Source organism: Mugil cephalus, chromosome 18 (genome assembly GCF_022458985.1).
Source record: "Mugil cephalus isolate CIBA_MC_2020 chromosome 18, CIBA_Mcephalus_1.1, whole genome shotgun sequence".
Taxonomy (NCBI): domain Eukaryota; kingdom Metazoa; phylum Chordata; class Actinopteri; order Mugiliformes; family Mugilidae; genus Mugil; species Mugil cephalus.
In genome coordinates, this window is record NC_061787.1 from 14,131,875 (window position 1) to 14,182,506 (window position 50,632).

The 50,632-nt window shown below is 42.4% G+C and overlaps 1 protein-coding gene across 2 annotated transcripts; it reads right to left on the reverse strand.

The window, feature by feature from the left end:
• Positions 1-8,227: 8,227 nt before the first annotated feature.
• On the reverse strand, positions 8,228-50,239 carry rnf152 (ring finger protein 152). Of its 2 annotated transcripts, XM_047568563.1 has the most exons (3): positions 50,034-50,239; positions 23,644-23,718; positions 8,228-12,858 (listed from the first exon to the last, which is right to left on the reverse strand). In XM_047568563.1, the coding sequence occupies exon 3, from the start codon at positions 12,693-12,695 to the stop codon at positions 12,060-12,062; it is 636 nt and encodes a 211-aa protein (XP_047424519.1). In that variant the 5' UTR covers positions 12,696-12,858; positions 23,644-23,718; positions 50,034-50,239; the 3' UTR covers positions 8,228-12,059. The 2 variants fall into 2 exon arrangements, with proteins under 2 accessions (XP_047424519.1, XP_047424520.1); XM_047568564.1 differs by lacking the exon at positions 23,644-23,718.
• Between the last annotated feature and the right edge of the window lie 393 nt (positions 50,240-50,632).

The following is a 50,632-nucleotide window of genomic DNA, read 5'->3' on the forward strand; positions in this document are numbered from 1 at the left end:
GGTCAGAGTGGAAGAGCAGCAATTTGAACCATTAAAGGCGCTGTGGGAAATGAGTTTGCCATTCGAAGTGGACAAAAAGCTGGTCGGGATGCCAGGTGTCAGGGGAGGTTACCTGCTATTTGATGAGATGAGGAGGAGGGAAAACAGACGGGGGGAGAAATAAAGGTGCTCCTGTAGCATCTCCATATATTCAGCCAAAAAACAGCTTGTCAAGAGGTTGAGACGAGAAGAGGTGTTTAAATGAGAATGCTGGAGGTTTTCCATTGTTAATCATAATCATCACATTAATGATTATCCGATCCTTCCGTTTTCTTCCGCTTGGGTGACAGTGGCAGCGGGTTAAGAAAGCGATTGCATATGTCCGTCTCCCAGCAACGCATTCAGGCTCTTCCTGGGCGACCCAGAGATGTTTGGCAGCTCAATGGGATATGAATCCCCTCCAGCGAATTCTGGTTCTACCTCGAGGGGCTGCTTCCAGCTGGCCATGCCTGGTAAACCCTCAGAACGGAGGTGTCCAGGATGCAAAGATCTACTGGAAATCATTTTGGCTTTTTGGCACCTTATTTGATTTGAATTTGTTTACAACAATAAGGTGTGTGTAACAGTGAGCTGTTTAGAGTTCGCTATCGCAGCACTTGCAAAATACATCCACAGCAATATAACTTTAAATGTTTTATGTCACATACTTCCTTGCTCTGTTTGGTTGGAAGACTCAGGTCTATAAGTCTGGGGTTGGGCTCCAGTAGAGGACACAATTTGGCTCTTGGCAATTAATATTACAATCATTAATATCCATAAATAGTTAGTAGAAAAGCTCAGGGCACCCTGTTGCCAGCGGCCAACAGTCAAATTGCCTAATAAAAATACAGTCACAAAAAAAGGTTTGAAGTGTGCATTCGAGCACCGACTGTCATGAGTCCAGCAAATATCACAGTGTATAGTCACAACAAACACCACAATGTCTGATTCAATTTTGAGTTTTTTATTTATTTATTTCTTTTTACAAGCAATAATTATCTTACAATAACATTACCTAATATAAAAACTATTGTAATTAAATTATTAATGCTAAAAATGAGTCACTAGCTACTGACTGAGTCTTTTTTTAGGATTCCCTTGTTTGACTTTCCTGGTGCTTTTTCTGTGGTCAGTCTGTAGTGGAATCATCTCGGTCCCACTCAGGCTTGTAGATCCAAAACTGACAACAACATTATAAATCACACGTAGGTAAGTTCAGTTTAACTCACCTGAGCAAGAAGAAAAAGGGTTAACTGAACTCACAGTGTGCATCCAATCTTTCTGAAATTTCTATAAATGGAACTCGTCTATTTGACACGATAATTAAACATCATCAGCCTTATTTGCAAAGCCATGTCAGAGAAACAGGAGTGCTCCATGGAAATATACATGGAAAACTGCTTCCTGTTTGTTTAATATTCCTTCCGTCATCTGAAGAGGTGCAACGCTCTGACATCTCCTTTTTTTCAGGATGTGATGTGAGGCCAGTAGACAGTTCACCCTCCAAAGCAACGAGGTCAGACTGAAACAAGCCACTCAGCTCTTCTGTGAAGTGCACAGAGAAGTATGAAAGGGAGTTATGGTCCCTCGAAGCTGAATCTTGATAAGTCTAGGGATGCTCCACCATTACTTTTACATTTCCCATTAGCAGATCTTCAGTAGGTCCGATTTTGAAATGCAGTATAGCAGCATCCCCCACTGATCTAAGCTGTTTGGTGGCAGGTAGCAAATGTTGCTAACATTAGCATTTAGCTCAGAAAACTGCTCTGTTAGCCTCACGGTGATGAAGAATGACTCCTCTTGTTATGCCGTTGTCTTACTTCAGCACAAATCAATATCAACTGATCTAAAGAGATAATTCTTAGCTAAATAAAATGTCCGCACTGTGTCGTCTATCAGTTTCCTGTCTTCAAAGATCCGAAAGCACTTTGAAGATTTTTGATACAGAAAATTTGCAAATCCTAACATCAGAAGTTGGAATTGCCAAACATCTTTTCATTCAGTAAGCAGTTCAAAAAGATCCATTCGATTAGCAAAAGTGCTGTTGGAGAATCTTCTGCACAACTTTACTTCTGATCCCTTATGTCTTGTTGGAAAATGAGTTTAGTGAGATACAGAATTTTGTTCCTTCCTCTTTTTTTGTAATACCTTGATTGACAGAACAAAAAGTGTCATTTCTTATACAAGCCACGCTTTCAGCTGTCTAAACTCCTAATTAAGCTTTCTCTTAACGGGCATCCCTGCGATCCTCAACAACCCCTCGTCAATGATAAGAAGACACTGATGTGTGCAGAGAGACAGAGGCAGAGGGAAAATGAAAAACCATGTCTATTAAATCAGTAATTAAGTCAGAGCCTGGGAAGTCATTCGAAGAGGTAAAATCAAGAAGAATCCTGCAGCAAAGAAGAGTGTCAACGAGTGTTATTAAGTCCTTGAAGTGTAATTGCACAAGGGAATCTGGGTATTTTCAGCGTCAGACAGGGATTTCCAGGAGCAGGATGGAGTGCATGGGAAGGGAATGGAGCTCGGGGAGGAAGGAAGCCGGTTTGAGCACCACTTGAAGTGAACAATACAAAGAATAGTACAAGGGCTGAGTGGAGGAGCCGAGTGCTTGGCGCTGATAAAGCGGACCATCTGTTGTTTATAACCCACCATTACCTCGTGGGCATCCTCTGTGAAGAAAGTGAGACAAACACACAGGAGCCGGTATATCCATTCAAATTAAAAGCCCTTTTTTCTTTTCTTTTGCCATCCCCCAGTGAGCTCTTGGTTACCTCTCAAACTTCCCCGCGTAACTTGTGAATTCTGTGGTGAAGTTACAGGAAGCCGCGAACAACATCTCAACTTGTTTTTCACGCCAGATGTGCAGAGATGCTGAGAGGAGGATGACTCTCCCAGAGGGGTGAATTGGAAATGGTTCAGGAACCGTTTGGCCATCCGCCCGTAATTGTGGCAAAGGTCACTGGGAGAGTATGTCTGAGCAAAAGGTCCTTGGTTGACTGCAGTGTCGTGCCACGGTGGAGGAGCCGACAGGGAAAAGTGATCGTTTCGCGTACAGAAAGCTGGATTCAGATGGATAATTACGAAGGGGTTTTGACTATTGTGTACTGTGTAATTAAGTGCAAAGAATTTGGTTTTTGCCTGTCACAAAGCATCCTACTCCATGTGTTTTCTATTTGATCGTTAACATGCATTCAGGGTCAGCAGCCCACAGTACGTCTGTTCACACCTAGCATTAAAAAGCATCTACACACAGGTCTCAAATGACCCTGGATGACTGTTCTGCAAAACACCCATCATCTGGGGCATCATTATATGATTTTAAAGGTGATAAAGGTAAATAAATATCTAGGTCACTATGGAAGAAATAAGGTCATGTAACTCAACGTGGCTACTTTGCAACATGATGTCAGGTTGGGGTAGGATTTACGGTTTAAACTAAGAAAAGGGTGCTCAAAACTCAAAAAAATCACAAGAACACAGAAACATGGTTTGAAGTGAAGGACGCAAAACATGGACGCAACAATATGGAATCATGGCTATATATACACAGATGGGTAGAGGGATGAGGAGACACAGGTGAAACCGATGAGCAATCGAAGGAAAACACGGGGAGTAACACAAAACAGGAAACCAAGGAACCCAATAAAATAAAACAGGAAACTCAAAACATGATCATGAAAAAACAGACAAAATCAGAATCGTGACACATGATGAGCATTTAAAATGAATAACTACACACAACCTACTCAACGTTTTAATTTGTTATAAATTAACAAATTAAAATATTGAATATAAGTAAGTTGTGTGTACTGTCATAATAGAGTTTGTGTTTTTGTCTGCATGAATTCGGTCCACTTACGCAAAGAATACCAGTTGAGTATGTGGTCAGTCAGCGTGGCCAGGACACATTGTGTGTTCTTATGACTGAAGGAATGTGGTCATATGAGGCTCAGACTAAATGGAAATGAGGCGACTGGATCTGAAATGTGTCTTCAATACATGGTGGGTGTGTTTACACCTGTACACAGTGAATGTGTCCAGGACACATCGCTGCTGGAAAAATGTGGCCACATTCAAAATGGCGGCTGGATTTCAAATGAGTCCTTAAAACATATTAAGTGTCTTCACACTTTCATGTAAGTTTGTCCCAACAGAGAGTGGAGGCTGTAAAGGGGCAGATGAATTCCTATTCAACAAAATAAAGTTAAATATTTCTTTGAGCTCATCTCAGCAGAACTCATCGTTCAGTCTCACATGGTTCATGAGAGATAATTAAGTAATTTAAGTAAAATATTTCAAAATATGACGAGCTTCAGCGTGAATTTCATAACTCATAAGATGACTAATTTCTTTGTTGGCATCAGAGTAAAACATTTTGCGTTGGCGTTCAGTCATTTCCCTGAGAGCGGCTGTCGTTTTTAATTCAATTTGGAAGGAAACCTGCACATAATTTCTTCTATAACTAAACGCCGGTATGATGGCGGCGAGAGTTAAAATCAGCAGAATGAAGCGACCTCGGGGGTCTGCCTCTAGAAAAGCTTTCTTTTAAAATAAAACAGATTAAACTCAAAGACATTCAGAGGTAAGTGTTCAGAAATTCAAACTGCTCCATTAAGAGCCCTCAATCAAGCGTTCAACAAGCAAGAAAGATGAATTTCATTAGCAGGCGCTGATTGGTAAGGGTCCCCTGCAATGTGCACGCTGTCAAAATGTAAATGAGGGCCTACTTACGCTGAAAACCCACCAACCATCAGTTATCGGGAGGTCACATGTATGAAAGTAGGGACCGTCCTCATGCATGAAGACTAATTAACCTGTCATTTTACCACACCTGCACTCCACGGCAAAGATGTGACCAGCAACGGAATTGATTTTCTCTCATAGTCTATATTTGCTGGTTAAGTAGGGGTAATTTTTTCTGAGGCTGTAATTTGTCAATTTGCTTGTTGTCCCCAGATCAGACTGAACCTACGGGCACTTCACTTATGAAATGAGGTTTAAAGGGCTTCCATAAAACTAGCTATTAAGAAGAACATGTTGCATTTACTTCGAAAATGTGATTCATAAAAACTGTTTAACAACACGTCATGTTGCCATTAAAGACTAACTTCAGTGACCTGAGCAGGGTTCACACTTCATCCTCTTATAAAATGTGCCCACGTTGTACAAATACAGCACGTCCAGGCGACACAGAACTTTGTCCTCTAATCCTTTCAAATATTTAAGTTTTCACTTGACATACTGCAGGAGCATTCTCTGAAAAATTGATATTGCTTTTATTCCCTCTGTTGCACACTGTCACCCAACGCTGCCTCCTACAAATGGGCACCATAACTTTCTGTTTTTTTTTCCCCCCCGGAACGAGGAAGCATCGTCCGTCGCCAGGCTTAAACAGATGAAGGTTCCCCGAGCTCATGCCAAGAATCCATGATACAGCCTTGAGGGAGCTCACACGATACCGCGAGTGCGAGGAAACGGCGCCCGTGGTGCGGTTGACGCCGTGCGCCGCAGACAGGAAACCGCGATGCAGATTTAGGACTTTCAGCATCACACGGATTTAATTCTTCGACATTTCCAAGGTGATATCGCAACAAGGTCCTCTATTGATGCGTTTGATTTAAGCCCATTTTCATGTGAGCCTTGATTTCATGCTCGATAACGACTCACGTCACAGAAATAGGCTTTTAAAAATGCACTACGAAACACGTTGTGATGTGTTTTTGCATGAAAATAAGGGATTTTCGTGGAATTTCAGCTTTTTCATAAGCTGAAAAGGCTTTTTAAATCCATTTATACATGATTCATGGAAATACTGTGGTTTGAGGATATTTAATGAATCATATTCAACATCTACTTCATTGTCATTTCTCTTTCTTTTATCCTCCTGGCTGCTCTGCTTTGCAGGAAGAAGCTTTTCAGCATCCTGTTACGTGGATCTGGAGCAGATGTTTCTGTGCCTCGTTACCAGTGGAGGGAAGGAGGGAAACAGGTTGTTGAGATGGATGGTGAATGTTCCTCATAACTGCGCCAGCGTTGTTGTCCAGCAGAAAGCAGAGAGGGCCACCGGCGATCGTGTAAGCTGTCTTCACAGCTTCCTGTTCAGCTGATGGATTTCAAAAGGCATACAACCAAGACAGTGGGTCACCAACGGTGGCTCCGTAGAGAGTGGTGAGATGTGGGGAGGAGATGAGGGCGCGGCTGGGCATTCTTGATAATGGCTGCGGTGTTGGTGGTTGCAGTCATGTTGTCGGCTACGTGAACGCCCAGGAAGTTGACATTGCTTCAGTGGTCAAAGTGGTATGCTGGAGCTTGGTTTCCCACCCTAAAACCATTTCCTTTGTCTTGTCCATATTTAGGACAAGGTTGTGTGATCACATTAACTTGTGAATGCTAATGACTCTCTCAGACTTTGAACGAAAAGGAAGCAGAAAATAAAGAAAGGCATGGTTTTTTTTTTCTCAAAGGTCTTTATGCTCTTACGGAAATAAATGTTTAAGATAATATCAGTATATCATATAGTAAGAGAGCTATTCTTAGAAAATGACTGAAGGTGGAGCAACCACAAACAACAGGCAAGAAGAATAAGAATTTTTTTTTCCCACTGTGAATGATGAGATAACAGACACCCAGAATAAAAAATACAGCTAGGAATGTGCAAAATAGGTGCACTTTAATATAAATATACTCAACGGTAGCTTGATATTATGAAAACCAGTTCTGTTGGGCCCAGTCAAATCACTGACTGACAGAAGAGCTCTTCTGAGCATTGTGGACTTTAATGTCTGCTGTCGAGCTCTTTAGAGTCCACTCCAACATCTGGAATAAAAAAAGTGGAATTACTTTAAAGGACGAACACTTAATGGTGATAAAGGCATTTGTCAAGAATGATCTTCAGTAAAAGTAAGTACATAATATAACCTTCAGAAATACTGGAAAATAATAAGAAAATCCCTGGATGCGGCATCTAAGTTAAGGTTTTTCAAAAATTACTGGTGTTCTTGGAGATGAAGCTCTTCAGTGGCCATTAAAGTAAAGAACTGAGCATTAACGGGCTGTGGCTGAGCAGTCCGCAAACGCAGCGGTCATCATTAGCGATGGCTGCCGCTGCCGCTGCCGCTGCCTGTGAGGAGGTGCTTTGCTGTAGCACAGCCGGCTGCAATCGGCCTCTGGAGAGCGTTAATTACCTCCACGACACTATGTCAATAAATATTTGAGGAGGAAAGAGGTTCCTGAGGGTAAACAAAGGGAGTTGGCTTTGTTCACTCGACTGCGAAATATGGGATTTCAATAAACAAAGCCGCAGGGAACGGCCGTCTTCATCTTGCAGTGGGTTTATTTTCTTCTAAATAAAAAGTACAACCACAACATCGTGACCAGCTGTGTAATATTGTGTAGGTCCACTTGACCCTGTCGACGTGTGGACCTCTCTAGACCATAGGTCTGTATACCTATAGTAAGTAGGGGGTCCCGACTCAATCTCTCCATCAGTTCGGGGTCACTGGCCTGAAAAACGTTGAAGTCTCCTGCTCTAGACCTCTGATGGTGTGCTGCATTATCTAACACCAAGATCCTTTAAGTCCTGCAAGATGAGATTCTGGGTCTCCACAGATCGGACTTGCATGTCCAACACATCCCACAGGTGCTGGGATGGATGGGAATCTGGAGTCCAAGTGAACTCCTTGAACTCGATGTCCTGATGTTCAGGAATATTGTCTCCGAAGAAAGGGTGTACACAGTCTGCAACAGTGCTTAGGTAGGTGGAATGTGTCAAGCTAACATCCACATGACTGGCAGGACCCAGGATCTCCACATAGAATGCTTCAATCTTCTTCCTATAATGCATCCTGGTCCCACGTATGTCCAAGGTCAGCAACACGCCATATTACTTGAACATGATCCGTCAGACGTCTCAACTATCCTTCCATAAAAAACTGTTTGACTAACTCTTTGAACCATTTTCCTGACCAGCCCTCTCTCCACATGCATCCATAACCCTGTGCTCTGCCCCAGTCGTCTACCCATCACAGTTTATTCTTTGTCAGACTTAAAATTATTTTTTCCAGCGTCTAACATGAAGTTGACACATTTTCTGAGTATTCTATCCCACCCACTGACAGGAGCCATGACACCAGATGAGCAGAGTTTAACCTGTCAGTGGTCATGATGTTATGGCAGATCGGTGAAATAAAGACCGCTGGAGCCGTTGTTCAGCCTTTTGAGTTTTGCTTTAATAGTTGACTAAAAACAGCTGCTGGTTGCGTCGTCAGACCTGACACCAACAGGAAACTACAACAGGAACTTCACATCATGTTACAAACACACAGGCACAGAAATGACAAGCCTCCCTCTACGCTTCTCTCTTAATGTTAAAAATGAAAGATGAAAAACGTTATAAGGGGCAGTTTCTGATTTCAAATAAAACAATCAATGCAGAAAAGTCAGATAGGATGTTAAGAAACATGATTTTTCTTTTGTGAATATTAGTAAAACAAGGAGGATCACAAGCAAATGTCATGTTCTTCCAAATAACAGCTTTCAAATCAATCTTCTAATATCATTTGTGGTATAAATTACATCAGTGCAAAGACCTTTCTGTATTTTCTGTTGCAGCACAACTTATCAGTGATGGATCAGCTGAAGCAAAGAGCACCTGACAAGTCTAAAATATAAAGTATATCAAATTATTTCAGCTACAAGTGAATTCATTTATCATTTTGTAGTTGTTTTTCAGGTGCTTCTTGTTGCTTCACATCTTAAAGCTTTCACCAACACCAACCATCATGTTCATAATGTGTTTAATAGATTTTATACTACATTAATAATTGTTCCAGTTAATTTATAAGCTATTAAATGCTAACTCCTTGGCTCATTTTGGTAAACTTCAAGGCAGAACTTGGATGTTTCAGCCACATCTCTATAATATTATTATTACATATTAGAATCAACTTCTTTTTTGATCAAACTGTAATTTCTTCTTCTTTCTTTTACCACTATTCCAGCTCCATGATGTGCTACTTGGATACCGTCTGGGAGTCAGTGTTTAAAGAATAAGGACAGGTTGAAACTGATTTAACAAATCGCTTTGGAATTAACCATCAGGATAGTTTTGGTTTTGTCGGTTTCAGTTGTGAGACATTGTCTTCTCTGATATTTATGCACAACAGTTAACTATCTAATCTAAATTTAACTCTGTCCCTCTTTACACTTGTTATTAACCACAGTGAACAGTTTAGGAGGGGACTATTTTTTGGTAGAAAGTAGTGCTAGCTTAATCCGACTCTCATTTAATAACGTAATGAGGATTTGCCTTTTTTGCACAAAGAAACTTTGGACATTATGTAGCAGACGGTGTTAAAGAATCTACTCACCCCTTTCTGTGTTACTGTAGATGCCAATGCAGAGAAACGAGATTGGATTGTGTGTAATAACAAGAGAAAATGGTGAAATGTTACATTATTTAAGCAGATATAAACTGGATTAATGTACAGCTAAATGCGCTCTGCTTCTAGCTGTAATGTGCTATATAGAGCTTATAAGGATTTGTTGCAACAAATCAACATAGTATTTGTGTTAACAAATCATTAATTATTAATATGTTTTATGCATCAGTAACAGCCAATTAATCAAGATTATTTGAACACCGCATCTCTACCTGCCGACCTTAAAGTTGCTCTATTATCCAATTATGAGATATAAAACTGTTATTTTCAATTTATAATAAGAATAGTTTAATCGTACTTGTGAACTGGGATTCCCTTTAAGTCTGATTTATCTCAGGGGGGGAGGAAGTCATGCAAATAAAAAAAATAATTGTAATAATAATAATTCAGCCTCGAGTGCTGCTGAGAAAGTTTCTTTAGAGCCACAAAGAGTCGAGGGCTCGGAGCTAAAAATATTTCAGCAAAGCTACACCGAATTTCAAAGGGGCTTTCAAGTACAGCCTCACAGCAGCCGGTTTAGATGAAGTTAACTCCACGTCTCAATGGATCTGCCGTCGCCCGACTTCCAAAAGATTATTATTTCTTAATCAATTAAATTCTGCAACTCCCTTCAGTTTAAATGGGTCAGAAAACTTTGTTGTCTTGGTAAAACAATAATTTCCTCCTGAAAAATGACAACACAAATGCATTAAATAAGTCTAAATTTATGTTTATATGTATTTATCAATAATGTTTTGGCACACTATATCGTTCTTTATAAGCTAAATGCTCAAAATGACATGTTTCCTCTAATACTGATGAACTAGAACATAACTTTAGTAAAATTAGCAGAAAAATAAAATTACAATCATCCTGTACATGTCGAGGCAGCTTTAAAAAAGAAAAAGAAAAAAATCACCCTGTTTGTGTGTGCTGTACACAACATCTCTTCACAGCAAACAGACGCTACCCTCGACATATAACAAAAACAGAATCCATCTCTGCAGAGGGATATTCAAAAGCAAATAAATCGATACAGGCTTCATTAACAGGAACCCTGCAGCAAACGCCCACTCCTGACCCCTTACCGACCCATTACTCACACACATAAACACACACGGCTGCACAGTGGAGCCCATACATCCACCAGTTTCTGAATTAAGAGATTAAGATGATGAGGGGTTGATAATGTGTGTGTGTGTGTGTGTGTGTGTGGACAAGAACACTCTCCTGGTGAAACCTGATGAATTTTGCATTAGTTTTATTTGAAGGAACATGTTAACTATTTATTTTTTTTGGCTTACTGGCGGAAGGCTATCAGCTTAGCTTAGCTTAGCACAGAGCCTGGAAACGGAGGGAAACAGCTAGCCTGGCAAAAGTAATGAAGAAATCTTTAAACTAGACTTGAACAGTAAAGCATCAAGAACGTCTTTGATAAAAGTCAAACAACTAGTTATAAAATGTTAATAGTTTGGTTTAAAAAGTTCCAGTTTGTGCGTTTTCTTTTGTTTTTAAATGTTTGAAGACAGACCTTTCCCACTGCTTCCAGTTCATGCTAAGCTAGGCTGACCCAGCTAACAGACAGATATGAAGATCTTCTCATATAAGTCAGTGAAACAAGGCAAGTACACTCTACGTTTTAAATGTATTACCAGTTCTAGTATTCATCAGAAAGCCTTTGACATTTTTATTACCAGAAGAAAAACAAGAGAGCAACTGAATGGCTCAAATACAAAGATATTCATGTCACAATGTTATAAAAAAGAAAAACAGGAACCATTAAACATATTTTTTTTCTCGACAAATGACTTAAACAATCAAATAATAACTCTTCAACCAGTCGACCGTACGTTTCGGCACTAAGTCAAACATTTAAAGCCCTAATAAAGCCACTCGGTACTACCTGTGTTCAGCTGTATAATATGCTGGCATGTATGAACATTACAATCCGTTTTTATTTGTTTTTTTTTTTGACAACAACCCCTTTATTAACTACGTGGAACCATCACAGCTACAGTTTGATATGAACAGGTTGTGAAACACCCCCGAAAAAGAAAGAAAAGAAAATGAAAGGCTGAGTTTCCTGGATCGTTCGGTTCTTCCGCCGTAGCATCAGAGAAATCTGGTGTCTGGAGTCGCCACGCTATGAGCCAACACTCAGCTAAACAACACTATGACAACTGATGTATTTCTATAAGCCACAGACTAAACAGGCAATCCGACCGCTGAGTGTGAGAGAGGCGTCGGCCAGCTGGCGCGTCTAAATCATATCTGGAGTGATTCCCAAAGCGTTCTTTCTGGGGAAAATGGAAGGACCGGGGAGTGATGGGAGCTTCAAGGCTGTGCTTGATGAGAGGAAAGGTTTCAAAGTATGTTTTCCCGTTTAATTTCAGTCTCCCAAATTAAAAAAGAGACGCGTTAGCAGACCAGTTTGCGGATCTCCTTCCTGCCCTCTTAACGGCGTCCGTCCACGTTTGCTCTGTAGTTTCCTTGAATGCCCATGATGCGAGTTTAGTCCCCTCTCCTCAGCCGAGTCCTGTCCCGGGGAGAGGCAGGGCCGGTGGTGTTGGTGTTGGTGGAGGGGAGGGGGAGGTCCGCGGCAGTCCGGGGAAGCCTCCCTCAGCCGCAGGAGATGACAGTGAAGCGTTTGGAGATGCAGGACATGTTGTGCAGGACGATGCCGAGGAGGAAGAGCAGCACGCACGCCACCAGGATCACGGTGCAAACGCCGGACCAGGTGGAGCCCTTTCCTCCTCCCACCGGACCGGTGACTCTCCTCTCGCCCTCGCTCCCCTCCAGCCCCACGCCCTCCAGCCCCATGGCCAAGCCCAGGGGCTGCTGCTCGGGCATGGTCACCACCGTCACCCCCTTCTGCTGGCTGCCGGGCAGGAAGCGGCACCCCAGCTCCCCCGGCAGCCCGAGCGCCCGCTCCTTGGCGAGGGGCAGAGGCAGCATGTAGCAGCCGTTGCTGGGGAGGCGGATGAAGACGGGCGTGTGCTCGGAGGCGTGGGGGATGGCGATGACGGTGATGATGTCCGGGTCGTCCGGCAGCTGGGACACGGACAGGCCCGGGGGGAGTTTGGTGACGCCGCGGCACCAGGGGCAGCGGATCTCCTTCTGGCTGCTGCGCATTTGCGTCAAGCACACAGAGCAGCATGTGTGTCGGCAGTCCAGGAGCTTGGGCCGCCGCCGGGGGCTGTAGTAGTTAAAGCAAATCTGGCACTCCAGAATTGAATCCTGGGAAAGTGTCTCCATTTTTGGAAAAGGTATATTCACCGGCAACTCAATCAGACGGATCTAAAAGAAAGGTCCTGCAGCTCCAAGTGAGGGGAGATAAACCACTGCTGACTCCGAGGCTTTGTGATCCACCACCGTCCACGACTTCACAGCGATGTCAGCCAGCCACATGGCCCTTCATCTGCAACAGAAAGAAAAGACACAGCACTGTTGAGAAGATGAGGGCAACGGCACCAACGAGGCGTTTGTGTGCACACTGCAGGACTGTCTTCTTCAGAGTCAGCAGGAACCTCAACGCTGCCAACTGGAGAGAAAAGAACGTGGCTGCGCTCAGAGTTTAAAGCCTGGGAACATCTCTGCAACAACTTCACTCATTTTGTTTTAATCACTCGTACTGTTGACAAGGGCTTCATACAACAGACTACACCAGTGGTTATACCTGCTTTAGGCAGAGACGGTTTCATAAACCATGCTGCTGTGTAGATTAGATCCTGTTTGATCAATGGATAAAACAACCTTGACCTAAACTTGACTTAAATCAATTTAAACTTGAATCACTCCTGAGGGTCAAGGTCCAGAGCAAAAATAGTGGAGCAACCTTACGGTTGTCTTGAATGGAGAAATTAGCTACGGAAACCATAAGTTTTGTTCCTGTAAACATTTTTATTTCTGCAGTAAAGTTGGACATTTTTAAGAGGACATGAAACACTAAATGTATTAATGACATTTTAAATTTAATGATTTTTTTTGAGCTCTGGTCTTTCCTGTGTAGGCCAGGGGTCCTTCAATGATTTTCAGGGCAAGGACCCCCAAACTGATGGAGACATTAAGTAGGGACCCCCTACCTACCTACTGTGTGTTTTCTATATTAATCTTGGCCTAGCGCTATTTCTAAATATACATTATTATTATCATTTTGCATTCAATATTAAGCTATCCCTTATCCCTTTACTAAAATGTTAGATTCATGTTAATGTGTATTTAAATAAAAATCATGCCCTCTGCATCGTCCTCTGACATATTTTTGCCTAAACTGCGTCTTCTTCGATAGCGACCAAGCCAACTAAGACGTCAAAGATAAAGATGGTGGAGGGTACGCCCCAAAACAAAAAATCATAACTGCATTTAAAAAGCTAATCTTTTATTTCGTTATTGTGTTTTAAACATGTGCCCACATACTATGTTGGTGTCTGTTCAGTCGTTTCATGTCCTCTTCTAACCCTTGTGAACGTCTGTGGGCACCGACTCACTTTCTGCCTCTAGTGGACATTTGATGAACTGCAGCTCCCCACTCCATAAGACCTTTCGCCAATCCGCGTTAAGTAACGAGCTCTTTTAACCGTCTCCTTCAGGCCACCCATTCCATAATATCCTCCTCCTCTTTCTCCTGCTCTTCTTGCGTAATCACAGCTACCGTGTTAATCCATGCGGTAGATGTGATGGTTTGTTTTTTACCAATGATTAAAGGCCGTCAAAACAGCACAGAGGAAACAACGAATACCAAACAGGACCCCGTCGACTTTATATTTTACTTTTTGCCCCAAATTGCTTAGTGTGAAAACTGGTGAGGAGGGAGTTGATTTCTCTTTCTCCACGCCGCCATCTGAACTGAGGCAGCGTCCCTGTGGGCATGACTGGGGGGGAAGGAGGGGAGGGCAATGAGAGCGAAGGGTGAGAAACAGGAAGGGGGAGGGATGGAGAGAAATGCAGCGATAGAAATGGAAAAAGGTTACCGCTGAACATCTCGGTGCCGTATCAAAAACAAGATCTGTGGCAATTAAACTGCTCGTCGTGCCCGGTGGGGAAAACGATGTGGCAATGGCAGATAAGAGTGAGTTCTCACTGAGGACGCTCGGGGCAGCTCATTCAGTCTGGGCCCTTTTAGTTTGGTTGGTTTGGGAGAGGAGGAATAATCACATTCAACCTTGAGCTGCAGTAAGAGAACGCGGCTTAGGAGTCGCTGCACTTTTACAGAACCAGTTTATCAGGAACAAGTCATCTAATTGATTAATTCATTGATACGCAAGTAAAATACTAAACAACCGTGGTCTCAACCCGACTGCAATCACTCCCCAGAGTGGTTAATTTGCATTATGACTACCTCATAATTATATTATTTATGCACTCAACAGAGGTGCAGCAGCGTTCCTTCTCATTATATGTGCATAAAGTTTATTTTCTACATGTAGCCTGAGATTCTTCAAACTCAACATGCAGCTCATATACGAAACTCATCATCGCTCATTTTTGATTTGATAAATTCCTGAAATCCAATTTTCCACTCAAAAGTGTGGCCAATCACAAAACTGTTGCAAGAACATGTTGCAAGAACGTGACAGATCTTTGTCTCAATTTTCCCGTGAACATGAACCGAATGGTTTCACGATATAGTCTTACTCGCGCGCTGAATCACAAAGGAGGTCAGAAAGCGCCATAACTTTGGCTGAACCCAGCACCACTGAATCTGGGGATGATGGGGATGATGCTTCAGCTTCATGGGAGAGGCCGCGCTGCACCATCCATCCAGTCGCAAAGATAACAGCAGGTGTTCTCACACCTCGCACCAGCACACGAAGCAGTTGGGTGAATCCTTGTTAGTCCGTCAAGTCAACACTTCTGTGTTTGTAGGCATCACCCGCTCCATCGCTCTGCCTCGCGCACACCTCCATCCCCGCCTCCAGCGCCGACAGCCCCTCAGGGCCGAGACGCTCCCTCCCCAGCCGAGGCCAGACTCCTGTCCTCTCCACTCCCCGCTCTTCCCTCCTCCTCGGCTGACCTAGTTTCGTCACTAGTTGGGAAAAGGTTCTGAAAACTCCAGACAGTTCTGTGAAGTAGCGGTGAAGGCGAGCAGAAGGAAGACAGAGACCTGCCCTGGAGGGAGTGAGACAGCCCAGGGTATTACTGAATCCTTCTCCCAAAGATAAGAATTAGCTTTGATCTGACATAAATGCTTTGTGGCTCGATATTCCCATACACCCAGTCACTCACTCTGCTGCCTCCTTCCCTCTTCCCTCCTGACTGAAGAGCCTTTCCTCCACTTCTTTACATCAATTCCTCGCACTTTCCATTTCTCCGCTCAGTCTTTCACTCATTTCTTACATGTCATAGACAACTATAAAGCGCAATATTGATAACTGAATATATTATGTCAGAAGAGGAAGCATATCATTATATCAGGAAATAAATATTTATCACACCTTCATCAAACTTGGTCGCATATGAGGATTTTAGTTTCAGGTCATTAATTATTAAATAATGCGTCTATTAAATTATAATAAAATTGGCTGAATATAATAATAATAATAATAATAATATGAATTTTGTAATCAATTAATACTAATTTGGTAAAAAATGTGACTATTCATCAAGCCAGTTCATACAAACAGCTTGTTTTATCCAACCTTAGATGAAAAACTAATTTTTTTGGTTTTAATATTATAAAAAAGACGAAAACACAATTCTTTTGAAAAGCTGAACTCAGTGATATTCACACTTTTTCATGAAAAGTAACTTAAAGATTTTTTTTTTTAGTGCTCTGAGGTCACGAAAGCGGAGCTGCAGGAGCGACCACGGCTGCAACAATATGATTTATTGATTCAACTGAGCCGTAACCAGGACAACCTGGCTGACCCACTTTCTGTCACACCTACATACTGTAGATACACAATAACAAAACATCCCCAAGAGGCTTCAGGGGCGGCAATAAACAACGCCGTCCTGAACAAGTCGGCTCCAGATGGGACTGACAGAAACCCGGAGACCCGTTTGAACTTTTTGTTTTTTTAGTTTCTGTGTGGTCCGTTGTGTGAAGGTGTGTGTGTTTTGTTAAGGAGGCAGGGAGGGCTGTATGATTTAGTAATGATGCAGAGTGACCGAGTGGAGGCCTGGACCACTCCAACACGCCCGTTGTCCGCTGGGAACAACCAACAGAAAACACACAGCCCCCCCCGGGCCTCCGCGCACAATCGGCCGAGGAGAGAGTGCAGTCATCCTCGTAGACAGTTAAGTTAAAAATAACCACTGCAGGCACACAAACGCACACACACACACACACACAACTCAACATGGCCGACATAATACAGTAGCTGGAAGTAGCACAGAGGAGAGGCTTATTAAACTGGTCTGAACCAGTGAAATGTCAGCAGGACGATGATGTATTTGGTAACTGCTCAAAGAAGCTGCAAAGAGACTAGTTGAACTTCAGCGAAACATTAAACAATACAAAAGGGGAGATCTAAATTATAACTGAGAGGGGCTTGATATTGAGTAAATACACTCAGGGAACAGCTGCTAGCAGCTAGCTGCTCCCATAAACCAGGACGAATTATCATTCTTGTAACTTCTCTTACCAAAACACTGACCCGAACCAGCTGCTCGTGCTGTTTATACTCATATAATCTTTCCTGAAAAGGAGAAAACACTGGTCAAAGATCTCTAATGGAGACTTGTGTCCAACTAAAATAAAGCCCACGTCAATGTAAACTTGGTCACACGAGCTACAAAAACAACCAGCAGCAACGGACCGAAGACTGAAGGTAACGGCAGCTTGTTGACACGTGACACAGTGGCTGTGTTTCCATTAGTTTTACGCAAAATAAAAGCGATAGTTCTGAAATTTCGCATCACATGACTTCCTGCGGCATCTCCGGCGACGCCAGTGACGTGGAAATGTGATAAACTTTTATGTCGAGGCCTCTGAAAATCCACCTCATGAGAGCGTCATGGTATTTTAGGTATATTTGAAATGTGGGTGTTTCCATTACCTGTTTTTTATTGCAATATTTAGGTTTCGTGCATTCCTAGGGGTAAACCTCGTTTATAACTAGCTCGACAACTGCTAGAAGACTGGAACGAGGTTTGCAGATGTTGCGACAAACTTGAGAAGGTTGGCATTCCGCGAACTTCAAGCGAAAAACAAACGGTGAGGAGTCTTAATTTAAAGGTTATCACGGCAAGACATTCATGAGCATTTCGAAAATACCTGCAATCGTTTTTATTTACCTAACAATCTGAAGTTTCTGCAAACACTTGTGCTTGCATTGAACAAGGGTAAAGCCTGGTTCATACTTTCACAGCGGAGCTGTCATTGATATCCGTGTGCTGTTGTGTCAACATAAGTCGATAATTACACCTCTACAAAAAAAAAACAAGTAACACTTTCGACGCTAACAATAGCGGCTGGAGCTGAGCTTGTGTTGAAGTTAATAAATGTCAAAACGAAAGTTATTTTCGTCAGAGCCGATGGTGTATTGGAGACTGAAAGAGGAAGAATTTTCTGTTGTGCGCAGTAAAATGCATTTTGGTTTTCTGCATTGCCGAGACATGTAGTCACATTTCTGTAGATCCAACAAAGAACCATAAGTGTGGCTTAAGTCTCCATTTACTGGATGTGCAGTATATGAAGGACACAAACTGGTGACACAAAAGCTTTTACGCAGCGAACAAATTGTTTCAGTCAAAGAGGAAGACATGCTTTTAAGACCCTTTAGTGCAAGAAAACAACTTAATGTCAGCATCTATTCAGATTTACACGGCCTATAAAGAGCTGAAGTTTTAGGGGAGGAAATAGTCGGAGTTTGGGAACTGAAACAAAAATACCCTGTTGATAAAAACAGCTTTGAGCCTTAATGATGGATCCAGGTTTGCATTGAGTTTATTAGTGAAGCTCATACCTCTTCCCAACTCCACTATCCTTTATTCTGTTATCATGAGAAACTGCCTGAAGGAAAGAACCCGTCCTAAAACATTCAGCACTCCATATTTCTAACGTATTCCGTTATATATTAAAATGCAGCAAGCATTGGCTTAATGTTAACTGCTAGTCACTCCGTATGAAATTAATCCTAATTTGTTTCAGATACGGGACGTTTCTTTTCTTTGCAGCAACATAAACGCTGCAGCTCAAACAGACACGCCAGATGAAATGTGTTCTCCTCCGCCGCTTCGCACGACCGTGGGCAATGTGCTGAGCCGGCATTTGCATTAAGCTGGTGCGTCGACTTCTTCACCCACACATCAGAAGTTTGGACGGGAGTCAACAGCTCCTCCAGAGTGCATTTAGCAGCTGGAGCAGTCACGAAGGGGCCGCCGAGGTCAGAAAACATTTGTCGAGTGGCCCCCGGGTTTAAACAGTCCGTGTTATTCCGGGTCTCATCCATTATTTTAAACCGCGGCCCATTTTTCACGTGCACAGAACGTGCCGCCCTTGAGAACGACCTGCTGCCGATCACACTTTCTAATAAGCAAACTTCGATTAAAGCAAAAGTTGTTCTTTTGCGGTCGAATCCAAAACAGCGTGAGGTATTTCTGGCATCTTTAATCCCTTCAAAGTACAAACCAGAATGTCTTCTCAGTCACACCTGGCGAAAATTCACACTGTAGAGAATGTAATTAGCCGATAAAAGCCTACATCGTTATTGATGTAGGCTGTTAATTTCATCCACCCGCGGCCTGTTAATCAGAATTTTTATGACCTAGCCCATGAATATAACTACAATTCACCAGTGACCTGCTGTTGTAGAGTCAAGAGTGTCCGTCTCAGGGAGAATCTATTTTGTCTCTCTGAGGCGACTGAACAAAAATAAGACTGAAAGACTTAATCGAGTCGTTGGATACAAAATATCACGCAAGGAGGTTCAAAAGGACCAAATGAGAGACAGATGAAGACCGAATTCAGACAGAAAAAAAGGTCAGAAAATAAACATGAAAAGACCAAAATGAGATGCAGCACCAGAAAGAGACAAGAATAGATTGAAATGGTACAAAAGACCAAAAACAGACACAGAACAACCACAAAGATAAAATAATCAAAAAGAGATGGAATGAAGATGGAAAATAGCAAATGACCAGAAAGAGGCACGAAACTAGAGAGACAGGAAATGAGGAGAGCAATCACAGATGCATAAGGACCAAAAAGACATAAAACAACCAAAGTATGGAACCTGAATATGGAGGTGATCACAGAGACAGAAAAAGACTAAAATGAGATACAGAACCACCAGAAAGAGGCACAAATCATACAAAAAACTATTACAGAGATACGAAATGACCTAAATGAGACGCAAATTGACCAAAGAGGGACAGGCAGCGACCGAAAACAGACACAAAACGACCACAAAGCCAAAATAATCGAAATGAGATTAAAAGAAGGGAAGATGGGAAATTCCGAAGAGACACTAAAAGACCAAAATGAAAATAATGAGGTTCAGAATGATCAGTGAGACAGATGAAGACTAAAAGAGACACCAAAATATCAAGAAGAGAAACAGCACAACCCAAACAGTATACAGCAAAACTGAAATAAAAAAAAGAATGACCACAAATACATATAGAACAGCACTGAATAGGGAAGTGACACAGGACGTACAGAGAGACACAAAGACCAAAGGCAGGAAAAATTATGAAACAGTGAAGAGAGAAAGACATGTGAAGTTTGTTGCTTAACAAGCACACAGAGAAACAAATAACAATAATAATCTAACCGAGATTGGGTGTACAATGATTTCAAAGAAACACTAAAGGTTTATGTCTCACTTAGGTCAAAAAGACCTGAATGAGACAGATAAAAGCTAAAATTAGACACAAAACGACCAACATACCCCACAGCTAGAGCTGCAACCGATGGCCAGTTTATTGTCGAGTCAGTCAACATGAAATCAACCTACAGCTACTTTAATAAGTGGATTTTTATCTAAAATGTAATAATAGCTGCCTCCCTGTCCTCAAATAATACCCTTTGCTGGTTTTCTTTGTCACTCAGTAAACCGAACGTCTGGGTCTGTCAGAGCGTCAGCCAGACGAAACAGATCGGACCAACACGTCACCTCGGCGCGCGAGCAGACACCTTTCACTGGTTTCTGGTGTGCGCGTGTCAGCACAGCAGATGGAGGCCCTGATAGAGGCCTGTGCAGCCGAGCACCGAAGGACGCATTAAGTCAATTTCCAGCTTGAGGAGCCCAGCAAAGCACCGTGGGGCTGGCAGGAACGCTGCTGGATGGACTTCACCCCCATCATCATCGTCATCGGCGCCACCGCGTATCTGCCCGAGCGTGACACTAACTCCTGCACCGCCGCGAGGCTGCCCGTCCCTAGAGGACTGGCCGTCACCCAGCACGTCTCTCCAGGTACTGGGTCTCATTCCGCAAAACCAATATCTGACAGGTGCTGTTCGGACACAAACATCACGTCTCGAATTGATTTTTGGTCCATTTCCTGCGTTGGCCAAGAAGATCGGCTGCTCTGGATCTTCCTCTTTCATTGGGCGACTATTACTAATAACTTCAATGACATGCGATGTCTGCAACAAGGAATGCATCTGTATTATACTGCACAATTCATAACCTTAATGTGTATTAAGGTGTGGTTACAACTACTCCTAATGACTGCTCCCACCCACTTTTTACACCATGGTCTCTTCCCAGATGCCTGCGCCAGGTAAACTCAGAGATGTGCCCAGCCACTGTGCTACGGCACCCAAAGTGTGACAAATTACATTTTTACATCTTGACAGGGCTTCTGGCGACAAAATATTACTTTTGACTATTGTGCACGTTATAGAATCCATAAAGATATTGATATTTCCTCCATGTGGCAGTCGTGCACAAATGTAATCCCCCCAAGCATGATAGATATGTGTGCAAAGGTCTTGTTGAGTACAAGACGGCCATGTTTGTGTTTATTATCTGTTGTACCATGAGTGAAAGGGGTCACAAGCCACCAACAAGCATCTTAGAGACTTAAGCTCTAAGCAAAAGTATCAATCTAACTTAATTTACTGACTGTATAAGTTGGGTTTGGTTGATGACAGGTAAGTCTTCACTAAAGTATTCACTAAATCGGATCCTTTTATAAGACTAAACTACACACACTTGTACATATGGATGCTACTGAAGACCTTGCACTACCCCATCCTTAAGGTCACACAGAGACCACAATCTCCAAGATCGGCAGAGCGAATCGCCGGGGCCCCTCCACTCCCTGATGAAAGGCGTCTCCACGCCGAGGAACCGAGCAATTTTCAAAGCAGATGAAAGAGGTGAACGCCGTGACTTGAGCAGCCGGAGGCTCAATCTGCATCTACAGATTCAAATAAAGATCCAGGAGGAGGGGAGATAAAGCCGAGCTCGGCCCAAACTTCAAACGGAGATGACACTTTTAATTAATCTGCGACGAGGCTTGCTTACGGAAGCGAAATGCAAATGAGGATTATTTAAAAAACCGTGGGACGCCCGGCGCCGCTGCTTAAAGAGCGAAAAATAACGTTCGAAAAACAAAGACGACTCAGTTAAAAGCCTTTCATAAGTGAAAGTGGCCTTAAGACGGCCCATAACTTCACCCGTAGACTGTAATGTGCTTTAGTCTGGTGCCAGGAATCATTTTGTAAGATATGAAATGGAGTCTTATTAAATAACTCCGTTCACGATGGAGAGGGTGATAAAATTTAAGGAGGCTGTGGAGAGATGCTGGTGAACAGGCTGTGCCGCTCGCCTGGGTTTGTGTTTTTTTTTTTTTTAAGTCTGACAGGAAGTGGTAAATAAGAGTCGTTCCTGGTGTGTTGGCACCTGAGAGGACATATTTTGCCGCTGCAGCGAACACCCCCCCGACCCATGTTCCTCCGGCTGAGCATGAGATCATTCGCACATCAGCTAGCAGCACAGCAGGACAACGCGTGTGGGCGTTCATGGATGTTCCCGCGCGTGCACCGACAGCACTTGCACCGCGCACGAGCTGAAAAAGACTCAGCAGGTAAACGTTCAGGGGGAGGGGGGGAAAAAAAAAGTAATAAAATAATATTCATCACACGTATCGCCTTCTGTTCAAGCTTCGCCTCGACTCACACTTCCATTGCACTCGCGCGGCAGCGCTGCAAGCTAACGCTTTCAAGAGTCTGTCAGCTGATGGGAACCGCAGACAGGGGAATCTGGCACGTTGCTAGGAGACAAACGTTGTCATATCGCTGCTGTTTTGTCAAAGCCTCGCTGCGAGCCTGTCGGAGAGGAAAGGACCACAGGGGCTAGAAGTGACGCTGAAACATTTTTAGAGGTGCCTTCAGACCGTTTCATGTCACCTTGTCAGCGTTATTGCCTCAGTGTCTTCGCCCGTGCTTTGACACGTTAATTATGGGCAAACAAACAACGTCTAATCCTCAAAGTAATCTCCCTGACACACATATATCTGTTCTCAGACCAAGGAGAAGTCAAGGGATATGTTTTTAGAAACTGCTTGTTCTGGTGTCTTCAAGTTCTCAATGTCAGTGTAATTTCAATGAATATCTGTTTAACTGCTACATATCTGCACTACAATGCTAATTACCAAAAACACATAATCTTGTTTTAATACCCTCATTTATGTAAAAATACAGATTAACTACAAAGAAAATGCAAATAAAAAAAAGATGTTTGCATAAAAAGTCATTTTTCAGCAGCAGAAAATTACGAATTACCTTAAATTAAATTAACTTTAATGCCTTTACTCTGGCTAGTTAAGAAGGCTTGAACAGATTTTCTTTCCTGTAAACCTTATTTGTGTGGTTACTAAATTACCAAATTCAGTTTTTAGTGATGGAAAACAGTAAATTAACGACCTTAACTAGCCAGAGAAAAGTCATAAAATTTTAATCAGTTGTTCATTTACTGCTCAATCCAATATAGCCTTATTTTTTTCACCAGTCTCTCATATTGTGCAGTACTCTTGTTAGCAGTACAGCTAAAGTAAGCAGGACAATTTTTGAAAATGTGGAATCATTTGTGAAGAAATAAAATCATGTCAAGACAAACGAGACAAATAGGTGATCCAGAAATGAATCATCCATTAGATGATTCACTTCTGAACTTTTTAAAGGTTGAAATTTCCACTCTGATACATTTCTCTTCTACTAAAACAGAAACACATATGAATCTTTGCACGCAATGCTTGTTTGCGATGGTCGTAACCAGTAAAAAGGGGTTTTATCGTGTCACAAACTCACCCGGACTGGAACGAACTCGGTCTGACTTGGTCCGAATGATACGATCAGACCAACTATGGACGATCTGAACAGGATCTGTGTTTGAAGAGAAAACAGACAAAAGACGAGTTATCAGCGTCGTCCGTGAGCAACAATGATTGTCTTTCATGCTCAACCTGCACAATACATGAGGCAGCCCCGAGGCTGTATGTCAGTTATAAAACCTGTTTGTTTGGCGTGAAGTGACCAAAGAATGTCAAGATTTGACACACCTGCACTTGGTTTTCACAGTGAACTTAGGTCACTGTTTGGGGCCCAAAAGACAAATCTGAGATCTGTTTTTGTATGAAATAGAAAAATTAGCATTTCTTTTTTCATGTGCTGTTGCAGAAGGGAGTTAACTTCAGAGAATTCTGACTTATAAACATGGTTTCACCTCATCAAATGAGAATTTGCTGCTTCTAGTTTGCAACAATTTTGAGGTTGAGACTCCTAGATGGACAAGGGAAGCGCCGTGAAGGCGTCACTTTGGGCACATTTTACACAGTAAACCCTTCACTAAGAGGCACATGATGGCGCCTATATTATTCGGTTTAATCTTCACGCAGTCATTTCCTCGTATAAATCGCACTTAAACGGTGGATTATTTTGCTTTCACGCCGACAATCTTCCCATTAGCTGTTCTCGTGTCGAGGCCCCACTAAAGCCAACGCATTACAGCTGCTTTCCATTTAATGCAATCAAGATTCTAAATGCCAATTAAACAGGGGAATGAATATCACTCCGAATAACATGAACAGGGCTTCGAGGAGGTTCAAGTACCGCAACAGGGCTGTGGGCTGATGAAGTGTGTGCTGTTGCCTGGCAATGCGAAACAGGACAGAGTCCAACGGCCTCTAAATGCATCTAAAATGGGATCTCAGAAATGTGCCAGAGCGGCCTTCAATTCAAGCTGTATGCTCCAGCAATGACAGTAATCCATACTGTGTAAACAGTCCGCCCCCAGGATTTAAAAGAACACAGAGATCAGAACATGGTAAACAATTAGCTTGCCTACTTTTCAATAGATTATTAATAGGAGCCGGAATCCAATGGTCCTTTTGTGTTGTTAATACCTAAAAAAAAAACATTTTTTCTTGATGTATATATTTTTTTCTTCGTATGTTACGAAAAAAAACCCACTGGCAGTTGTTTCGTGCAACAACGCATCTGGCAGATTAAGGTTTCACGTGTGCAAACAAGTCAGAATACTTTCTGAAACATACGCTGCTTTGCGACTTGCTCGAGGCGTTTCCACTATCAGCGACAACAGCAGGTTGTTTTCCTGCCACTTCTTGCAGAAGCGTTTACTTGGATTTCCAGGGCTCCTCTTTGTAAAACTGAAAATGTGTCAGTTGGGATGGAGCGAGAAACCTGAAAGGAAGTGTCTAAGCTGGTGTTGCATGTAAACGTTAATCGCTGACCAATTACACCATTTGATAATATTGGAAGTACATGTGATGTTTGCATAAATGGGAAGACCCTGGTTTCTGTAAAAGACACGTCTTTACTTATGTTTCATTTTATTTTTTCTTTATTCTTATCTATACTGTTTATTTACACCTATAGTGTTTATTTAGTGTCTATATATTTTAGTTACTATGGGAAATAACCAGGGACCTGAATCCTTGAATCCTTGATTCATTTCTCCTATATTTGTGGTTGTTTTGTGCATTTGCATCGCTTTGTCACTACTTGTCTCCGTAGCTGTTGACATTTGGCTATCATTGTTGCACAGCTTTAATCTTCATAGCTACAGTGCATCTATTTGTGGTGTCTTAGAGTCTGTTTTGCGTCTCTTTGTGGTTGCTCTGCATCACTTTCTGATCATTTGAATCTCTTTGCAATCATGTTGTGACACCTTGTCACTGTTTGCATCACTCATATCTTTGTAGCTGTTTTGCATCTCTTTGTCGCCCTTTTGACCTCTTTATGGCTGTTCTCCATGCATTTCTTGCAGATTTGCATTTCTTTGTAGATCTTTTGCATCTCTGTTTTTGTGTCTCTTTTGGAATTATTTTGTCGCATCTCTTTGTTGCATCTTGGTAGTTGTTTCGCGTCTCCTCTGTCGTTTCATTCAGCTTAATGGAGCGTCTCTGGCACATGTAATGACTATAGTTAATGGAGGTGCAAATCTATAACATGCATCTGCCAAATATGCACAAGCTCTCCCCAACATCTGGAAACAGACTCTGGTGTGTAACACTGACTTGAAAATTGGTCCAGGTCCTACTATAACATGCGCAACTGTGTTTTCACGATATAATGAGTTTAGAACATGTCGGTATGTTATTTTGGAAGGATTCAGCAGCGAGACTTCACAAGGACTCCAGTGTTTGTGCTAAGCTACGCTAATCACCTTTTGGCTCCAGCCCCATACTAATTGTATGCGTGAATGGACTATTTCTTCCGCCACTAATTATCAATGACGAATCAATGACTTTGTTCTCCTGAATGCACCATAATTATCAATCAATTCCCGGCAGTAAGTGGGAAGCAGACATTTAAGGCCTTCACTGCGTACTTGAAGATGTTTTTCAGAAAGTTGCTCTGTCCTTTCAGTGAGCTTTCTTTTTTTTTCCCCCGCAAAAATAATTCCATCTTTCGAGCAAGTTGACATAGTTCTTTCTTATAATCCAAAATCCACTGAGAATAAACCAATTATGAATGTTTAATCCGTCTATTTAAAGTCCAAATTGAAATCTTTAAAAACAAGGAAATTGAGGAACCAGCGGGACGGAGAGTGGAAATCATTAAGTAGCAGCTCAAGCGTTCCTGGAAGGGCAAAAAGAAGCCAGCCGTGTTGTAAAATACACTTTAAAAATGAAAAGTAACAGGAAATGTCTTAAACACACTACAACATGGGTCTTCAACAGGGATGCCGCAACCCCTAGGGGTCTGCGGATGTACTGCAGAGAGGGTCGCAAAATCTTTGGTTGATTAGACTTTTTTCATATTTTTTTAAATTTTTTTATTTTCCCCCACAAATGTCCTTAAACACACATTAACACGTATCCAAAATATTTTATAAATGGAGGGAGAAGACGTTATCTTTCAGTCAGCACTTCACTCATTCTGTGATACAGGAGCCATCATTTCACCACAGAGCGACACACTAGTCGAGACCTGTCAATCTAAGCCTCCCGTACACAATAGGCCCCGCCCCCATTGCTGCTGAGCCACTCACAAGGCTGCATAATTCACTCTGTCAGGTTCCCTGCAATTAGCCAAGAGCCTTTTCAGTCCCCAGGTAAAATCCCAGACACGTGCTGCAAAATTAGCAGCAGAGAAGCTCACAGTGCTGCTTGCTCCCACCAACATCCATTCATCCAAGGTTAGAATTTGTGTGCTTCTCATCAGGGTCAAACATCTCTCTATTCTGCTAATATTTGTGCCATCAGATGGCAGAAACAATTACGGGCTACTTTCCTGAAGAACAAAATGAGCGATTTAGAGATAAAAGCCTGTAAACGAAGGTAAAGTAAGCATTAACCTCTGAGTTGTCTGTATACTGACGCCGCTGCTCATACAGTTTGAGAAACGGTCGTGACGTCTCCTGTCGGCTATATTTTACACCCTCCTTGCGTGTCTCTTTCACAGCAAAACAGACAGCGCTGCGGCTGAGGACAAGTTTGACACACGGCCAAGGAGAGGAACATTTCACCAAGACTGATGTCAGCTTGGACACCTCCGGCCGGTGAGAACACCAATGGGTCGATACACTGATTGGCATGTAGCTCGCGAGTCAGGGGGTCAGGTCTTCATCTGACAAATGCGTGAGGACGTCCCACGTGCCGATACTGTCGATGCCGCCAGCCCCCGCGTAGATTCACATTTCTGCAGTCGGAACCTCAACAAAGACAGTAATCTTCTTGTGTAGAATTTCTGGCAGATGTGATGCCTCACAGCAAGCGGAGCCACTTTGTCAAGTTTAATACAATGTTAAATTCACTTTTAGTATGGATTTCTCATGGCCCAGATTCCCCTCTGTCCAGTAGCGATATTTCGGAAACTATTAAAACTGATAACCGGAGCTGTGAACGCCCACAGCTGTGCTCGAGTGTCCGTTCACCATTGATCAGCTCAGATTTGTTTCCGAGGCATTTGGATCTCACACGCTCACAGCCTCAAAGCCTCCGCTCGTTTTCTCCTGTTCGGTGCTTAACTTCCGCTTTTAGGAGAGATTTCTTTCCCAGTCATCCACCAGAAAATGTCCCTAGATGTTAGCGAGTAAATAGGCTTTGATATTCCTGCATGCCTTATCCCCGGCTGGAAGGCTCCCAGTCTTTACGGGGATGTCTGACAGCTGAGCAGGAGGCCGATGGTGACATGAGGGACGACAACAGAAGCTCCTACATCAAAGCCACACAAGATGCATATACAGCGCCGCTTAAAAGTATTCGCGCCGCTAGGATTTTTCTGCACTTCTGCGACAAAAACACCCTGAAAACATCAGTGAATTTTCACACAGTGTCATCGGGAACATTTAGTCGGCGTCGCTGCTAAACGAGGGGGCCACACCAGACGCCGAAAACAAGGAGTTCGCTCATAGATGGAGGATTTGCTCGAATAAACAAAAGCAAAAGCATAATATTTCTGTTCAATTAGTTTAATTGCATTCTCTACTTTCTCGACTTGCAGCAGACTAGAGGTCCAGGCTATAAGTCACAGCACAAAAACACACAACGCAGCTCCTACACGATTATTTGCACATAAAGAAGCATCCTGTTGACACTCACTTAACATAATGGGCCCTGTTGGAGGATATAGATTGCAGTGTGAACCTCTGCGTCGCACGCTGAATGTGCAGCCGAGGCAGATAAAGGGCTTCGGAAAAGGACTCTACAGTACCCACGGTGGCAATTTGTCAGGATTAACGCCGGATGGTGTGTTGTTGCCGTGGCATCAGGTGTTGTTCATTACCCCGAGGTTGCCAGGGAATCACGAAGCTGATCTGTGAGTCAGCCGGGGTCGTCTGAGGCTTTAATCCTGAGCTCCTTCACAACTCTAAGGACAGCGTCAACAAAAGCTGCTTCCTGCTCATCTAGTGATTATGCTGCATTTATAGTTGACTGATCAGCCCGATGAAAACATGTGAAAAGCTACGTAAAATTCCGCCTCAAATGAGTTAACAAAACTGTTCCCTAATAGTTTTCCACTGACAGACATTTTCAGCTTGAGAGTACTGAACTATTTTAAGTAATTAAAAAATAAAGGCAGGTTGTATTTTTTCCATAAAAGAAGCTGTAAATCTGCAACCGTTGATTATTTTCATTACTGATGCGTCTCACAGTTGTTTACTTTAACAAAGTATAGATAAAAAACTCAATTAATGTGTTTTAATTGCTTTAACCTTTATAGAAACACTGGGAAAAATGTAAACAGTCACATTTTATAATAAGAATAACGTTGATTGATTAGTCTGTTCGTAAAATGAACCTTGACTAAACCAACTCCAGAGTCTAACCGGTGAATCACGACACGATTAAGAACCTTTGTGTCATGGCATGAGGCGCACTAGACAAAGAACAAAATAAGAGAAGAGGCAGAGATGTTTGAGCTGCGCCCTTGGACCCTTGCACCCAGCATCGCACAGACGCCATCAGTGACGAGCCTTTGATTAGCTCCCTCTCCATCTCCAGCACTGCTCTCCCCCGTAGCATCGCCTCTCTCTTTAAAGCTCCACACACACACACACACACACATAAGAGAAGAACCCTGGAGCAGGGCTACGAAAAAAAAAAAAAAAAAGACAAATGTCAAACACAAAACACACAGACGCACACTCTGTACATACACGGCTGACACTGCTGACCTTCAGATGCGTCTCCCGAGGCCGAACATGTGAAAGGCTACCTGTGCTCACATGCTTTCACGGCGGCTCTAATGAAATTGGCTCGGCTTCACAATGCGTCCTTTCTCGGGCCTTTTCTGCTTCTTAAACACGGCTGATGGAAAGCCCGGGGAAACAATTGGTTTCCGCAAAGCCCCTCAGACCTGCAGCTGACAGCTTGAGCTGTAACTGCAGCGGTCAACAACACCAGGCGAGGAGACATGAGGAAAAGGACACGCTGTCATATAGCCTGCGGAGGTTGGCCCGGCATGTAAGTACAGTGAACACACCACTTCCTCCCGCACACGGACGGCGATTCATTACAGACCAGAAAGAAATCATCACGGCTCTAATTTGCTCTAGGTGCTCTCTCCGGTAATTTGACCCACTTTCAAAATTCAATAGTGTTCTGCTACATTTCCCTGACTGAGTTTACTAGGGCTAATGATTTTTCTAATTAGGAATGTCCCGATCAAGTTTTTCTGCCCTCTGATCCGATAAATCCACATAAATTAACACTGAGCACTGGTCGATCCGAATCCCGATTTTGATCAACCCTCCTCTGGAGATTCATTAAAGTCTTTCTTATCTTCACGCGTGTAACTGTATTAAGTATCCACTAAAGAGGTCTGTCAGAGTTAATGCAGTGTGGAGAGGGTAGCGTGTTCCTCAGCTCCAGAAAATCTGTGTCCTCTACTACAGAAACGTTCTGGTCATCCAACACCACAAACTCACCTTTTCACCTCCAGTTGTTAAAAGCAGCGCTCAGTGTTCGTCGTTGTTTTGTATTCCATTTCTTCTTCCACCACCCCACTTCACGTCCGCATAACACAATTTACAAATTGCTGTCTGGCTTCATTTTCCAGGGTGAAGTTCTTCCCCACAGCAGACGTGTCCTGCTGAATTTCCAACGGGACCAATAAAGTATCTATATCCACAATATTTTCACTCTATCTTCATACGCCTTTGGTTTTGTCTTCTCTTTCTTGGACCACTAGTTGGGCGCATTACTCAAAACTGGATCACATTTCATTTTTGTCACTAGCACAACACTGAAGGACATTGATCCTTGACTCCCAACAGAGGTTCAGCAGCATATTTACACGCAGTTGACGCCCTGGTTTATAAACCTCCCTCATCTTAGTGCCGGGTTTGAAAATGACTGCTCCATCAGGAGGATATTAAGGCTCAAGGAGGCCACTTACTCACACAGAGCTTCTGCCCGAAGCCGCCGACAAAGCGGTCAGGCTTCAAAAAGTCTCCTCAGAGGGGACAGAACATCGATACCGCTCTGCTGTGGTTCTCACAAATAATCAAATGCCGCCTATGGTTACAGTTTGTAATAGATTTATGTATACAGAATTCTCTGTAGCTAACGCTTCATAGGTCGGCTAATAATAATGACAGCTTTTAGGTTAGCAGACTGGAACACCTGAATTCATTAAACCCCTTCAAAGTCAATAATGCTAAAAATGAAATTGGAAAACTTATTAGGGCGCTTCAAAAACTCAGTGGTTATTTATAACTGTGCAGAAACAACAAACAGATAGCAACCACCTGGGAAATCTGATTGCAAATGTCTCATTTTTAAGCACTTGTCTTTACACCTGGCATGAAAATATGTCTCCACGTGTGTCCCCAGCCACCACTTGAGATCTGATCTCCGTTTCAGACTCTGTACATAAATAAGGTTTGATCTAATTTGGGGCGCACTAGACTGTTTTAAGAGCTGTATCAGAACCATGAACAACTGTGTGCGCACCATGACTTGGGGAGATGATACATATTTTGGAACAAACAAGAAAGACAGTAAGAGAAACCAGGTCTGAAATCAGATCACTCAAATTCACATCCGTGCTTTGGTTTGTAATTGGAAGACGGATATTAATACTACGCACATTCATTTTCAAAATACTTGATTAAAACAGGGAGATAGACTTCAATAAATAAAATAGATTGCAATAGATGAAAGCTGTACTCAAATGTTGGTAGCTTATAGCAGATTAATATAAATAAATAAAGGATCAGTAAATGTTTTCTGTTCCTCGTCAGGAGGCAAGACCATAATTTTCCAGCAGCTGTCAAAGCACCAACACGGAGCCGACTGTGTTTTCATCTTCCATCACACTCTATTCTCTGACAGCAGCACAGGTGTGGAGAGTGAAATGAGCTACAGTAACACCTGCTGAGGCGCTTTGCACAGCAACCTAAATGTTAATGACTTGAGCAGTTGGTGAGAGAATTGACAGGATAACAAGCTCTGACGAGGCCCGCGGAGTTAATCAATGCCGGTGACATCAGACGAGGTGGTCGTAAGGGAACAGGCGAACACACAAAGGCGCAGTCAATGAAGGGCGTAACGCGAACTCAGCAAGGGGGGGTTTCCAGGGTCAAAGTCAAATGAAATGTACCAAATCCCACGAGCAAAAACAGAAACTGGAAGTGGTCAAGTGGAATCACATGAGAAGATGAGCGGGGTCTCACGGCGAGACTCTGCTGCAGAGGTCATAAATCAGCTGCTTGGCATCAAGTGTCGCCAGCCAGGCAGCAGAGTCAGAGTCAGACCGTAGGCATGTTTCAATCAGCGGAGAAAGCAGACGCGCTGACAGCACGGGACGCAGGAAAATAAAATATCCTCCGAAGACTGCGGCTGAGATATGAGACGCCGGGACGAAAGACATACATCAAGTGTTTAGGAAGGGAGGAAAGAGACGAGGCCGCAAACAAGCTCGGGAACGACACAAATGCGGGCCATATATTTCCGAAGCTGATAATCACGGCAGGGTTAACATGACTCACGAACGTCCTCGGTTTCCCTCCGTCTGACCCCGGACACAGCAGCCGTCTCAAAGCAGTTTTTAATGAAGTGGAAATAAAATGAAGATGACGTGATACGAGTGGGATACGGACTGTGTCCTGGAGCTTTCACTGATTTCCATTTGCTTGTCTGGTTTTTCTTTGTGGTCTTGCTCAAATGAAATAAAGAGTTGAGGATTATTTTTTTTTTAAAGCCAAGTTGACCTCACATCACCATCATCATCATGATCATCATCATCATCTTCCTTCAACTGCTATACTATGGATGTGGTCTATTCTTGGTTCAGCCGAGAAGAGAGTTTGGAAGTTATGCAAATCTGTGTGATATTGTGGTATAGCTTACTTTACATGGACAGTATTTTTACAACCTATTATTAATAAGGTGGCCCTGCTGCTGAGGAGCATCGAATCTGCTGGAGTGAATCAATAGGAGAAAATGACCAAAATGGAGCCATATATTCAACACTGCATCTTAGTGACGTAACAAATAGTAGCCGGCCTTCTTATTAATTACACCATAAATAGCTACTGATACCTTCAACTGAACAAATACCAGCCTCTATATGACTTTTTTTTTAACAAAGTGGCTCTGTTACCGTGAAGTCTGCTGGAAATATAACCCACAGCGTCAAATTATCCCATAAGAGGAAATGACCAAAGATTTCCACGCTGATTGCGGCTTTGTTCGTCTTTTCAAACTCTTGTTTGAACATCTGGTTGTTTTGCTGCCTTCATGTTTCCATCCCCTCCTGGAAACTCATCACCTGATGTTTATCCCACACGGGGAAACCATGCTCAGAAAGAATGGATTCATCCCAGCCAGAGGAGAACCGTCAAATCAAATGTTTACGGGATAATTAGAAGCTATCATTTTTCCATTGAACAGATTATCAAAGGTTTACACCGCTCATATTCTCTGATTGAAAACCCCTTCTAATCAGATCGGTCTGTTCTGGTTGAAGCGGTCCCATGAGGTATTTTTAATCCGATCCTGATCATTAGAGGAAAACTAGTCTCCATTTAAACACGGCCAGTCCCTCAGTTTATACCTCGGTTGCTCTAAATGACATAAAGTGGAAGCTGAATTGTCCAACTCAGGTTCTGTAATTACTTTAAACAAAAGCCAAACAACAGGATCTAACAGTTCCGAGGCGCACTCACTAACTCCATGCCGCAACAGAGCAATCTACAAACCCATCTCAGACCGGACCGGATTTCATTTGATCTAATAGGCATTAATCTAGCTTTAAGTAAATACAGCCACCGGAGATTCTCGTTTGGAGGTTTAAGCGTGCACCGCCACAGATTCAATCTCATAAAGTCCTGCCTCCGGGATTTCTAGAACAGCAAGTGCACAGGCAGCCATAGGTAGATGTGAAAACCCATCAATACCACTTACAGACTGAGTGATGATCAGACCTGCAGCTTGCAAAATGAAAACGCAGCTTTCTCCTGGTTATCCACTGTTCACTCACTGTGATTTTCTCTTGGCAATAAAGCTGAAAATTATTTGTTTTCAAAGAAAATGCGAGGAGGGAAGCGGGGAGGGAGGTTTGTTTGATCTGACAGCCGGCTCCAGCTTTGGCTCAGACCACCTGAGGAGTGGGCCGATTATCGCCGGATATCTTGGAAGAAGCAGAGCTGCAGGATAAGTCCTCAACCGGCCAAGGTCAGGCCTCTGGATGCAGATAAAGATGTTCTTTTTTTTTTTGTAATCAAACACCTGGCAGAAAAAAAAGGCAATCCTGAAATCGTCAGCCTGGCACAGCAGAAGTGTCTGACTTAATGCTGCAGAATGGTTATATTATCTGGGAAGTAATGGGAGCAATTTCAGTGGCGCTTTTCTTGGAATCGTCTGGTAGACGTGATGAAACAGTTCATCACGAGTTCAGGAGCTAATTCAAACTTGATCATGTCAGAACATGAACTTCACAGGACATCCAAGAAACGTCGTCTCCAAGAAATCCTGCAAGGTGACCTCAAGTGCAAGTGAATGCAGCACGCCAGCGTCGGCTGTCCTGGCCAAAACTGTGAAGCTGTACGCGGAGGAAAGTCACATCTAACGCTGCAGAGTTCGTCGAGTCGAAATGAGTTCAAAAACACGTGCCAGAATTTCATTTGGAGAGGATCCACATTGTTACGGTTAATGGCGAGAGTGGCACATTCTCCTGATTTAGGCCGATGCGCTGAGACGCCTCCGTGGAAAGCAGCAGTAAATTAACTCTTGTGCCATCGGTTATTTTCGTGCATTGTGGTTAAATCAGGCGTTAACATTTGGATCAATACCTGAAAATGGAGCCTTTAAATTACACCCGGCTATAAAAAAAAAAGGAAAATCCTTTCTTCCTCTTAAAGCTGACCATTCTCGTTAAGGTGAGGTGAAACCTTTGTGTTTGACTCATTCCTTGTAAAATTAAAGTGTCATAAATACCAAGATAAAAACGATTGTCTGTGTGCTACCTCTGAGTTTCTTTCCTTATCCCTGTTTCACTTCCACACAGCTGGCTTGTTGATTTGTTAGCTACCGCTTTAATCTGGTTCAGAAGCCACTGACTTGACCAGCTGACTGCAGCATGTATGGACAACATGGGCGAACTTCAATGAATTAATTGGCGCATTCTGTGTTGTTTGCTTAATTTGGGAATGAGCAGTAGCTTTGCTTTGATTCATTAGCCTAAGCTAATAACCTCTTAGCGGTAGACACAAGTAACATGTTATCTGCAGGTGTAAATGAGCCATTGATCTCTCCTCATTTCTTTGCAGTGAATTCAGATCATCTACTTCGGCATGTCGACAAACAGCACCTGGCGCAAAGTGCTGAATTTAAATGCAGCCCGCTGAGGGAGCGGCTAGCTCGACAAAGATATCAATATGGACACCTGTGGGCCCTCCTGTTGCCATGGCCACCGGCAACAGCTGCATCAGAGTCACAGTAGCGCTATCGTCACCGGTGGCCGAGGGGGAATCGGCGCTTCCTAAACAAATTAGTCGGCAGAAAACGCCTGAGGCCAGAAGCCTTTAATTACATCAACGTGGAACCAAATTGTACGCCGACTCCGTAATTACTAATACACATGAAACAAGCCCTCCTCCTCCTCCTCCTCCTCCTCATCTTCTTCCTCCTCCTGTCCCACTCCATCATCAGTTTGGAACATTTATATCCGGGTGTTCACTCCCAGAGGAGCCAGAGAGAAATGTCAAGACAAAGGAGACATGGCTTATCCTCCCTCCCTGGCCTTTTCGCTTCTTGTTCCATCTCTCTCTCTCCATTCTTTTCGCTCCCCTTCCTTATTCATTCCCCACCACTCGTTCTCTTTTTATCCTGTCATCTACATTGTGGAGAGCGTCTGTGGCTCCTTCGAGCTTCGGCTGTGTAAGCAGAGCAGGCGAGATGAAAAGAATAGGGAAGCACAAAAGCCGTGGAGGTTTCAGCTGGATGGGATTTAAAATTCTGAGTCTGTGCTGGAGCATACTGAGATATCTCCTGTTTTCAGAAAGGTTTAAAAAATGATCACTAACATCAAATTAAGGGATTAGACTCAGTCTTATGAAATACCTATTTAAAAGAAGAACCTTAGACTTGTGAAATCAAATGTTGCAAATCTTCACAATGATCAAAGCGGAAAACTGTGAGGTGACTTAACAGCTGACTGAGAATCTGATAATGTTTTTCTGTCTTATAACGGGAAGGTCACTTGAGGTGGCGCGTTCGTGGTTACAACATGGGAAGTTGTGAAGACAAAATGCTTGGTGTCGTGAAAATAGGCCACTGCTGACATCTGGAAGCAACTTAATGGGTAAGAAATACAAAGGGTGTAATTAAAGGATGAAGCCAACGTTTTCCTCAGACAAATTCAAAAATGACCAACGTAAACATATGCGAGGGAATAATGTATTTGTTTAAAATCGAACTTTCCCATTCCTGAAAATTAAGGCACGTATGTCAAAAAGTGGCAAATATAAGAATTACAAAAATATATCAAATCAGCTCAAAATGTTTAACCCTTTCACATTTCGCTGGGTTGTATAGTAGCTTTCTGAACCAATCAGAGCTCTGCACACGAGTTGTGTTTGAGTAAATGCTGAATGCGATATGTAGTCTTACTCTGATTTCATTGATAAAAGTATCATAGGATTCAACCAACACATTTTTTTCAAAACAAAAATATTCTTTTTTTTTTTTTAATTGTATGCCAACTTTAATTCCTCAAAAACAACATTACTTAAGAGTGATTCTGACTTTTGACCATGTAGATGTTGTTGTTTTTTTACGCATAAAGGCTGGAATTATAAGAAAAGAGAATATTAAACTGTCATGTGTTAGTTCTTGTGTGTGTCCAACTTCACTTAAACTATTTTATTTTCCTAATCTTTAAGTTTCTTTTGTGGAGAACTGTCTTTTCGCGCCCAAGTCCAGTTCCTGGAACTATTAGTTAACAATACATCAATTTAAAAGGGTTTTAAAGATCATTAAATTAAATGCTCAACAGAAAATTAAGAGGCCGCGGTCAAAAAATTAAAGGCAGTCTGTTTGACATTAACGTCATAAAAATCTGCCCCACGACAGGTCTTTGCTGACAGTCCCAAAAGTCACGATGAGGACAGGATGTGTTCCATACTGGATAAATGGTTTCAGAACCATGTGTCACTGCATAACCCTGCAGCTCTTATCTTCTCATTATAGAAACATTGCAGTCTGACTCCTGCTTACCTTTTCGGAGAGGAAGACTACATACATAGCGGCAGTGAAGGCAAGTCATATTGTTTATCTTCAAACCATTACAGCGCCATCCAGGCACTAAGGCAATTAATTACTGAATTATACCACGCTGGTGCACAATGAATGCAATAGGCCCTTGGGGCTTTTTTCTCATTACCAGGTACACACTGTCCTACACAGGCAAAGCAGGGGGAGGCTTTTAATAACATTTAGTATTCAGATTAAACCACTGCATGCGGCCAAAGCTACGGCTTCCAGGATTTAGGCTCCAAAGTAGGATCAATTTACAATCCAATTAATTCAAATTGTGTGGAAACATGCTCACGAGGAGGAAAACAATCAGCTGTCCCATTAAGGCAAAGACAAATGAGGTCTGGAGTGAAAAAACGGTAGACACCTGATGTGTTTGACCGCCTTTGTGACATTGAACGCCAAAGATACAACAGTTCAAAATATCCCAAGTCTTTCGAAAGACAAGTCTTTAGCAGCTCTGAGACAAAGATGGAAACTGTTGGAAAACCGATGCTGCTCTTTAAATATCTATCCTGTCATCGTGCCTTTGAGAACAACCACTAACCAACAGCTTTGAGGTTTAGAGAAATTCATTAATGAGACTTTAATGAAGATGCCTCAGGCTGACAGAGTTTTTCTGTGGTGCTAACCTCAGATGAGCCTGAAAGGTATACAAAGAGCAAATAAACCAAAGTATGGTTGAACAGAAAACTGGGTCAAGTGCGCTCAACTAAACTATATTTTATAAAGGTGGGCCAGGCATCAATAAATTGATTGGTCAGCTGAAAATTTACTGGCAGCGAAAATGTTTCTGCAAACAGCTTCTCATATGTCAGTATTGGTTGATTTTCTTTGAGGTACAATCAATCCATACAAACGGTACACAACAGTAGTAGAGTATCTGAAGACATTTCATCCAAGCAGCTTCAGTTTAAAACGACTGGTGGGTAGTTGGGGTTTTGATAGGAGCTGTTTTATTTTGCCAATGAACGGTACTTTAATGTCCTATTATCAGCCAGAGGTTTGTTTTAAGGTGCCAAACGTCTTGGGGTCCTATGTTAAGACAGTTGAAAGATTAGATTGGATGAGTGGCGAAATGTCTTCAAGGAACTCCATAAGTCCAGTTCACCTATTTTCAGCCACGATCAAATCAGCTCCCTCCAATTATCTAGTTTTAAATCGATTCTAATCGATCAACAGAGAAAATACTCAGCAGATGATCCAATTATGAAAATAATTGCCCTTATAAGAAAGGTTAAGCTGTTGAACCATGTAATTTGAAACATTTCAGCAGAATGTCACCCTAGACATAAAAACTTTGCTATGATTTAAATTTAAATTTGATATACCTGCAGAAAACAATTATTTTTAATCCAGCCAAGTCAAATAAATTCCTGAAATCCACACTATGAACGTACACTAAGTGTGTGTCTTTGTTTTTGTGTTAAAGTGCGTGCGTCAGTTCGTGCTGTGCCACATGCGACCATCAACCTCCCCGCCGGCAAGGTGCTGGGTGAAGCCTCGCTGGCCGCCACTGAGACATGTAATGTAGCAGAAAGGGAAGCAGCGTGGCCCAGTTTGTCATTCTGTTTGTGTGCTGATTCAGACTTAAAAACAGGTAGAGCAAAATAGAAAAGTGGGGGTGGAGCCAGTGAAGCGCTTCCCCACAGCAGTAAGGACACGTTAGAGGCCCAGTGGTGGATCTCTGTGAGTGGGATGATGCTGCAGACTCGCTGGTGACCAGGACAACATGAGAACATTTCTTCACAGAATTATCTTCTGAGGAGCATGTGCAAATTTCTCACACACATTTCATTTCTGTCGACCGCATTCAGATTGTGAATTGTGTCGAGGGCATCATTCTCTGGTGGCATATGTGACAGACTAGTCTATCAGCGCCAAACGCATCTGATATGCGACATTTAATTTCTACAACCCACCTCAGGACTGTATCCTTTCTGGATGAAAATGAAAGGAATGAAAATTATTCATCTCTACACCCTGTCCGCCTCCATCCCCGCCTCCCATGACTTGTTTTATGTCCAACAATGATCTGTGGAAGGGCTGCCAAGCATATAAATCTGGCTGCGAGGACAAGCTCGCTGGCAGCACTGAACACAGTGAGCAGTGGCAAACCTAAAGAAAGGATGTCTTTATTGCGGCGTAAATGGACGAAGCTCATAAAGATCCAGCTAAAGGAGTGGCACACTTGTCAAAAAGGTCACTCAATCATACAAAAGGGGGGCTAAAACATAGAAGAAAACCTTCATAAATGGGTAACTGAAAATGGGGGCTCTCGCAATACAGTGCCAGAAGTTTGGTAATCAGTTTTTAAATTAATCAAAATTTTCACACTGGTGCACTGGTTATAAATGTAACTTTGGTTCGATGCATCCGTCCACCTCATATTAGCAAGTGTTAGACCTAACCAAGCATTGTAGCTTTTAGCATCTTACAGTTAGCAGCATAGCATATATTCTTAAAATTCCAGGACAAACTAAGAGCACTAACTGTTTTTTTTTTTTTTTGGCGTCTCTAGCTTAGCCAAGGGTGATACTGCTAACAGTTTAGCATCTTAACTTTTAATATGTTAGAGAAAGCAGTTTGGCAAATACTGTAAAACTAGCAGTAGCCAACTCATGGAGCTGCTCACAATTATTTTTCCATTTCCATTTTTAGCCTTCTATGAATAGTTTAGCCAGAGACGACTAATAGGCTAATAATTTAGTGCTTTAGCTTTCAGCAGGTATCAAGTGACAATTTAGCAAATTGTCTAAAATTACCAGGACTCACACATTGTCCCCTCTGTTAGTAATGAACTTGTCAGATTCGCCAGAGTTTTCATGCAGGATTGATAACAAGTTAACAATAACTTTACAATATATGTAACTGGTTAGCATATTAGCTTGTATCTTATTATTTTGATGGCGCTCCCAATAGCACACATTAAAGTTGCCTTCAATGTGCATCCACACTCAATGAAAACGTTATGTAATGTAAAATGTATATGGTTTGCCCAAGTCGTCAAGGTTCATCTGCCAACAAATGTCAAATTAAATCCATTCAAAATAACTAAGGACCAAAGTGTTGGAGTGACAGACGTCCTATTGAGCCTTCAGCATGGTTTCAAAATAAATCTAACTCCCCTGTTGCTCATCTATACATTTTTTATCTACCCTTCTTCTCAACTTTTCTTGAACACTCATCCTATCTCCCTGCTCACTGCAATGCATCGTCATCATCGCTTTGGGGCTTGTGTCCTTGTGCGACAAAGGAAAGAGATGGATGGAAAAAAAAAAAACAATCTCAAACACGGCAGGCGTGTGTTGCAACTCCTCTGCCCTACAGACACAACACAGCACGCAGCCTTTTTCCTACAAAGCGTTCCCAAACAACCTCCGCCAGGTTCAAAGGGGGAGGTCACCCTGAAAGAAACACATTTCAACAAAGACCCTCCCCTCCTGGGATAACGACCATATTAAAAACTCTCCTCCAGGGCTCCAGTCAGCCACAACTTGACACACAATACCACTGCCCCCACTGCAAGCCAGAATTTCCGAGCTGAAATAGCTTTAAAATTCAATCCCCAAGCCAAATCTAACAGTAAAATTAGATGCCAGCAGATATGAAGGGTGGACCTTACCTCCCCGATAAAAACAAAATGCAATATTATCTTTCAGAGCTTCAGTAAAAATCAGTAATTCGCCATATGCTCCTGCAATTGATATTCCTTTTCTCATGATGCTTTCATGAAGAGCGGCTTCCACAGATTGTGTCCCGTCCCTGTGATGAATTATGAAGACATGTGTGAGTCGGTGAGGCGAAGCAGACAGCCCCAGATGTTGGAATAAAATAAAAGTGGGTCAGGTGTCTGGCTGATGCTAAGCACGCGGCTACACGATGAGCGTGTCGCCCAATCAGAGGATGGATGGTTATAATTTGTCAAGCTTTAATTTAAATGCAAAGCCGGCGACACATGACGGCCGTCAGTTCTCCCTGAGGCTGGCAGTGTGCAAATTCGGGGCATGATGAGTCTGTTGGCGGTAGTTCATTAAAGGTCAAGAGGTGAACTTCAGAGTTGTGTCACCTGCGTTGCCTTGTAAATTACTCCCGGGGGTATTGTGGAGCTCTGTCAATACATCACCCGCTGCACAGGGGGAGGCTTGCGTGCCGCAGACCTTCACAGCTCAACGCCGTTGCGCAGCCTCATCCATCAAAAACACCACACATCCATCATCTTCCATATTTACGTCACTTGTGCATATCCCATCCCCGAATGTGCGACCAACACTGGAACGCCACGCGGATCCGGGTGTTTACGACGCGCGTCGGACCCTTTCATCGTAAATCGTCCATGAACTGTTCTGCTCGTCAATCATTTCCGGATCATTTGACTCGAATAACGACATCAATGCAAAGTGGTCAATCAAAGCAAACTTCATTAAACATTTATTAACGCCTTATTAGCACCAGTCTGTGATTTGTCGAACGCTGACAACGACTGCGTGTATAGCAGAGAATATGTGGATGTCCCTGTCTTGTCACTTCCTCTTACAAGGAGCACGGTATTACAGTTGTTGCAGCTTCAATCCAGAGAAATCTAGATAGAATAAAAGGTTATCTGGTATGGTGAGGAAATTAACGTAGTAGCAACATGGAACAAACAAAAAAAATAAAGTCAACTGATCTTGTTGGACTGTATCTTTTTCAATTTAGAAACTAACTAGAACTATAGAAAGACTGGTGGGTGGTTAAGGTTTAAATAGGAACATCTGTGAGTTAACCATTAAAGATTCACAAGACTAGTGTTTGCCAATGACTAGATAGTAGTTGGAGCAAACTGTTTTTATCCCTTTTTCTTCCTCCAATTAATGATTCTCTAACAACCCATTAAAGTCCAGAGATTTCAGTCTCAATGTGTGAACGGAGGTCAAACTTCTTGGACAGGAGCTAAGACTGTTAATTGTAAACTGATAGCAGATTATATCTCAGTCTACCTCCCCTGTTCAGAGACGGGTTTTTCCAATTTGACATGGATAGATTCCTTAACTCTCTCTTTCCACGTGCAAGAAACTCTACGAGTCCAAGTCTTTGTTTCAGCTTGTTTATTTGGGCAGATCGTGTCCTGGGCGACTGCGATCCTTCACAGACCAAGCTCAACATTTCTGTACTTACAATTCTATAAAACTACTTCAACTTTACTTCAACTTAGTACTAAAGATTCTAACCTGCATATTCACACAGAAAATGTAATGTACAATAACAAAAAGCTTCCCTTTTGAATGAAAGTTTTTTTCTTTCATCACTAATATAAGAGACAACACTGCCAGGGCAGGGGACGTAATAGTATTAAAGTTGTTTAAAAGGCACATTCTGAACCTAAAGTCTTGTACAATTGGGTTCTGGACTAACACCAAAAAGCAGGATTTAATAACCCAGGCTCGAAATCACTTGGAAACTCTTGCAGCCAAAAATGCTGTGTTCAAGAGCCAGGTCTGATATCACAGTGTGACCACCTTGGGTTACCTGGATAGGTGTACAAGAGAACAACCTTGAAATCTGGACGCTACAAACCCCACCATGCCAAAAAAGAGCAGCAAGAAAAATGCCATTTTCAAGTGCCTACTTCTAAGCTTAATGCGAGCACGGCGGATGGATTTTCAGGTGTGCTGGAACGGTTGGAATTATTGAGGTGTGATGGCACCTTCCAGGGTCCGTCCTCATGCGAATGAATGGGCCAATAAGACACATTTAAAACCAGGCCGCAGGTGACTCAGAGGAGCAAAGAGCTTCGACCTGACGGCTGGAAAAAGACTCCTTCTTAGTCTCCTCATCCAGCCCACGGCAGTGCTTTCACGGAGAGACATGAGTCAGCATTAATTTCCATATTCTGTATGTCAAACAATTCGCGGCTGTATTTATACTAATGTACTGACAACCTTCTCGAGGAGGCCTGCAGAAGGTTAAGGTCGTCCCATCATTCAACAATTGGTAATAAAGTGAAGTAGAAGAGGTCTTTTTACAGCTGACACTTCAACATCAACACAGGACAATCACAGGTGGAACTAAGACCATTAATAATAGTTGGACGCCATCCAGGTGTGCCACTACAGGGGTCTTAGTATTAGGTTTAGTAGGACAAAGTGTTATAATGCTCTGAAACTGTGGTTTGCCATAAACCACAACCACATCCATGTGGAGTTGAAACGTCTTCTTCCTCTTTTTCATGGTCGTTGGCCGCCCAAATGTTTTTTTTTTAAAAGGAACCAGAATCAACTAATTGCTGTGGATATATGGTGAGGTGGCAGTAGGAGTCTGACATTCAATACTACCAGCTTGATTTACTAAATACAAAAAAAAAAAAAAAAAACTGGAATACATCACGAAAACAACAACAACAAACACTCAACACTGATATTCTGTCAAAGGCAGAGTGAAACCACTGCTGCACATCCAACTTTTCTTTTTCTCATCGACTTAATGGATTGTGAAGGCAAGGTAAATGATTTTCCTCTGACACCAGACGATGCATTAGCCTTCACCATTGGTCACCGTTTACGATCCATCCTGCAAACAAAAATAACAGCATCTATCATCGGCAGAGACACCGCCGCAAAACGACGGGAACACCGGGGGAGACGGTGATTGATTCAAATTGGATCCTGTTCAGGAGTCCCTGGCCACGGGTTCCACGGCATTCCCCAAAAGAAAGCATTAAACAGCGTCATTAAGGATAGATGGACGAGTCCGCATGCATGCAGTCATTTCAGATTAGGGGAGGTGGACAAATTGAGTGTCGGGCGGCAGGAAGGGGAAACACAGCAGTATCAGCTCACAAGACTGCTGCACAAAATCTAATCCCGGATATCAGGAAACCAAAAAAAGATAACTGTGTTAAGTACTGGTGCGTTCAATTCTCCTGAAAGCATCTCAATTTGTGGAGATCTGAAATTCCTGTCGTCTTCCCTCAGTTGTCACTATAAACCTCATTTCTTCCTTTTCTCTCCCTTTTCTTATATCGCAAATTGAATTTACCCAAGCAGTGCGGCACAGCATTTCAGTCCGCCTATTCACCCTCTCCTTCTGCTATTCGCTTGTTTATTTATATATATATACACACACACACACATATATATATATATATCTGGCAGATATGGAGACCTTCCCTCGTTACAGAAGGTCAATGTCAGCACCTCATCACTTGTCAGGAAGCTCTCAAGAAGGGCTTGAAATTGATTCATCACCCACAGCTCTCTCAGAGGGGCTAGGTGATGAAAATTATGAAGAGAAATGCACAGAGTGATGGAGAGCTGAAACATGCAGCAATAACATACTGTATGTATTGTGTAATGTGAGGCCAGTGTAGAGGATAAAGCCCGGTTTCTTTTTAAGAGTACTTTCTGTTCTTGTCACAAGTGAGATACGTGTAGGCCTCTAATGGAAAGATAAATGTACAATGTAATCTAAACGTTACTGTGCTGAAACTGGAACACCACTGATGGTTGTAGCAGCGTCAGTGAACGTTCAGAGACACACAAGAGTAAAAGTAACAGTGGCACAGCTTGTGCATATTTTTCGTCAAACACTTTTTGAGCAACCTCAAGAAGCTCTTACGAATACATTACAAGACCACAACAAACAACAACAACAAACCAAACCCTAAAGTCCTAATTATGTTAGAAAATTATTACTTTTGTCTGTTCTAATTGACCTAACCTTTTTAAACTTCAGATGCGTTCTCTAATTTCTTACATTCAGCTCAATGCTTTCAACACAGAAATATAACATGGAAAGCTCTTTATATATAAGAATTATAGCATAAATGCACAGAATCTTATTCAACATTTATCTGAATGATCAATAAATCTACATATTTTTTCCAGTCCTTTCATAAATCATCCAAATCATATCAAAACCGAGCGAAAGACCTACATATTTCACAGAGTTTTGGACGAATGTCTCAAGTTAAAATGTGCTACAGAGTAAAAAGTACGGTGGCAAAATATACAGTGATAAAAAATAAAAACTTTAGAGGTCTTTAGTATTTGGTCAAAAGAAATTGCAAAATTTTCAAATTAAATCAAATCAGGAAGCACACTTTTGTTTTTACAATATGAGCAAAATGGATAAATTGTGGAAATTCAGTTATTAATATGAACAAATGTTGCACAGTAGTCAAAAATCAATGCACATGTTGACATTAGCACATTAGCTTCTCAAAGAATCTAGGGATTACATGCAGGAACAGACTGCAGTGACTTATTGTACGTCCTGGTATGAGAGGGAAGCCATGGAAACACGCTGAACGACTCTGTTTTGTAGATTCTATCTCTGCCTGACGGGTTGGTGCTAACGTTAGCTATCAAAATGATGGCAAACAACAGGTTGATATTTAGGATATCCATTGTTTCATTGGTCTCATTTCCACAAAAGTACTGCACAGCAAACAGAAACATGCAAACTCTAGATATCATCAATGAGCTGAATTTGGTTCATCGCAGTCTCCTGAGGCCAAACACAGACGCCTCTGTTGACGCTGAATGTTAAACAGGTGCAACAAAAGTGCCACGTGTGCAGCGGTGTGAAATTATTTGTTTGCTCTACTTCAGGTCCCGCTGAAGTAAACAAGCTGTCCTTTTCATGTTTTGCATGTTTGCATGAATGCGGCTTTCATTGTTTCCTCTCACTTCCTGTTTTGGTTTGCTGGGCCAGTGCTAGACGCCATCACTTCCTCCCCCCAACCTTATCTGCACATAAAAAGAAACGCACACTGCACGATAGGTATTGTGAAAGTATTGAGTGCCCGAAGTCTGTTTTGTTTCTGCAACCTCCGAGACCTTGATGTGCATCCGCTCAGACTAGAGTAGTAAAATGAAAAATAAAGGACTGAGAAGTTTCATTTCTGCCTTCCCCGTGCCTCTCAAAACCTCTTCAAAACAGATGGAGTAACAGAATAACAACTAAACCAGCTCTTATTGCACGCTCACAGCGCTCCAGACATCAGAAACCACTCTGAAATGCTGTACGAAGAAAATGAAAAGATATCAGTGTGAACTGAAACGGAGGGAAGAAACTCAATCAATATGGTAAAACTCTTGACACAAATTACCCGAGATCCCGTAAAGGCTGCTTTCTCCCAACAGATGGGAACCAATTAGCCACCTGACTCCAAGAAAACACTTGGGCAACCATGTGGAGCCAAGATGCAAATGAAGCAGAGGGAAAGGTGGAAGCTGACCTGCCAATGTCCCAGGAGAGGAGAAATTAATGAAGGAGACAGCGGAAGTGCACTTTTGGAAAATGGAAAGGGAACAAAGTGGGAAATGATGTACGGTGGTTGCGTAGAGCTGAACTGGAGGTCCCCCTTAGGGCTACACAGACGACAAGTGGAGGGCAAATATATCTATTCGCAAAGAGTGTGGTCTAATCAGCCGACATCAACATGGGCTCAATGAATTCAGCTTGATGAAATCAATGATCTTGTTAACGCCCATCTTGATGTATTTGTTTCACTAACATACTCACTACCAGAGGCTGATGAGAAGCCCACTAAATCAAGCCTCATCTAATGCTCAGCCATTGTTGCTGAATGATGGGATTTCAAATCTTCTGTTCACTTCAGCTTTTTCAGAGCTCCAAACCCAACCCATCACAAGTGGGAACATGAGGTTAACAAGCACCTGAGCAATGCTTAACAACACATTGACAAAGTATCAATACAATACAATTAGTTGCTTCCACTACCAAATTTATTAGCGCAGGTTGAAGCAATTTAGCCAACCCGTATCAATGATCAAATTCAGTACATCTTGATGTATTTTTAAGTACCTAAATGAATCTTTACAATTTTTTTCTTTATACTTTTTAGCAAAATGTCTTTACAACTATAGGTACCCGTGTTCATGTCACCACCACTTACCTTTTCAACTGTTACACTGGTTTAAGAAAAATCACTGCCAACTTCACGATGAGACTGGCACATCTGGTCAATTCGCCTGTATAATTCAACCCAACTTACGACAAACACCCAAAAATGGATCAAGAGCAATTGTGCATAATCTTGCAGCCTTTGCCAATGCCAGTGAAAATCACATGTCAAATACCTCAAGTCCATACAAATTAAGATAAAGACAAAAACGCCTTGAAATAAGACGTCAAGACAAGTCAAGCTCTTTCAAAGCTGTATATGTATCTTGCACTCCATGTCTCAGCAAATTCAAAGGAAATGTTTACCTTCGTTCTCTCCGACTGCACACACAAGGCACACAGTTCTAGATAAAGCCAAGTAAATACTGGTGAGTGTAGGTGATGTAAGGCGAAATGTTCCCACAGGGATTTAGTCACACTGCTACTGAATACAACAGATATGCATAATCTGGTGTTCTTCCAAGGACTGTATGGAAATGAACAGAGTACACGGTTGTTACACCTTCTGTGTGTCAAGCATTTTCAGTCAACAAAACCTGAAATTTATTTACATTTAACCACATCAACATCACAGAGGTCCAACTTTCATGATGGGTGACATTCGTCCTGTGCCAGGCGACTTCAAGGGTCTTTCAGCGGAGTTCCAAGTGAAAAAGGTACATTTATTCACAATAAACAGCCTCAAATGAGCCACTAAGAGCACTTCCTCTTCCTATAATGCAAATGAAGTTCTTGCTACAGCAACAACAAATTAAACTTAAGAACACATGTGACTGTTGTTTAGATGAACAGTTTATCATCAACCAACTTGCTAACAAAGCAAAAACAAAAACGCAGAGATTTAAACTTTGTTTTGATAGTTTAATCCAGACATTATAAACTCTGGGATATGTAACAGATTTAGTTTATCTAGTGTTGTCAGTGTAAGATTGTGGCTGGATGACTGCACTGACTGAGCTCTTACAATTTGTTTTTTTCTGAAACATACATACCTTTTTGCATTTGTTACTACATTATGTCCCGGTGAGTCACCAATGCAGATCCTCAAATTTGATGCATTTCACAAACGCCGTTAATGACAATAACGGGAAATAACGGCAAAGACACAAATATTGAACTGGATTGAAAACAAAACTAGTTGCTGTGTAACATTTACACGTAGTAACTATAGCTAACTGAACCAACTGGCAAAGCTAATGTTAGCTTGCTAATATGTGGTCACTAATATGTGGTCACAGTGAGGTAACAAACTAACAAAATTTGTTTTTGCCGGACTATTTCTCAGTTAGAGTGAACAAACTAAACCAACAGACAAATTAAATATCACCCACTTAGAGTGAGCTAACTAAACCAAGTGACAAAGCTAATGTTAACCTGCTAATATATGACTAGTTCAGTGAGCTAACTTAACTAACTAAGCTAATGTCATAAGCTAAGAAAGGACTGGTTGCTAAGCTACTGGGAAAATTATAAAGGCAATGTCAGCTTGTCAATAGATGAACCGTTTAGACTGATTTTGAGTTAATCAGCATAAATAATGGCAGCTTCCAATGAGACCTGTTCCAGCTTAGCTAACCAACAAGCTAATTAGTTTTGCTAATATATAAAATATATGACCCGTCCTAACTGAGCCAAACAACAAAGCTAATGTAACCATCTGACAAATGTAACGTTATCTTGTTAATATGTGACCTGTCCCAACTGAGCTTAGCTTATCAACTCACAAAGCTAATTTTAGCTTGCTACTATGACCGTAAATTTGGGTTATAAACAACAAAGCCTGAAGTGAGCCAAGTGATGGAATATGGTGTCCATGTCTGACTTGCAACTTGTGAAGTGGCCGTAGGTAATAATTAAATGAATTGTAAAAAAGAATTAATATTATGTAACAGAAAAATAACATTTGACTTGCTAAATAAGTAAACAACCCCTAAAAACCTAGAACACTTGGTTTTCACTAAAACCCATATACCACAGTTTCCCTTTAAAGTGTCTCCTTTATTATCAGATTTTGAAGTTTTAATATTAATATACGGTACCAATATTAGCTGTGGCGCATTTGCTTAAATTACCCCTGCTAGGCTACATGACAAACATTGCGGCTGTAAACACTGCAAAGAAATGCGAGAGGCTGGTGTATAATTGGGGCCCCAGGGTCTTTTGACTGGTTAATCTGGCCATGAACACAATTTTCTAATTCCTTGTTATTTCCACACAACACACCACAACCTGCGAGCATTCGATCTAATGAGGAAACAGCTCACAAATGTTTACTACTTCCACAACAGAGAATCAAATATAAAACACATTAATCCTGCCGGCCAAGATTTCAGTAAGAGCCGACACATCTTAAATATTTGATGTATAGCAGCTGAAGAAACACAGGGTGGATTATGGTACTTCACAACAAACTTTAAATTTAGATTAATGGGGAACAGATGCTCAGATTAGAGAGTAGGTGAATGGCCTGTGGCACAGCTGGATGCCGTTTCTGCATCTGAAAACAAGACACTGCATTCGCGGACTTTTCCAGAGGTGGTTGAATTTTACACAACAAAAGCAGATGTTGATTGAAGCAGACACCGGGCAGCTGCAAAAGTCTCACCAGACCACAACCCACATTCCCGTTTCTAAGAATGCAGAAGTGAAGCAAAAGGTGCTCAGACCCAATTACTGCAACGTTGTGCCACAAGAACAATGGCTCAGACTGGATGATGAGCAGTTTGATACAAGCAGATAAGGAAACAAAGGATGTGTGAGGGCAAAACAAAAAGAGATGATGAATTCAGACGGGAACTTCGTTTAAAAGCAGCACTAATTGGAGTTTTCTCATATATTTGCTGTTAAATTGAAAACCCGGATTTGTGGTGTGCTGAGTTAACCCCTGAACATGATGCACATGCAAAAGAAAGTGTGCAGACAAAGCCCAACAACGGGAGATGCTGCCATACAGCAAAAACAAAGCAATCCGACCCTCGGAAATAAACTTGTTTCCTCAAAACTGACTCCTTCAGCCAGACTTCGTGCCATAAATGATAATTTTAAGGCAATAGGGGGGCTCACCTTTTGTTAGTTCCTCTGTCTGGCTCTCTGTCTGTCAGAGGATGTGTGTCTCCACGCTCCTCCGTGCATTTAAACTGGGCAACAGCGGCGCTCGGGGAATTGTTGGTGCGCGCTCCGGCTTGTTTGGTGGGCGGCGTGGCTCTCCCTTCTCTGCTTTCTTGTGTTTCCAAACACCGACGAGCCCTCCCACTCCTTCCGCTACTCGCACAGCGTTCCCCCCCGCCCCCCCACCCCTGAAAGCGGACCCGCCCTCTCACGGTCAGAGGAAGGGAGGAAATGTACAGTAGAAAGACGCACAGCAGTTCTGCAGGTAAGGCTGTTCAGAATAAACGCGGCGGCGAGGGTCTGACCGGGGCTGAGCAGCCCGAGCAGCCAGCCGGGAGTCCTGCTGCTGCCGCTGCTGCACCGCTGCGCTCCGGTGGCTCCGATAGCTGTGACTGCACTGCAAAAAAATGTCCATCCTGACGAGGCTTTGTGGTCTCACGCACAGTTTTTTTTTTTTTTTTTTTTTTTTTTTTTAAGTGGGGACAGAGGCGCACGCAAGGGGGCACAGTCTATCCCTTCTGTGCCAGTTCTTTTACGGCTTTGCCATATATCAA

Bases quoted from the DNA above. Each gene is read 5' to 3' on its own strand.
- rnf152 (XM_047568564.1), bottom strand. From the start codon at position 12,695: ATGGAGACACTTTCCCAGGATTCAATTCTGGAGTGCCAGATTTGCTTT.